Source organism: Akebia trifoliata, chromosome 3 (genome assembly GCF_017979445.1).
Source record: "Akebia trifoliata isolate Shusen 1 chromosome 3, ASM1797944v1, whole genome shotgun sequence".
Taxonomy (NCBI): Eukaryota; Viridiplantae; Streptophyta; class Magnoliopsida; order Ranunculales; family Lardizabalaceae; genus Akebia; species Akebia trifoliata.
This window is the reverse complement of record NC_141377.1, coordinates 8,109,797-8,166,321: the sequence shown is the minus strand read 5'-3', so window position 1 is coordinate 8,166,321 and position 56,525 is coordinate 8,109,797. Positions and strand designations below refer to the sequence as shown.

General features: G+C 33.1%; 1 protein-coding gene and 1 long non-coding RNA gene across 3 annotated transcripts; both read left to right on the top strand.

Annotated features, from left to right (window-relative positions):
* The first annotated feature begins 4,798 nt into the window (after positions 1-4,798).
* On the top strand, positions 4,799-5,778 carry LOC147405868 (uncharacterized). 2 transcript variants are annotated; one of them, XR_015175752.1, is made up of 3 exons: positions 4,799-4,838; positions 5,389-5,455; positions 5,585-5,778. It is a non-coding gene; the product is annotated as an uncharacterized LOC147405868 (long non-coding RNA). The 2 variants fall into 2 exon arrangements; XR_015175751.1 differs by having other exon boundaries at positions 4,805-5,046.
* Positions 5,779-22,675: 16,897 nt separating this feature from the next.
* Positions 22,676-28,120, top strand: LOC147405867 (inactive rhomboid protein). Its single transcript, XM_086433747.1, has 7 exons — positions 22,676-23,114; positions 23,937-24,155; positions 24,591-24,734; positions 26,337-26,456; positions 26,557-26,643; positions 26,757-27,194; positions 27,948-28,120. The coding sequence occupies exons 1-6, from the start codon at positions 22,734-22,736 to the stop codon at positions 27,189-27,191; spliced, it is 1,386 nt and encodes a 461-aa protein (XP_086289873.1). The 5' UTR covers positions 22,676-22,733; the 3' UTR covers positions 27,192-27,194; positions 27,948-28,120.
* The last annotated feature ends 28,405 nt before the right edge of the window (positions 28,121-56,525 follow it).

The following is a 56,525-nucleotide window of genomic DNA, read 5'->3' as shown; positions in this document are numbered from 1 at the left end:
TCAAAAATAACATTTTTTATCCTTGAGGACAATCATACACTCTGATCTCATCATTCACATACATCCATTTCATCATTCACATGCATTCTGATCTCATCATTCACATACATTCATATCAATCACAAAGTCTCATAAGATTCCATTCAATGAACAACCCGGGAACACCCACGATAAGTTCGAGTCGTGACCTACTGGGAAGGTTTCTAGACTCTAAGTTTACTACGTGCAATGCATTTTTATCTGGCCACCCTTGCCCAAGCACACCTATATACCTTTCGATACGTGGTGACTTGGTTTGATATACCGTATAGGTGATAATCTAAAATCTCAATTCACTTCTCTGAAGCCAAAAACAGTCAGTTTGATCTCCAGTTGAGAGGTGGCGCACAATGCTGAGCAAGGGCCCACTTAAATACCTCTCGTCTAGAATAGACGTAGTCTATCCCCCTCGTACAGTAGGGTACAGCGGGGCAAGATCTTGCTTAGGCACCGGTTTTGACCAAGAAGTGCAATTGATATACTTGGATTATCTTTTATACCTACGGGTACGAGTCAAGAGTTGTAGCTTTCATAAATGGTTTGGCATCCCACGAGAGGACCGACCACGTACTAGTACTACATTGGCAATCGGGACATGTGACTGTGTGGCTCACAATAGGTCAAAAGCTCAGGTCGCTCCAGCCTAGGTGCATCAATATACCTCTCAGAATCACCTGATCAGACGGTACTGATGCCCCCAGTTTGATATACCCTAAGGTACGTGACTGGAGTTGTGGTTTTCATGAATGACGTCGCATCTCCGAAGAGACCGGGCCACGCACTAGTGCCACGTTGGCTAAATGGGACGTGTAAGTGCTCAAAATAGTAAACGTGCATGTGGTGTGTGCAAAACAGGGTGGGGTGTGCCCGGGGCCTTTTTCAAACACGTGGACCCATGGATCCAATCAAATCAATCACACATTGGATTAAAAAAAACATTCGAATCATGTGAATATTCAATCAAGATCAACACCATTCCAATCGCATAAGCACATTAAGTATATCAAGCACACATATCCATGTTATAATCAAATATTTAATCCGGCATTACTTCTTTATGTATTTCGATCAAGGGTTATTTCGGATGGCCCAAAATAATTCAGAATTTCAAAGCATAATGACTTGAGAATGACTGGATATTCGTTAGGATGGAGATTTTAAAATCAAATACCCTCTTTTTTAAAAAAAACAAAACAAAATCCTAATGAAAATTAGCCAATAAGTGGATCGTTGTTGACAAACCATTTTTTACTAGTGTCACCCCAATTTCAACGTAAATCATTAAGGTGACATTAGAACGATCGGTGTGTCAAACAAACAAATCATTCAGCCACAAAAGGGGTTGTCCACGATTAGAACAACATTAGATGTATTAGCAACTCCTTATCAATTCATAGCCCACCAATTCTTTAGAAAAAATAATAACTGTTCACATATGGATTGGCGTGTCACAAGTAAATATTGGTGTGTCAATAATTGTTTGACATGAACTAAACAGCTGCGATTTTCCTTTGTTAAATTAAACGATTATTTCATAAACACATGCTTATTTAGTTGCAATTTCTATTTTATTCAATGGTTTTGACCTCCAAAAATTTTAATAAATAAACATGAAAATTTGAAAAATGCTCAAAACCAAACCGATTGATATTGTTGATTCAGAAACAAGAATTATCGTCATTCATCCTCAATCATAGATCGATGCTGTCTGTAATAAAAAATCGAAAGTTCAAATCCAATGGGTTTCCTACACCTCTCCGATCCTCTGTTTTTAAAAAATATAAATAGAAAAAAAAATAGAAAATCAGCGTTTCTATAGTTGGGTTCATGTTCGTAAAACCAGTTTAATAGATTGAAGAACACAAACAGTCCACAGGATCGACTAAAACTGGAAGCAATGTGTCGATAGTACATAGATGAATCACCTACAAACTTCGGTCGAACAATTTTTTCAATCCTTTTAAAAAAAAAAAACAGCACCGATTTAATTTCTTTCTCTTCTTTTTTTCTCAAAACTTTGGTTATTTGGGGCGAGATCGAAGATGACCAGCGACCTTCAAGCTCTCTTTGACAGCCAACAAAAGATTGATTAAAACATTCAAGATCACATCGGTTCTTGAGAGAGACCGAAACTTCAAAGTTTGATTTTCACAAATAGAAAACGATGACTTCGATCAGACCGAGACTTCAGCCAATCGGTTGGAGCTTGGATTGGTCTCTGTTGGAAAGAACGAACCCATTTGGTTCTTTTAAGAGGACGATGTGGTAATAGGCAGATTAAGATGCCAAGATCGAATCAATTTTGGGAGAGATTAATCTCTTTAAAACAACGACTTCGATCTGAGATTCCATCCGATCAGTTTGGATTGATCTCTGTTGGAAAGAACGAACCTGGTTCTCTTAAGAAGATGATGTGGGGCTTTTAAAAAGATGATTTTTATTTGTACACACCCACTTAAAATGGTTGTCAACAGAACTTAAAAAAAAAAACAACAATTTTTTAACAAAGAAAAAAAATCGGCTTTATTCTTATTACACACCAACCCCTCATTACTATAGACAGCACCATTTAAAAAAAAATTATTTTCTTTTTGTTTTCTTCCTTGTTGTTCATAGGGCAACACGCCTAATCATTTGAATCGAAATATAATTACGTGCGTAAAAAAAGTCATGGTCCGAAAACCATTATCTCATCCTCAATAAGATTATTTCTTTGAAATCTCGCATTATTTAGGGTCATTCCGAATGATTTCGATTGAACCATAAAAAAAATGATATACCGGATTAGTATATTCAAGATTGAATCATGTGATCTATGATTAAGCCAAAAGAATAGAGAAAACATAAATAAATAAAACACAATAAACAAATAATCAACTAACTAAAAATCAAATAAAAAGGTCCTACTAGCGACGTATCCCATACTCGGGGCTTTTCAAGTTTGATCCTCAATGTCCCCAGTGGAGTCGCCACTGAAAGCGCCCTCGATCCGCGGGGTGTACGGATCCGCTTTTGACCCTTGAGGTTTGGGAGTCGCCACCTAGTTATTATGGTCTAGGAACCAAACTGACCCTACAATGGATAAACAAGAACTAATCTACTATAGAAATCTGAATCCGGAGATCATGTTACGGGGTTGGAAGGTGTTAGGTACCAACCCCGCCCGGCCAATGACGGTCTCTACTTATACCAAATATAACTACATCGCTAATGATAAAACCTAGATTTAAAAAATAATAAAAAACCTTACCTTCGATCTGCAAAAATACTATTCCCTCAGATCTGAAAAGCAGTTCCTTGTACCGTACTCCTTGCTTCGCTTTGTCTCCGGATCTGATTTCTGATCCCGAGGTAAGATGTCTCTTTCTTGGATCTGGATGCTTTGAATTTGTGATGAATTTTTGGGGTGTTTTTGAAAGATTTTTGGGTGTTTTTTTAGGCTAAAATCGGAGTAGGGGGTGTTAGGGAAGGAGTTGGGACTCCAAATTAGGGTTTTGGGGAGGTTGTGGAGGCTTCTTCACCTACTTTTTATAGGGTTTCTTCTTTGATACGAAAATAGGGGTGTGGAGGCTCCTATTTATAAAGTTTTTAGAAGCATTTAGGGTTTGATTAGGGTTTCTTTTAGGGTTTCAATTAGGGTTTTGACTTAGTCTTTAGGGTTTTAGGGTTTTGACTTTAGTCTTATGAGATTGACTTGATTAGTTTTAGATTAGGGTTTGGATTTAGGGTTTTGACCTTAGTCTTATGAGATTGACTTGATTAATTTAGATTAGGGTTTTGATTTAGGGTTTTGACCTTAGTCTTATGAGATTGACTTGATTAATTTAGATTAGGGTTTTGATTTAGGGTTTTGACCTTAGTCTTATGAGATTGACTCGATTAGTACCTTGACTTTAGTCTTGCTTGATTGACTTTAATTTTGACTTCAGTCTCACTTGATTGACTTTAATACTTTGACTTCAGTCTTGCTTGATTTACTTTAATTTTTGGAGAACCCCCTTCTATTATATCTTTAATTCTTTGGACCCCCAAATGGAGGGGTCCTTAAAGAAATATCCCACGAACCCTCAACAATTTGCCTAAGAGTCCAATTAATCGATTTTTTAGGTTCAACTTTTTAAATTAATTTCATTAATGTTTCACTTTAATTATTTAATATTTTATTTATTAATTTCGAATTTTTAATTATGAAAATTGTGAAATTACCGTTTTGCCCTCGGAGAGGATTTTTTACGTTTTAAGTCATTTTTCAATGTTCCAGGATGTTTTGGAATCAGTTTTTCGTAAGGAATTCAATGGGAATGTTGGTTTTTGTCATTTATGAAGTTTTTTGTATGAAATGATCGTGAACTTTATGAGGGGTATTTTCGTAATTTTGTCAAATTTTGTGAAAATTGGCGAAGTCGTTTACTTGGTTTCGATTTGTTGTTTTATGTGTTTGAACGGATTTTCCTAAGCGTAATGTAGGCTCTAAGGTTGTTTTGAGGTTAGGGGTATTTTGGCAATTTAATCATTTTTAGTGATTTTTATCGTGAAGCTTCTTTTTGGTTTGCAAGATGATAATTTCTATGTTTCTGGGGTCGTATTTTCCTAGCGTAGTGTGGTTTCTAAGTTTTTTCAGTTCGAGATACCTCATCCGGATTTCTGAAACATATCTGATAACAAAATAAAGCATTGAAATAGACATCCATCATTGGGAACCTTTGCGATCGGGTTGACGACTCGATTAATCAGGCGGATGCAAAAATGGGGTGTCTACATGGTCGAAGAGACAATGATATTAAAAATAGCAATTCATGGTGAGCTCTTCGAACACCACCTCTCTTTTGTGGTATGTTGTTCACACTAAATTGTTATCATGGTGTATGATCTTTCTTTCTTTCAGTGGAAACGAGGGCTTATTATCCACTCCAAAAATTGAGTTAATGACAAAGGAGATGGAAATTTTTACTTAATATAAAAGAATAATTAGGCTCCACCCAAAGGCTTCAGTGCCACATATTAAAAGTAATTCAACTACATGATTCATTTTCATACTATTTCATCCATTTTTCGAAAAGGTCCATTATGATTTCTTATATAATTATTTTTGTTGTTATTAATTAACCCTTTTTTAACTCCGCCAATGTAAAATTATATGTTTTGCATTGCTGATCCCAAACACGGATAAAGGAAGAGGGAAAAGGATGGTTCCAAGTCCGGATGACTATTGGCTTGCTTCAACAAGCCAAAACAAATACCAACTCTTACCATTTTTTTCCCTTCTTTCTTTTCCACCCTAATAACTCTTTTTACATCTTTTCATGCTTATGCTATAGTGATCTGTAACCATTCTCTAAATTGGGCCAGATTCCTGAAGGAAATGGTTCTGGAGTTGTTTGGGATCAACAAGGATACATTGTGACTAACTATCATGGTAAGGCCTATTAAACAAGTATTTATTTTGCTATGTGAAAGAGAAAGATAATTCATTTATGACTTCTCGGTACAGTGGATGTTTATGCAGGTGTATCACGAGACTGTGGAGTCCATATTGTTATTGCAGTCCATATCCTCTGTTTTGTTCAAGGCTTCTTGCAAGTTAGCTAGGGAAGTCATTGCCGACTTTGAGAGTTTTCTACTCAAGTTTATTAAAGTAATCCTCAGAGACTATAAACGGGTTCTTCAGAATGTGATGGCAGAAAAAACTGCCAAAGAGTCTGAAACAGAGGCTACAAAAGAAGCCACAGAACAAGAAGCCACAGAATAAGAAGAGGCAGAGTTGGTAGAAGTGGATGCTTTTGAAGAGCTGAAGAAGTTAGCAGCTGCTGCATCCTTAAATGAGAAAGCAAGTCAGGTAATTTATCTTACTGTTATTAATTCCTGACTTGAGTATTAGAGAATCACTTATTGCTATATTTTTCCCTTAACCATGTTTCTGAAACTTCCTTCACATGGATATTCTTAATCATAAATGCATTTCTTTCTTATTAGGAAACTTGGTGAATCAGTTTGATGTTCGTAGTTGATATTGTGTCAGGCACACTGATTCCTACAAATCCAATAAATTGACATGTCTATACTGTTTATATTGCCACGGTCATTGAATGCATTGATTTGTTTGCTGAAACCAACTGCACATTAAATGTTCAGTTAAATATCCGCTCCCTAAAGATAATATCTGAAAACAAAATATGGATAAATTGAGGTTATTCAACAAAGTATGTGAACATGTGTCCAGCATGTGAGTACAAGCACAATCTCCTTGTCACTTAGGTTTCTTGTATTATTGTGTGGTTTTTGTTACCATTTTCTTCTCTACATAACCTAACTGAAAGTTACATTGGAGATGCTATTTGATTATGCCAGCAGTTTGGGCAATTATTAGTTATTACAAAGGCGAACAGGTTAGGAAATATTAAATTATTATTTTTTTTTAAATTTTCCTAATGGTTCTGTAACTCCTTATCCATAACAACCACTAATTGATACAATCTCAGCATTGTCAGTCTTATCATACCAATTGGGGCTGGCAACACAAATCCCATCCCTTCCATTCAAGTGTAGTAGGAGCCATAACTTCTTACTTTCTAAAAATTACAATCATCTATTATTATTTTACGTTCTTTTTTCTTGAAGTTTTTTCACTCACAAAGTGCTTTTATTCTTTAACTTTTGTGTTTTATATAGAGGGATATTTTCTCAATATAAATAATTTGACAACTCATTAAGACTCAAGTGTTTAGAGATTAGGGTTTTGCTTTGAAGATGAACTTCCCACCTTACAATTTGTACCTGCAGTGAGAGAGTTTGTGTTATTTTAACACATGAACTCTCTATCTGCAAATTGCATGGTAAAATTGCATCAAAGTTACTGTATAATCTATAAGTTTTGAGAAGGTTTCTGTTACCTACTTCTTTTGGTTCAATCTAGAAGATGCATTTTTAATGTGTTGAAATATTCTTGTTGTGGAACTGGAAATGCATTGGTCTCTTAGATGTCTTTCTGAATAACTTTCAAGTATCTTTCGTTTTCGTTTAGATTTTTTTGGAATTTAATATCAATCGAGGATCCTATTTTGAAATGCAATTCCTAATTTTCAACTTTCATTTGGTACTATAGTATCCCCTAATTCATTGGCTGATACTTTAGGCTAAGTTCCAATTGTTATTTCCTTCACCAACAACCTGTAGTTGAAACAAAGTGATTTTTTTGGTTTATTTTGTATCTAGTAGTAATGCACACTAAGCTTTGGCATTGAAGGGCACACCTTTGATATAAGAAGAACAAGCATGATAAGTGGTAAGAGTTTCAAATTATTTGTGATCTCAACCATAATGACATAATGTGACATTGTCATCCGCATTGAACCTCCAAGAAAGGAAGCCGCGCCAAGTAGAGCATACCTGAAAACACCATCAATGTTAGAGGTGAAGTAGTTTGAGAATGACAAGGTCTAATGTACATTATATTTCCTGATATTTTTTCTATATGGAGAGAGTATCGAAAAATTACAACTAAGGAGGCCTGCAGGAATCAAAAGGTTGCTACTCTTTAAAAAATGCTTTCTAATTCCTTTGGTTTAATTCTTACGCGTGCCAGTTCTCAGCTTACAATATGCTTGACTATCTTACCTGTCAAAGGTTGTCAACTTTCCTCGTGTTGTTAAAGTTGCTGATGTAGTTTCTATTTTGAGGAGCAACAAACACAATGGCTTCCATGTGAGTTCAACATTCTCTCTCTGGTCTTATCTTAACATTATATATTTCTTGTCCCTTGTCCTTCTTGTGTTATTGGTCTGATTACCAGAAAGGATCTGCTAATAGAGGTACTTAGACTGAAATTGCTTCATTAATGTTTGTCCACTTTGGGTGGATGCAAATATATAATGTTACTTGTTGGAATTGCAAGAAAATGAAGATTCAACGGTAGAGCTTCAATCGACTAGTGTAAGATCTTGAAACTATACTTGTGTTATATCTCTATCTTATGTGATGATACTTAATAGTTACTCTAGGAAATACTCAATATTGATTATTGCAATCAAATGTTACATATTTCTTATATTCTGTTTCTGGTCAAAATTTATTAAAAGATATAAGGCAATCTATGATTGGAAACCTTGTCCTGAGGTAATATTTTGAGTTAATCTGAAGAGGGAAGAGAGTATTTGTTATGTTACACTTTGGCTCATATTGTTTAATGTAGAATTTGATTGAATTCGTATCCCATTTATGGTAGCCAAATACTTAAATAATGCTGATGTGATTGATTATCTAATCTTTCCTTTCAGCCTAATTGGTCCAAAATATTTTTTTTTCTTCCAAAACAACTTTCTGATTCTATAATTTTCTTTTTGGTAGAGCTCCTCAATGTGATAGAATAAAGGTTATTGGGAAGAACACAGATGTGGGGCAGCAGTTGACATTTCTCTCATAGACAACAGTCAATTCCACCAACAGAAGACCTGCCAGGAATTCCCAACAAAAGCCAGCTGTTCTTGTTCTGACCCAAGAAGCTAACAGCTCCAACCCTTTAACCCCTGCCCATCGGGCGCCCATTAGAAGATCAGATGTTAGGAATGTAGATTTAGATAATAAGTTGTTTGATGGTTATGGACACAATCCAGTGTGTGGACAATCTAGCGAAGAACATCTAGAATTTGAGTTTTGAGGATCTCTCAATTTGTTGTAATTTAAGTTTCCAAACACCCCAATGTGGTGTTATTGAGGAATGGCAACTACTTTTTATCTCAATTTGGTAGATTTTGGTGGCAGTGGTTTTGTATTTCAGAAAAAATTAATTAATGTTCCATTTTTTTCAATTTGTAATTTCAGAAAAAAAAATTAATTTTTTATATTATAAATCTAGAAAAACGACTGTCTAAGACTGTCGTTTTTTATGACAGTTAAAAATAGTTGTTTTGACCGTCGTTTTTCTCCGACTGTTTTGGGCCGTCGCATTTAAAAAATCACTCCTTTTGTGACTGTATGGGAAGTCCTTTTTGGCTCATTATGTAGTGGGATTTTTTTTTCTTGAAGCTCATTCTCCAATAATTTTGATGGTCCAAGGCCGTCAAAAAAAAATTCTACAAGAAAATATTTGATGGGCTTATTTGATAGGAGGGTTCGTCAAATTTTAAGAAATTTGACAGGCTAAGACCGTCAAATATGGGCTTTTTTCACATAGTGATATCTTCTTAAGTATCTAACAAAGTATATATTTTCTAAGAAATACTTATGATTTTGAGATATCAACCTACTCCCACATGGTGGTCTTGGTTGAGAAGAAAGCTCAGAAATCACAATAAAATAATAAATAATTAAATCTGTGGAAAGTTGTGAAAATTTGATTAAGTATCGAAAATGTCACTTTTCAAAATTCTTCAAATGAAAAAATAATTTTTTTAAAAATAAAAATCTTAAATAAGAGATTATATATGATATAATTTTTATTACGAAGTCAAGAACCTAGACGCAGGTGTTGACACATGGCATACAACGATTCTTACACATGGTACGAGTGTAGACACATAGATCTTGTATTACCATATTGTGTATATTGAATTAAACACATGGCTCTAGTGTTAACATATGTGAAATAGCAAATTTGACACATGGCATATAGGTTGGCATGTGAGATATGGTGAATTTGGCACATGGCGTATGTGTTGACACGTAGAATATAATGAATTTGACATATAGCACATGGGTTGACACGCGACCTATAATGAATTTGACACATGGTGTATGGGTTGACACATGGCTCTAGTGTTGACATATGAAATACAACAAATTTGACTCATGACACATGGGTTGACTCGTTGCATATAGTGAATCTGACATGTGACATTGTGTTTAACACAAAAATGAACGTGTCTGATATATAACGAACGAACACATGACACTGTGCCTGACACATAACGAACATACATATGATAGACTATCGTATAGAGTGAACGAGACACTGAATAGAACGAACACATTGAGTGATTGTGCAAAGAATGAGCAAAACAGAATAGTCGCTATCTTTGAATGAGCGCATAGAGCGATTACAATTGTTCTAAGAGTGAACGCACTCGCTTTGTGGGGTATTTTCGTTGAACTTTTTTTGTGTGATCAATTCGTCTCCCACAATTCATTTCTATAGTTTTTTCATGACTTTTACTCAAAACTACACCAAACGTGTTTTTTTTTTCCAAATAAGATGAAAAATATATATTTAAACTTATTTAGAAGCCAATATTATGTATTAAACACCTAAACATGCATCTTTTAAAGTGAATCAAACTCTAATTAAGAAAACTCAACAAACATCTTCGATAAATTTATTTTTCTTAAAAGACTAGCAAATAAAAGTAGAAGGAAAGATTTTAAATTATTTTGCATCTTCTACAGTGTGATTTTATCAACATCGATTCCCAACAATGCTCTTTACTCGAAATCCCAAACTTTAATTTTATTTTTAACAAAATCTATTTATCTTAAATCGAAGATATCGGCGTGGTGAAACTTTTTCTCTTTTTCGTGAATTCTTAATTTTCACTCTAGGGAGGTTGAATCATCGCTTAAAAGTCTAAGATTTGGGTATTTTACGTTGAAAAAGAAAGAGCAATCTAATTCTCCCTCTTAACTTTGGTATTTATATGATAGCAAAGATGTATTGATAATTTATGTAATTATGTTCTTTCGATGATAACTTAATACTTAAAACTCTGATTTACACAAACTTATAATCTATTTTGGATAATTTTTCGATATGAACCTAATGACACTCAGATTTTTTTATAATAAAAATCTCATATTTTTCATTGACCAGTTGTGCACGTTTGTCAAGACATGCTTATTTCTTAAATTCTCATTTTCAAATATTTTCATAAAATCGACTCTAAATTGAAATTCCTACAGATGTAATAATATAATAATAAATCATCTTAAAAGTATATCGACACTTTTTACTAAAAAAAATATCATATGGATAATTGGAAAATTTTTAGGGAATGGGAAGTCACCACTTAGTTTAGGTCTAGGAACCAAAATAACTTTAAGATGGATTCAGATTGGTCCACGAATAAGAGAAATAGATAAGGGTCAAATTGCGGGTTTTGAAAGGTGTTAGGCACTGAACCTATTCGATCGAGTGACCAGTCTCTATTATTATTCAAAGTATCCTAAAGTCAAAAAGCAAAAACTAAGGTCAAAACTAAGGTTCAATCATCATCATTATTTTATGCTAAGTCAGTCGATCGAAATATTATCATTTTACATTGAATTGGTCAAACAAATCTCATGGCTAAGATTTTCTCGAATTCCGCACATGAGGGTAAAATGGATAATTTGAAAAAACCCAAATCATCCAATGCACCAAGACTTACATGAAATTTTTTATTAAAATAAAATTTAGTTAAAATGTCACGAACATAAATAATTTTCAAATTGGCAAAAATATCATTACATAAATAATTAATTCCCCAATTGATAGATATAACATCCAATGCACAATTAATTTTCAAATCAATAAGTGTATCAACGTATGTAAAGAATCTCTAAATTGATAAATATATTCATTGCATGAATAATTATTTTTAAACTGGCAAATATATTCATCGCATGCAAAGAATTTCTAATTTGATAAATACGTTCATCATATACAAAGGATTTTCGAATTGTATAATATATTGTGCAAAGAATTCCCAAATCAGTAAATGTATCATCACATACAAAGAATTTCTAAATCGGTAAATATATTATCACATGCAAAGGATTTTCAAATTGACAAATATATTATCAAATGCAAATGATTTTCAAATTGACAAATATATTATCACATGTAAATCTATCAAATTGAAAAATATATTGAAACATGCTTAAACATTTATCAAGTAGGTTAAAAATCAAAACATACTAAAATATTTATCAAAGAAGTTAAATAATTACATGTTGGAAAATAATCACCAAATTGACATTATGATTATGGAACTGAATGTTATAATCCAATTTACTTATAAAAAATGATATACTTAGATTACAATAAAAACTCAAAAATTCATCACTCTTATTGATTTTAAGGTTGGTATTAATTGTATTAGAAAATGCTTGATTCATCTCTCTTACTACGGGCCAACACAAACATCTTTATCAGTAATTACTGATAAATCTATTTATATTAAATACAAAATAATAAATTTATTTGTTTGCAAATAAAATATCTACATCCCAGGCATTTTTCTTATTGTCTCAACCTTACAACAAGAAGTAATACTTGGCACTCATTTTCTCAATCTAACACAATCATTTCTAATGACACTAGAAGGAATCATCTATGAACTTGGAGATAAAAAAAGTTCTCTTAAACTTCATATCTCCTCCTACATTTGGATAAGTTGATCATTTGTTAAACTTGATTCAATTAAAAGAAAAATAACATAACTTTGTCAACCAATTTTTTTTAAAAATAAAGCAAGATATTAATTCTCCAAGTATTCAAATAAAGATAAAAAATATTCAAAGAACAATTAATAAAAAATACTCATTGTTCAGACATTTCCAGTGTCTTTTGACATAGGAAAATTCATCAAGTTGTTTTCCCAATTCAAATGAATTCTAGATACCTAGAATTATATCAAAAAAAAAAAAAAAATTCAAGACCTTTTTGACAAAAAATTAATTAGAAGACTTAAATCTTTTTGGAGTTGTGTTGATTTTTATGTTGAAAATGCTATTAAACTAGAAAAAGATTCTCTAAGACTTGTAATAAATTATAAATCTCTTGATTAAGTATTATAATTTATAAGATATTGTGTTACTAATAAATATGACTTTATTGACCGACTCACCAATGCAAATATTTTTTTTAAATTCGATTTAAAATCAGGATTTTGATAGATCTAAATATAAGAATATGATAAATACAAAATTACCTTCACAATCTTCTTTGAACATTATGAATGAAATGTAATGGCTTTTGAATTAAAAATATTCAAAGTAAATTTTAAAATACGATAAATGATATCTTCTCTAGTTATTCAAAATTCATCCTTGTCTATAGAGACGACATTCCCGTTTTTTATCAAAATATAGATGAATATTGAAAGCATATTTATATATTTAAAAAAATAATTTTTAAAAATGGACTTTTTCTTTTCTAAAGAAAAATTAAATTATTTCAAACAAAAATACAGTTTCTAGAATTTTTCTTAGAAAACAAAACATATACACTTGTAAATCGTGTGATACAATTTGCTAACAAATTTTTCGATGAAATAAATGATAAGAAATAATTACAAAAAATTTTAGGATGTCTTAATTATGTTCTTAACTTAATAAAAAAAATCTAAAAGAAGAATGAAATCTTCATTATTTAAAATGCTTTGATGAGAATCTAAGATGACTATGCTGCTATCGATCATTTAGTAGTCTTTGAGATATTATAAGTCATTTGAGATTTTTTTGCATTTATTTGATAGACAATGCAAAGTTTTGAGGAGAAATCATTGCAGGCGATGAGGTTGGAGTTGCAGTAGGGTAGACTGTAGCTTGGGCATATGATTTTGTTAAGACCTTTGACAATCTTAGAAATTTTGATGGAGATAATTTCTTTTGAGGAGATTTAATATATATTTTTCTTTGATCATATTTGTCCTATCATTTTACATAAATTTTCGAAAAAAGGTAGGAAAATAATACAACAATTCTTTTGAATAATGTCATTTGAGAATACCACGGACAACTGGTATAAGTAAAGTAAAGCATATTTTGATAGTTCATATCTTCAACTTTAAATTTATTGTTGTTGAAATTTTTTTCGAACCGAGGAATTTGACCGTTTAGGAGGATATCAGTAATGACTCCAAAATATTGTCACCATTGCGAATAGAACCAATATTGTATTTGATTGTTGAATTTTTGATAAAATTGAAAAAAAAATAAAAAATAAGATCCTTTGAAATTTTTTATGAAAAGAACAAATTCCCATGTATTTTAATAATCCCAATAGGTATAAGTGATTTGTTGATTATTGGGAGATTTAATATATTTGAAAGCCCAAAATGATGCTCCCCATTTGTGAAATGAAATGATTTTTTGAATTTTTAATTTAGAATTTGCAATCTCACTATATATAATTTTTTGACGTCAACTTGATAATCGAATGAGTAAACAAATGCCTTGGTTAGGTTTAATTTTTGAGTTCATCGGTTTGATTCTTGATTCAGGGAATCCTAAAAGAGAACCAAATTCATTATATATATGGGATGGGATCCATTGACTCCTAAGGATAACTCATGAAAAAGACACATGTTCCCAACACTTTAAACACAAAATTCAATGGTTGAGATTTATGAGTATCTTAATAACACAAGTCTTAGAGATACTTATCCCAAGAATCAATCTCAACCATTGGATTTTGCATTTAAAGGGTTGAGGATCATGTGTTTTTTTCATGAGTCATTTTTAGGAGTCAATGGATCATGACCCTATATATGGGTCCCGTTTGACGCCCTACTACGTAACAAACAATTTGGCAAACGTTTTGCTACCGTTGGATATGAAGATATCGAACGGACGATACTCAATCTCGTTGTTTTAACGTTTAACTTATAACGTTTCAATTTTTTACGCGTCATCCCTCAATTTTTCAATATTTAGTATCACCTCCTTCTTCTCTTTAAACAAAAACAAAACAGAGAGTGAGAACTCTCTCATTATCTCTCTCGATAGAACTCAACAGAACCCTCTCTTTCACTCTCTCATTCTCGATCGAACTAAAACCTTCTCTCATAAGAAACCCTCACTCTCACTATCATTCTCTCTCGTTCTAGCTCTCGCAACTACCTCATTGAAACCCTCGTACGAACAACTGCACTCTCTCGTTCTCGTTCTTACTTTCGTTCTTGCATTCTCTCTCTCACAAAACATGAACGGCTGCAACTTCGACCTCGCTGAAACTCCATCGATGAAACACGAATGGCTGCAACTTCGACCTCGCTGTAAGTTAGTTTGTTTTTTTTTTGGAATTTATGAAATCACAAACACTGTCATGGAATTATTCTGCAAAATAATTGTATTTTTGTGATTTGATTTTCGATTTTATGGAGACAAAAAATTCAGAATTATTTAGGATTTTTTTATTTATTTATTTTTTTTTTGGGGTTATTTATTTTATGAAGACAAAATAATTCTTAGATTTCATTCAACATAGAGGTGGGCCACACCTCTCTGGATGAAAGAGACTATCTTTAGAAGTTTATGAAGCACGGTATTGCAGCAACTGCCCTTGGAATGCTGAGCAGTGTTATTTGCACTAGAACAAACTATCCCAATTGAATGCCTTACAGTTTTAATTACTTATTTTCATTTCAGAGCCTCCTGTTTTTTAGCCAAGTTTCTTATTTCAAATTTGTAACAATAAAACAACACTTTCTATACCTTCGTTTTAGACACCTACTTCTTACTCATGGTCAGACACGTGAAGACTTTTATATAGGGTAATATTTATTTTAAAGCATTCTATTTTGTTGCACACTGATATTAACCAAATTATTATTAAAAAGAATTCCTATAATTTAAGGAAATGGAACGAACTGCCTGATGCGATAGTGTGTGCCGAAATACTTAATTGCTTTCGATTGGCATTGTTGTTGCTTAGAGAACTTTTACTTCTTGATTTCATACATGTCCATGCCCAATGCAATGTCTGTTATAGCAGAAAATGCAAAATCATAAATACATCAAAGCTAGTAATCTTTGGAGAGTCAATTATGTTTGGTGAAGCATTAATCTAAGACCAATAATGAAATTATATGTTATTTTCGTAAATTTGATGGAATTTATCTTCTATGACTCTTTTTGAGTTATATGAGAATATCACAATATAGCTTTCTATGTTATAATACTTTTGAATATTTCCTTAATGTGATAAATGTTAGAACTGATATAAGGCTCCCTTTCTTGTTTATATAGGTTCCATAGCATTGCATATCTTCAACAAATCTAGTGGTTTGAGGTCAAGTTCTTATTTCTAGTAGGGACTTACAGACTATTCTTCAAGCTCCAATTGGGCAAGACCTCCAAGAAATTTGGTTGTCGAATTTGTAACTCCCAGCACGTCTATGGGTGGGACTAAAAGCCCGTTCATTTCCAGCTTTTAACATCAAATGGCCAGCATGCCCAGTCCCAATGTTTTTTGGGTAAATCTAGTACCTGGATTGACTACCACTGTAGAGATTTTGTCGTCGAAAATCCCTATGTACCAACCAAGATCAAGTTTTCAATGACCCATTGCACTCATACTATTTCTGAAGCATTTGTAATACAAAGAAATGTGTATATTTTGCTTCTTTGTTTGGGATAGTTATTGAGCTATGTTTTGTGAGTGTTTTTATCCCAACATATGTCTTGTATAGTTATAGTTGTAGAGAAAAAAAAATGGTTTTGATCATTAACATTGGTTGATCTCCCTCATATATTACAAATTCTCCAGTTGTAAATAAGTTTCATTGTACTGCATATTCATGTATGAAATGTTGGATTGTGTCTCGAATTTGGGAATTAAACATAAAAGGTGATTTTGAAGGGAGAAACTATTGAACAGTACCACGTCCAGGTTTCTTATAAATTGGGTTGGATTTTTTAAGTGAGGTTTGGGGTAAAATATGATTACTATTGGCTTCTGATTCTATTTTTGTGGTTGGCGCTCTATTGTTAAAGACACTATATTTTTCTTCAGAGTATTCATTACTACTAACAAATTGGCCAAACTTGACAATATTGACATTGATGTTAGCAGGGTAGTTTCTTTCTGATTTCATATTCCTTTTCATTTTATTGTCGATGTGTTCTGTTAATTACCTGCACTATTCATCGTGTTCATTATTTTTTGGGGAATGTGTTAGTCTTACAAGAGGATTCCAAGCATAATGGAGGGGAAAATAATGATTAAACGCATCAGCTATAAACTCACCAATCATGCTGATTTTTGGTGAATGGGCCATGTAGATATGTGAGTGTTTAAGACTTTAAACCTTATCTCATGTACACATTATAATTTTTTAAGCAAATGAAAATTTGAATATAATGCATTAATTTTCTAACAAGGATCACCAGCACAACTATAAAAAGAGTAAGTTACACACTTTGTAACTTTCTTTAATATTATAGCTAGTAAAAAAATATCAGTCATAAGTGGTAAGTAGTGCCACCTCCCTCTTCTTCGTTTTAAACCCGAGAGAAACAGAGAACAGACGTTCTCACATCTGAATTTAAAACAGAGAACATACTTTATGGTTAAAAAAAAACAAAATTTACAAAATTTTACGTGCCCCAAACAAGAACACATCTAAGTCATCAGTCACAACACCATCTACAAAATTTGCTAGTTCTAAGTATGCACACTGAGCTTCTGCTTCCATAGGTGCAATGATATACGGTAAGCCAAATATTTGAAGCAATTCCTAAAATCAGCAAGGGAAGATAACAAATACAATAAGTATATAAGATTAAGTGGACATCATTAGTGAAGCATGACAAGCTTTGCAATGTCAATTCAGCTGAGATGAATCTATAAACTGAAAAATTGGAATAATAATTCCATTTTATATCTGCAGAGCAATTTTAGCTTCACCAATTTTGAAGTATGGCTCACATATTTTTTTTTCAAATTAAAAAAGCAATCTCTTTGGTTGGCATATCTGATCAGTTCATTCAACCCGCCCTGTATTCATGTCCCAAAAGCTTGATTGAAAGTGAAGTTTTGGAGTCGATTGGAAAGTAGAACCTTGTTAAGCATGTTCCCATAGAGAGCTAGTGAAGATAATTTCTTTCTTTGGTACCACTCAAGAAACAAATCTCCCACTATTAACGAAACAATCAGTCGAGTTGGTTGACCATTAAAAAAGTCGAGATGCATTTTATAACACACAATCAACAAGTAAAATACATCTAAACAATTTTCAAAGCATCGAGACATCTTTCTATGGCCATGTGGAAGTAAACAAACAAAATTTGCACATTAAAGAAATAAAATAGTTCAGGTTCTACTTTTTGAGGATGCGAGGATGCCCACACTTGAAAACCATGATATATACATGTATTTTTCCAAATAAAAAAAGATAGACTCTTTATAAAAAGATATACATACATCATTATTGAAGCCTTCCAAAGATCATCCATGTATATTTACTATCCCACTACTACCACCATCTCAAAATTTCATTACCAAAAAAATAAACACACTACAAAAGTGAAAACAGAAACCCCATCTAGTGCTCTGCTCTAAATGCTTGCAGCTATTTGTCAGTCTGTTGAAGTCAACTCTTGAAGTGGATCCATTTTCCTTATTGGTACCAACCTGATTCAAAGGAAGATGTGCTTTTGTTTTTGACAATGGAGCAAGCATCATGTGTATTGCATTTTCAATATCTTTGGTTAGCATGGTTCAAAGTTTCATATCGTTTGGGAATGTTTCAGCCAAGACTGAAATTTGTAATGTTATACCATTTCAGTTTTTCAATGGACCAAAACATTACATCTAAATGAGAGTTTTAATTTTGTTCAGGAGTATGTACATGTATCAATTCAAATAGAAAAATGCCATATATCTAAGTTCTCAAGGCCGTATATTCAGGACGGTCGTTGATATGGTGGTGTTGTTTTAATTGCCAAACCTTAAATTGCATTCATCGTCATTCTTCTGGCACCCTTCACACCAATACCCAAATCCAATAGCTTATGTTACTTTCTTGTTGCATAACATGCAAGCCTTGTACTGCATTGTCACATGAAGAGCAGCACGTGAAGATTCAGAATACGAGTCAAAAAGAAAGGAAGTTGCCCATGTTACACCAATACATCCCACATTTTAGAGACCACTTAAAATTTGGATTTGAAGTAACCACAACTACTAAACAAAACAAATAAAGAACAGAAATAGACAGAAAATCAAATATTTCAAAGATTGGTACCATAACCAACAACTGGGAAACAATCCAAACTGCCCAACATGTTTATATCATAAAATATACTAGGGAAGGGAATCCCCACTACATGAGGACAAATCTTCTCATTTCACAGAAATGGGTAAAAGAAATAGCCAGAATCTCAAAACTAACTTAAAAGAAAAAAGAGGTGTGACCCACCTCTGTGTTGAATGAAATCTAAGAATTATTTTGTTTTCATAAAATAAATAACAAAAAAAAATTAAATCGAAAAAAAAAATCTTAAATAATTCTGGATTTCTTGTCTTCATAAAATCAGAAATCAAATCACAAAAATACAATTATTTCGCAGAATAATTCCTTGACAGTGTTTGTGATTTCATAAATTCCAAAAAAATAAAAAAAAAACTAACTTATAGCAAGGTCAAAGTTACAGTCGTTCGTGTTTCGTCGATGGAGGTGCAACGAGGTTGAAGTTGCAGTCGTTCGTATTTCGTGCGAAAGAGAATGCGAGAGCGAGAACGAGAACGAGAGAGAGTGCAGCCGTTCGTGCGAGGGTTTCAACGAGGTAGTTGTGAAAGCGAGAACGAGAGAGAATGAGAGTGAGAGTGAGGATTTCAGTTCGATCGAAAATGAGAGAGGATGAGAGAATGAGAGAATGAGAGAATGAGAGAGAGGGTTTTGTCGAGAGAGAGAATGAGAGAGTTCTCACGCTTTGTTTTGTTTCTGTTTAAAGAGAAAAAAGAGGTGACACTAAATATTGAAAAATTGAGGGATGGCGCTGTAATACATTGAAACGTTATAAGTTAAACATTAAAACAACGAGATTGAGTATCGTCCGTCTGATCTCTTCATATCCAACGATGGCAAAACGTTTGCCAAATTGTTTGTTACGTGGTAGGGCGCCGAAAGAGACACATGACCCTATATATATAACAAATAAAATTAAATATAACAAAAAAGAACTCTCACTGTTTGCCTTTTGTATTCTAACAAATTTAATCACCATTCTAAGTAGTCCAAATGACATGGCCCTAACCATCTAAAGAGTTTTAATTTTTATAGAGACACTATAACATTTATGCTCTATAGCGACGGATATATCTATTGCTACATGTATTTTTTTCCATTGTTGTAGATATATTGCAGTGGATGTGTGGCAAAAGTGGCATCCATCTATGCTGTCCCATTGCTAAAAATAGTCGTGGATTATATTTTCTATCGCAAAAAGTGGTACCTATAGTGGTGGATGTAAAATCAGTTGCATTAAATAAATTTCAAAAAATAAAAAATAAAAAATGAAATAATGACCGTTGCAGTGGATATTTCCGCCGCTATAGATATTATATTTTCATAATAAAAATAAAAATTAAGCTTAATTTTTTTAATGATAGATTTTATCCGTCGCTAAAGGTAATTTTTTTTTAAATTTTAAATCTACAATTATAAATTACAAAATTGCTTGTAGTGGCAAATAGTTTTATGAAAAAGACGTCAAGAGATGATAAAAACCATTGATAAATGCCATTAACATAAATTATTGATCAAATAATTCACATATACATTGTTAATTTAATGCAATCAAATGAATCAATGAAAAAATTCAAGTAGAGACAGACATAAGTATTTGTAAAATCTCATCACCTCTACATTTATTTGTAAAATTAAATTGGGCAAAAAAATCATCACATAACGTTGGAGTTTCTACATTTCTTCAGCATATATTCTTCTAGAAGTGTCCCCTTTAATCGATCCGTTCTTGCACTCTGAGTGGATTTCCCCTACAAGCATGAAAACAAGAAAAAGTATAAGTCAAAAATATTATAAACTTGTTCTAATTCGAAAAGCATATTCAATAAAAACAAGTACATCATTAGTGCAAGTAACATTTTTCAGCTTTTCTGTATAGCACTATGCTTTAATATATTTATGCAAAATGAACATTAATTTCAAGAAACCTATGTCAATACAACCAAATTGTATGTAACTAAGCATAAAAGAAAAGACATTATTACAAGCTAGGAAAATTCCTTTCCTCATCAATAAAAACATGGAAAATAAAATAAGATCCATCACTAATTATAAATTTTGAATATCACGACTACACAATAGATATAGAGCACCCTATGACGAACCATTTGAGTAGAGCCAACCTTACCACATCATTATACATCAAACCCCAAATACAAGTAAATTTCATTAATATGCTCAAATCTCTATTTTCAAATATATTTGCATAACCTACCAATTAAGATATAAAAATTAAAAAAAAATGAAAATACATCTTGGATTTCATGTTTGCATGGTCAAGATTGTAAGTGAACATAAGGGCAATTTCTATCTTGGTACTCTTTAAGGAGACATAATCGACTTTTTCAAAAAAAAAAAAAAAAAAAAGAATATAAGCAAAAAGTTGATTTATTTTAATCATTTAATGAATTATTTTCATGGCTTGAGCTAATGCCATTATCTTTATTGTGCCTTTTGATTGAAATCATTAATGATCGTGAATTTTTTAGTCGTAAGATTTGATAATTGACATCTTAGTATCTATGTTTAGGAGATTCGAGAATCAAACCAAAGTGAACTAAGGGTGTGTTTGGTTTCACATGGAAAATAGGGTGGAAAATCAATTTCCATGGAAAATGACATTTTTCAAGTGTTTGATTACACATAGAAATGGAAATTCATTTTCCACCCCATTCAAAAAGTCCACTAAATCATGGATTTCACTTTCCCACCCATATGGGTGGGAAAATGAATTCCACCCATATTTTCCATTCTCAATTCTTCCCTACCACCACTACCACCACCACCACCACCATTTCACTAACCTCGCCGTCGGTTCCGTCTCTGACCGCCTTCTCTCTCTCTCTTCTTCTCTTTCTTCTTCATCCCTCACCTCTTCCGCCACCGCCACCGCCACCACCACCACGTTCTCCCCCCATCTTCCTCGCTTATCTCCGTCACCGCCGTCACCGTCGTCACCGTCACCGTCGTCGCCACCACCTTCGTCGCCACCGCCACCACATCCTCCCCCTCCCTCTTCCTCGTCATGTTATTCTTCCTCTCCCCCTCCTCTCATCTTCTTCCTCCTTCTCCTCTTCTTCTTTTTTCTCATAATTTTTCATGATTTTATCCAAGTGAAATCAAACAATGGAATTTGATTTTCCAACCCTACCTATTTTTCACAACTAATTTTTCATGGATTTCAAATTCCATGGAAAGTGACTTTCCATGCAATCAAACATACCCTAAAGTTGATTTGGGTCGGTTTGATTCCAAATTTATAAAATCAATCAAGTTCTGTTCAATTCCAATTGTGCACCTCTAATTCAAATCATCAAGATAGAAATTTAATGGCCTATCTCAATTCTCAACCATTTGAATTGTTAAGCTACCATCCAAAAGTCTGGGTGAATTTAGAAAAAAGTCCTATCGTAGGGTCCATTATGTCATATTCCCTATTTTGAAAAATATGGTTGGTCCCGTAAATTTTGCAAAATGCTTGGACCATTTTCGTAAAACAACCAATCAAATTTGAAAACTATAAGCCGTTAGTAAATCAAGACAACTCACTAACGGCTAGAAAATCTCTCTTTTAATAAGAAAGTCTCCACTTGGCGTCATGTAATTGGCCCAACGTCTTTCTTACATGTGTCATATTTACATTCTTTCCCTCCAATTTCAAAATTTTGAAATTTCTAACCGTACAAATACACATAATGTACAAAAAAGCCCTAAATTTACCCTAAAAGCTGCAATTCCGCCCTTACTTCCGCCATGGAAGACGACCATGAAAACCAAAGCTTCGGCTCCGGCTTCTCTCACGCGCAGCCGCCGCCTATTGTCTCTCTCATTACCTTCTCTCCTTCAATCTCGCCGTCTCCACGTAGACTCTCGAGCCATTTCAGCGAGTCGACTCGTCCAGTTCGTTCAGCTCGGCGGCTTTCTTGGGTATCTCTACAAGGCCGACTTGTCGGCGCAGAAGAAGCCAGCTCAGCTAAAACTATAGGAGGTTCCTTAACCCGAGAAGAAGCAGTGGCTTGGGAACTCTTTAGCCCCATTCATCGAATCCTAATAGTTGCAGTTGTTGCCGTTGCTACTGCAGATTTGAAGAAATCTCGGCAGATTTGGAAACTTCAAAGATCAGTAGATCTTAGGGTTAGTATAAAATTTTGCTTAATAAATAGGTTTAATTTTTGTTTCTTGTTTTAATGTTAGATTAAGGTTTTGGTTAGTGGGGTTTCTGGTACTTTTTTTTATTGCACTTTAATTAATCTGTTAAAAGGCAGTTTTGGCCTTTGGGTCCCCTCTGAAAGAAAAAAGAAAATAATTTTTGGCGCAAAATAGCAATGCAAACTGGCTCTTATTTCCCCCCTTAAATTCCTTTTTTTTTTCCCCATTTTAATTTAGGGTTTTTGGTGTAATTGTTTTAATGAATGTTGATTACGAAAATAAAATCTTAATTTTTTTTTTTTGGGTAGATTAGGGTTTTGTTTAATGGGTTTCTTACAATCTTACTTTCTTTTTTGCACTTTAATAAAAGACAGTTTTGGGTCCCTACTAAAAGCAAAAAAAAATATATATTTCGGTTCAAAATAGCAATCCAAAATTCCAAATTGGTCCCCATTTTCCCCTCCCTCTCTTTTTTCTTTTTCTCTTTTATGGGGGGCTTTGGATGTAATTATTTGTTAATGAATATTGATTTATGATTCAAATTTTCTTTCTTTCTTTATTCTTTATTTTTTTATTTTATTTTGGTAGATTTGGGTTTTGCTTAATTGGTTTGTTTTACTCTTTTTTTTTTTGGCACTTTAATGAAACTGTTAAAGACAGTTTTAGTCCCCAGTGAAAGAAAAAAAATTGTAATCTTCAGTTTAACTGGACCTTATTTTACCCTCATTTAATATTTTCTTGTCCATTTTTTTTCTTTTTTATGGGGATTTTTTTGAAGTAATTATGATTTTTTGTTGAAATTTTCAGGATCAGGTGCTGTTGAGCATGCAGCAGAAGCTGGATGATTTGTGTGAGCAGGTGAACACCATGAAGGATGGAACCGAAACAGAGGTCGAGGCTGTCAATTTATTCACTAAGTACAAAGATTTCCCCTTGAACAATGATCGCAAATCCGACGAAACTAAATTTTCCAGCTGTGGATGTCACCGTTGCGATCTACATTCGGTTCAATCAAATGGGTCGTTGGTAAAAAAAAATTCTTTCACCCAGAACAATTAATGTTTGAATTATAAATAAATGTTATGGGATTCTTTTGAATGGTTTTCTTTATCTAGCAAATGACCAAAAGGTAGATGTAAAATCGAAACTTTACCAAAACAGTACATTGCTCATTTTATTTCTTATTAAAATATTTTACCAAAACAGTAAAAACATTTTCCTATTCTATAAAAGAGTAAATACTTTCCCTGTTTTAATTTCAGGTAAAACAGTTAAAAAAAGGAAAGTTCTGTTTTATAAAACAGTGAATTTTTTCCCACTTTAACGAAAATATTTTAATTTCGAAAATGGTAAATTACCGATTTCAAAATAAAAATGAACTGTATGCTGTTTCGGTAATTTTTCAATTTCAGCTCATTTGGTAAATCACCCTTCTTTATTTAACTAATGTATTTTGTATAGGGGGACTCTGTGGAGAAATCATCTGATGGAGATGAGATGTTCAAGTTCAAGATGCCTCTTGTGGTGGGAGCTGAGCAAGAGGAGCGTCGGATGTCTGATTTATCTGATTGGGCTTCGAGTGTCACATCTTCTGCAGATATTCAGGTAAGAGACATTTTGGAGCAAGTTTGAGTTTGGGTTATTTGATTTTGAAATTTGAAAATTGAAATTTTTAAATGTTATAGACCATTTTGATGCCATGATTTAGAAAATGTTGCAATAGTGCCCCCTTTTTAATCCTAGAACTTCAACTTTTGAAAATTTTGATAAAAAATAGCATAATGGCCGAAGAAATTGGTGCAAGAAACAACGATAATAAAAAAAAAAGCACAAATCAAATAAAATAGAATACGACACATGATTTATGTGGTTTGGCAAAATTGCGTGTGTCCATGGGCAATGATGAGATTGATCCCTTCACTATATCTATGAAAAACTGGAATTTAGGTAAAATTGAAAATTTCCCTCATAGAAACCCTAAACAAGTTTACCATGAATTAATTTCTTCCATAAAAAGATGAAATTGCCTCTAGGGAAGAAAGTTATGACAATGTGAAAAAACTATCACCGAACATAACAATGGCATTATGCATTTTTTGAATCATGATAAGTATTTAAGTGTCCATTACATTGTGGGTTGTTGGTCTAACTTTGGCTAACCCATCAATTAACTTTCTATTAAACCAAGTGATTTCCAGTCTTTGAGTTAAGTTTTTATGTTTCAAAGATATATTGAATTTCCTTGTTTGCTTTCATTGTGAAATTATCAATGTTGTTTAGGGGGGTTAAAGTTTGGTGTTTAGACATTTTAGTTTGATAACAGTTTGAAGTTGTTGAGCGATAAACTTTAATTAAGTAGTCTAGATTCTATAGAGTGATCGAGATGGCTCTGAAGATCCAAGAAATCCATAATTAGATTGATGTGCTTCTAATGTTCTTCATTGTTTGTAGCTTCCCGGAACTCCATTTCTCCCACCAATTAAGATTGTTGTACCTTTGAATTCCTTTGATTCAATTGTTTACTCTCCATCTACATTACATTTAGGGTGCAGGGTATGTCTACCATGTTATTCTTATGGATGATTCATGTTTAACTAAACCATAGTTACCTGACTTTTAGTTTGATTTGATTTACACAAGTCACAATTCCTACTTTTTTCCTTTCGAAATTGAAGGACTAACCTGACTAAGCTAGCTAATTTTTTAAATCAATTCTCAAGTTGTAGGCATGATGTTGCTAATTATGTAATTATTCTTGAACCCTAGTTGTTGGCATGGATCTTAATCCTGGGTAATTAACCAAAATCATTGTAACCAAGTTCTGATTGAGTAATTATTCAGTGGAGGATCAGTTTGGTTTAATTCGTATAAATCAAGCAAAGTCTCAGAAAAAAAATATTGGGAAAATTTCTGTGATTCTTCCCAAAAACCCATCAAAACTTCAACATCCTCCCCTGAAACCCAAATCTTGTTCTTGAGATTTTAAGGTTGAAGAAGATTAAATCTTGGGGTGGGAGGGGGATTAATTGGCAAATCGCCAATTAATTTTAGTTCGTCGATTGATTGATTGGGCACTTGTTCGGGCAACTTTTATGAATTTTTGGAAAAAAAAATCGTCGAATTTCATGACAGTAACCAAAACCAAGAAAAAAAAAATGAATTTCTGGGTTTGTGTTTCATAATACAACAATGGTGCATTACTTACAGCTGAGCTCACTAGCAGTAGAGCAAGATATCTACAATCTTCAGAAGGAATGCGAAGAAAAAGATGCCACTATAAAGGAGTTGGCCGCTGTTGTCCATGCATCTGATGTTGCTGGATCAAAGGTATTTTACTTAGTGTTCTTTACATTTCATGAATACTAATATAAGAAATCCTCCTCGATAGTTTGATATGATTCCCATTATTTTCTCTCATTGATAACAGAGGACAGCAGAGTTGGAAGACATCATTAGAAGGAAAAACATGATAATTACAAAGTTGAAGAAGGATATGTTGGTTCTAGAGGCAAAGGTGGTGAATGTGTTGTTTGTTTCCTTCTAAATTCTTAGCATAAATATAAACATAGGTGGTGTTTGTTTCATTCTTGAAGCAACAATGGGTTTGACACATAAATATAAACATAGGTGGTTCACTTAACGAGGCTTCGAAGACCCTCATCTTCTGCTTCAATGTTGAACACAAAGCAGTTACCGGTTATGGCTGATAATCTCGTTTATGACATGGAGAGTAGCACTAGTCCTTCATCTTCAGATTCCGATTGTGATTTGAAGCATAATCGACAGGTTTTAGTTACTCATTCTAATGTTGCAAGGAGAAATCATAGAGCAGCTTTAGCAAAGGAGGCGAGCAACCCCATCTCGTTACCGAGACTAGCTGACAAACCTCCAAAGCCACGTCATGTTAGCCCTTTGAAAGAGAATTCCATGAATCAGAGTCCCGAATTAGTGGTTACGTTGAAGGCGAAGCAATGCATATCAGCTGAGGGAGATTTGAAGTGGAATAGGAGGAGTGTTCAACGTGAATCAAAGGCAACAACTCCACTGAAGAGATGGGTTTAGTAGGTACAATTCACACTTTTGTATCATTTTTTATCCATATGATTGCTTGGTTTTAGTGAGGATTACCAAAAACAGATTGATCTTTTCGAAAATTATAGTATTGGGTATAAATTTTTTTTGGAAAAATGGGTAAAATCAGCAAAATCCAACCCTTGTCTTAATCATGTAACTTTTGATCTAAGCATCTCTTTCGTTATTATTATTATTATATATGTTTTTGGGGTAATTTGCAAAAATCTAAGTTGAGTTGCAAAACAGTTCAACCATTGTTATTTTTAGCATTTTGGGATGATTTTAGTAGTTTTTGGACTTGAAGCTAAACTGGACAATTGTGTCCAAAAATTACTAAAATAACCTCAAAATATAAAGTAAGAATGGTTTATTTCTTAGCCGATGCAATTGGATGCCAAAAGCATGTATAATAATAGCTAAATGGATGCCTCGTTCAAAAGTACAGCCCTAATTAAGATCAAGGTTGGATTTTTCCCTTTTTAAACAAAAAAAAACAGCAAATTCACTGATTTTCCCATTTTCATGGAGAAGTTATTTATAAAAATTGATATATACTCAGTTTTGTTACTTTTTATACCTGAATTTGAAACTTTCGAAAAGTTCATACCCATTTTTATAATTATCTCAAAAACTTATACCGATGAGAAAAACAATGTGAAAGGGTTCGTTCAACACAATTTAAATTCAGTGTAGTTGCTTTACTATGCATTCTTACAACTTTCTATTTTTTCCTTCTCATCTTAGGCCAAGAATTCCCAAAACATAGGAAGTTGAAGATGAGAATTGATTGCACCTTGCAAAAAAGTGGGGAGGGAGGAGATAATGTAGCATGGGATTATGGGAAGAAGTATACAGAGTATATATATATATATATCATAGAAGTAGAGAAAATTCTGGATTTTTATATTTTAGTTCATGTTGGATGAATACTGGGATTAAATTTTTATTATTATCGTATTCATATTTGATCTTATGCTGCATTCCTGCATGTTGTACTATTTTTTTAGGGATTGTATTGCCACACCAATTTTTCATATGTAAATCACTGTAGAATTAATACACTTCTTGGGGTTCTGTTAGTAAAAGTTGGTGTGGCAATAAAAACTCTCCCCCCAACTTTTCATATGTAAATCACCATATAATTACCACACGTCTTGGGGTGCTGTTAATAAAGTTGGTGTGGCAATAACAGCTCTTAAGTGGATTAGTGGTTAGTAATCAGAAGTTGAACATAGGTTTTGAACCTTAGACAACCACCAATGTTTAGAGAATTTCACCAACTTAGCTAGTTGGCACCTTTTCAACTGCATGTTGTGATACTTGTTAACTTGCCCGAAGTTCAGTTCAATGTGATGATGATACATGGCGGAGCTTGAGAAATGAACAATGGTTTAAAACATGAGTAATCGACTCCCCATAAGGAATAAAAGTTAACTAATACAATACCAAGTAGAAGGTTTTGATCAATTTTCCCAGTTTTATAAATTATTGAGATTTTTTCTTGATTTTGGATACATTTTTAGTGGGTGATTTTTAGATATCCCTCACAGTTATGGTAAAAATTTGAGAAACCACCGTTGACCTCGTCTTCAACCTTTAGTTAAAAACCCTTGACCTTTATACCAAAACTCTCATTGTCTTCAATTTCCCCGAAGATCCTATCGGAATCTTGTGGTTGAAGATGAAGGTGAAAATTTAAAACTTTGAAGTTGAAGATGGATTTCGACGAGAAAAATCAAGGGTTTTTGGCTATAGGTTGAAGGTGAGAGTTGCTTCATTTTCCCTTAGTCTCTCATAAAAGACTAAGGTCAAGAGGTGTGTCACCATGTGTATCTCAAATATTTACCAAGGGTTATGTTTAAATCACCCCTTTTTTTTTGTTTTTTTTCTTCTATTTTTTGGATATAGTTTCTTCTTGACAATTACTAATTTAATACTTGTTCATGTGTCTCTTGCCTTAGATATAACATCACCACCACCACCACCACCTTGTATTCATCATTCTATATCCTTAATATCTTCAATCTTTCATTGTCTCACTTAACACTCATATCATGAAGAGTTCTCCATTTTCAACTACCACCACCTTTGCTTGTATTTTTCTTTCTATAGTTATTCTCCTCTCTTTAACATCAAATATCCAACTCTCTCAAGCTTTTCTTCCTAAATCCTCTTCAACCCATCACCACCATCACTTTGTTGATTGTCTTTCCTCTCAAGACCCATCTCTTTGTCTTCATTTTCAAAAAAACCACCATTACCCTCCACTATCACCTCCTCTCGATGAAATCGATCCAAGATACGGCGTTGAGAAGCGACTTGTCCCCTCTGGACCCAATCCTCTCCACAATTAAGAATTACGTTTCTTCGTAAAATTATCGATATAGTAATCTTCTTCATTAGACCAATATTAGTTTTACACCTCTAAATCTAGTCTTTTTCATCTAAATTTGGGTAGATTTTGTTACTTCTTTCATGTTCTTGTTAGATATATATATATATATATATATTTTGTTGAAGTATACTTTGCAATGGTTTACTGTTGAAAGGGAAGAACTATGATGGTTACAGCTACTACTATTGAAAGGGAAGAACTCAGGGAGATGGATGTCAATTCAATCCTAAAGTTCAGCTTTACTTGTGAGTCTTTCTATTTTAGAGCTGCTATTAGCACACCAACTTTTACTTATTATCACACCCATCCATAAGTAATGAACCAATTAATTTCAAGGGATTTTCCCCAAAACGTGTGCAACTTATGTCCAAATTCCGGTTTTGGTACAGTGTTCATTTTAATTCCCAAAATATGATCAGTGAATTTGCTGCTATATCTACGAATTTGTAGATTTTAGAAGTGACGAACTCATGAGTTCATAGGTTAAAAAATTGATGAATGCATGTTTCAGGAATTAAATTGAACAATGTACCGAACTTGGAATTTCGTCATATTTAGTGCACGAAATGGTGATTCACCCTAATTTCAAAAGCATTAGTGTGTTCTTGTGAATATCAGAGGTACCCGTATTTTCAAACTGATGATATAACCCTTGACCTCAATCTTCTACGAGAGACTAACATATTATGACCTTGCCTTAAGCCAAAACCCTTGATTTTTTCTCTCAAAAATTCGTCATCTTTGAAGTATTCAATCTCTAGGGTAAATTTTATTTCAACCTATTTGATCTCTCATTTTCAATCTATCCTTCAAACTTTTATAAAAAAACTCTTTGGTTTTTCAACTAAAAATCCATCGTCCTCAAATTACCCAAAAATGTATTAAGGTTGAAGACGACTTACGTCATTTTCTATTAGTCTTTGAGGGGTGTTTGTCATCAGTCTGAAAACACAACTTAGGATCTCAAATATTCAACAAAATTCAAGGGCATGTGCATACCAACCTCCTTTCTTTTTTTTTCTTCCAATTTGTGTGTGTCTGTGTGTGGTGGGGGTGGGGTGTGGATGGGATCAAGAGAAGCTCATGAGTTTCATTAAATCTAAAGCTGGCTAGAAAGCACTCAATGCATCAGCGTTATTGGAGAGGGCAATACAGTCATTTTTCTGACGTCATCTCCAAGTGCAATGAATGTATTCATGTATATTTCTCTTGTATTTATGAATACCAATTAATAATCTTGCTTGTGTTGGATTGATTGTTTTCTCTTTTTTTTCTTTACTCTTTCCTTACATTGAAGTCATGAGATAAGGGGAGAATTTTAGGAATGAAATAAGAATAATGATTTTCTTACGTCCCCTCCCCTCAGACATAGGCATCACACAACCACACAATCGTAGATCATTTTCTTTGGGATATTAGAAAATAAATCTTTTTCTTGTGTATCTCGAGGGAAATGATCTATAATTTTGGGGTGGGGGCGTATGTCAGAGGAGGGCGTTAGATTATCACAACTCATGAAATAAATCCCCAACCTTACATCTTATGTCAATTGCTCTGATACTATAAGACAATTTTTACATGGGAAGTGTTCGGAGGTCCTAAAAATAGTCAAACATTTTTCAAAATAGGGAGTTAGAAGTTTCGGAATGCACTGATGATGATCTCTATGGTGAAGAGATCATCCTTACCAAAATCATTCCGAAACTTCTAATCCTAGTTTACAAGTTGAAGAATTGTGGATTATCCGATTTTTGTAAACTACTTTTGATGGGGTTAAAAGTTTCTAAATGGGCTGATTTTTGGTGAGGGTGATCTCCTCATCATAGAGACCATTCTCACAAAAAATCAACTTGTTTTGAAACTTCTAACTCATATATTGAAAAAATATTAGAATCTCATTAGGGCCTTCGAATGCCACCCTTTTTATATTATTATTACTTTAAAGTATGAATCTCTGATTGCTTTAAAATATTTGTAGGCTACTTTAAAATCAAAATTTATTTGATGGGTTTTGTTGATTAGCTTAGCATTTAGAAATGGTAACTGAGAAAAATAAATAAAAAATTGAGGGGTCTCCTTTTTTACAAATAGCAATGACATTTTGTACCTAAAGATTGCTCGATGATTGTATAAGTTAAAATGTTATTTTTCAAGTTAATAAATTTTCCCACTTTTATCCAAAAAATTTAACTAATAAGGCAATTATGTTTAGCTTTTTAAAGGCAAGCTATACTTTAGAGTTTTGATAATCTGACTTACTTTTTCTGTACGTACTTTGAACTCTCTGTTCGCAAAATTGTAGATCCTTTGATTTGGGATATACAATGACAAATATTTATGATTTTTTATGGTGATGTGAACGGAGAGTCCAAAGTGAGTAAGATTATCACGACGCTATACTTTATTACAAACAAAAAAGAAGACTTGGAACTTACTCCCTGATTACTAGAATCACTTCCATTAGACTTCTTATTATTATACCTTCCATTTATAATTTAAAAATTCATCAAATGGATGTAAAAATAAATTTTTTTAAATAAAGAAATTGATGAAAAAAATATATATGGACCCATCGGAAGGATTTGTAATTAAAAGACATGAAAATAAAATTTGTAAATTAATTATATCATTGTATGATTTTAAATAAGCTCTAAAACAATGACATGAAAAATTTGATAATGTGATGATATTAAATGGATTTAAAATCAATTAAGTTCCTAAGTGTGTTTATTATAAAATTGTAGTTGATTTTTATATGATTATTTGTCTATATGTAGATGACATGCTTATTTTTATATATAATCTTAATGTTGTGAATCAAATTAAGAGATTGTTGTCTAGAAATTTTGATATGAAAGAATTATGTCATGTTGATGTAATTCTTGGAATAAAAATTTCTAGAAATACTAATGGATTTGATTTATCTTAATCTCACTATATAGAAAAAGTTTTGAAACGTTTTAATCAGTTTGATTATATTCCTACAAAAATACCTTTAGATCCAAATTGTCAATTGATGAAAAATGTTAGTAAAAGTATTTCTTACTTAAAATACCCTTAAGTTATTGGTTGTTTAATATATATTATGAATTATATAAGGTTAGATATGACATATTTAGCAAATAAACTAAGTAGATGAACTAGTAACCCATGACATGATCACTAGAAAGCTTTGGCGAGATCATGAGATACTTAAAGTATACCATGAGTTATAGGCTGAATATAATAGGTATCATGCCATATAAAAGGATACAATGATGCTGATTGGATATCAGACTTAGAAGAGTTGAAATTCACTAGTGGTTATCTCTTCACACTTAAAGGTGCCAAATAAATATGCATAGCTTTTTCACCATGAAATCTGATTTTATTGCCATAGATAAGAGTGGTGAAGAAGCTAAGTGGTTTAAGAATTTTCTTGTTATCATTCTTATTTGGTCTAAGTCAGTATCTATTATATCTATTCATTGTGATAACCAAGTTACCATTACGAGGGTAAAAAATAATGTGTATAATGGCAAGTCAAGACATATTAAATGGAGACATAACTTCGTAAAACAACTACTCTCTAATGGGATTATTTCCATTGACTTTGTAAAGTCTAAAACAAATTTGACAAATCTTCTAAGAAAAGAATTATTTATAGAATTAGTTACATCTACTTTGAAGGGAATGGGCCTAAAGCCTATTGATTAAAAATTACTTCAATGGAAACACAACTTACTTGATTGGAGATCCCAAGATATAGGTTTAATGGAAAAACGAGGTTGGATGTAATTTAAAAGAAACTAATGAAAAATATTATTCTAAATCCATTCCTATGAAGTGTTTATTATTACCTATAAAAAAGAGAGGTTGAAGTATAACTTCTTAATATTGTCTATACTTATAAAAATGAAGTATAATATGGTATTTTTCATAGACACACTTAAATGAGTATAAAAATAGGTCGTTTCTATGAGAGTTTAGGCTAAACTCTCTAAAACACTCATTATACTAGGTTTTGGTTCAACACCAGAATGAACATCATAGATAAAACTTGACAATTGATTAATTAACTTGTGTGTATAGTCTGTTGTTTTGATTTACACTAAATGTTGGTAGTTCAAGGTTTAAAGTCCACTGACTAACTAATAAATCTGATAGACTTATACTAGATAAGGTTCAAGTTCAAAAGTCACTTATATTAAAACATGGTTGGTCAAAAGTGCTCTCTCTCTCTCTCTCTCTCTCTCTCTCTCTCTCTCTTCTCTCTCTATATATATATATATATATATTATATATATATATATATATATATATATGGGTCAGGTTCAAGGGCCGTCTGAGAAACCGTCTAAGAAAACTTTCGACGGTAAATAAAATTTTAAAATATGGGTTAGAAATTTTGGATTGAGCTGATTTTTTGTGAGGATGATCTCTATGATGGGAAGATCATCCAAAAAAAAAATCAGCTCAATCTGAAACTTCTAACCCCGTTAAAAGTGATTTAGAATGTGGACCGTCGATTTTTTACCACTTTTTATCACTAATTTGTAAATCACTTTTGATGGATTTACAAGTTTCTGATTGAGCTGATTTTTTGTGAGGATGATCTTCTCATCATAGTGACCATCCTTGCAAAAAATCAGCTCAATCCAAAATCTCTAACCCTTATTTTGAAAAACGAAAGTTTTCTTAGACGGTTTCTCAGATGGCCCTTGAACCGCCCCCTATATATATATATATATATATATATATATATATATATATATATATATATATATGGGAAATGTTCAGCACCCTAAGTTTTACCACACACTTTAACAAACGTTTTTTGTCCTACATGGGTTAGAAGTATTGGAATGAGCTGATTTTTGGTGAGGATGATCTCTATGATTAGAAGATCATCCTCCCCAAAAATCAGCCCATTCCGAAATGTTTAGCCCCATGTTTACACGTTGAAAAATCGTGGACCGTCCATTTTTTATAAATCAATTTTGATGGGGTTAGAAGTTTTGGAATGAGCTGATTTTTGGTGAGGATGATCTCCTCACCATAGAGATCATCCTCACCAAAAATCAGCTCATTCCGAAACTTCTAACCCATGTAAGACAAAACGCGTTTGTTAAAGTGTGTGGTAAAACTAAGGGTGGCGAACGGGACCCTATATATATATATATATATATATATATATATATATTGTGTTTTTTGTATTCACGTGAGGGATTGTTAGAATTTTAGAGGGTTGAATTTAAAAACCCTTTAATATTTTGAGTATTGACCTTAAGATAAAAATATAATCTCACTTTTTGCTTTCTACTTTATGCTTTATGCTTTTTTACTTTTTCATTTTAGTTGGTTGTTGTATTTTTTGCCTTGTGTTATTTTAGTCTCATATCGACTAGGAATAGTGTTGATTTGTAACTCTTATAAGGTTGTGTTTCTATTAACTTTAAAGTTGAGAGATGTAGTATGTGGGTTTATGCACGCACATGGGGGCCAAGAGGAAAATTCAAGGTTCCAATTGGGATTTGGATCTACTGATCCAAAAATCTTAATGCGTGTAAACACGTACGACGTGTGCGCATGAGGGGTTGCAAATCTCGGATTTAAACCTCATGTGGATATGCATGAATGCTTGTTTTTTACTTAAATTTTCAAGGTCAATTTTATTTTAAAATTCTAATCATTTTTTAAACGTTGGTATCAGTATCTGTTCTGAACTAGTACAGAATGAAGAGATGTGATTGTCTAAACTTGCTCTTCCTCTTTTATTTAAACTCTTTTGTTTAATCAAATTAAAAAGAATTGTCTCATCTCCTTTACTCTATTTACTCACTGTTTAATTGCCATTAACATATATACACATTGCATTGTGAAATCATACAAGTTAATTAAGTTTGAAGCTATATTCCGATTGGAGTACCCCTTTAGAACGTGAGTTGATGTATCATAGAGAGTGAATGCTTATAGACTATGGTACCATAACAGGAACGAAATTTGATTTAGGACAGTGCTTTGTGCATACCTAACCTTTAATTTTAAGTTAAGTATTTTTTATTACATTCAAATCCAAAATCAAGAATTTTTTCAAACTTCTTCTTTCTCTTTCTATAAGAAATCAGTACCTAGTTTCCAACATAAAGCTTTATATTTTGGATTGTCCTTTTCTTTAGAAAATGTATGATTGCTATGAAAAGTATTTTCTAATGGAAATCAATTTCTTGAGAAAATGGAATTGTTGATATATATTTGGGTAAGGGTTAATCACAAGAAGAGAAACCTTAGATTTTTCACACTTTGACAAGAAAATTATTTGTTGGGATTAGATAGGCCTTGGATGGGAAAATATGTAATCATACTTATGTTGAATTTTGTTTTCTCACAAAAATCATTCCCTCTTTAGGGTTTGTATGATTATAGGGAATTTTTTATCAATAGAATATGAACTTCTTGAGAAAATGATCGTGGAAAAATGAATTTTAAATAGAATTATGGTATTTAATTGCACCTAGGAAAATGTCAAAAAAAGAGTTGACTTTTAGTTTAGGGGATTTGGGTAATCCTGAGAAAATAACACTAGGAGGTGAAAAAACATTTTCCTGTGGGGTGGACTACGAAAATATTTTCCCTCCCAAAGTGAAAATCATTATTGTAATTGTAGAGGATAAAAGCTGTAATTCATCTAGATCGTACATGTGTCCAAATCCTGGTAAAGGGTAGAGCATATAAAAAAGGCTTTACTCCAAGCAAGTGGTATCAAGATCAGTTCATTTGTATAGGGTCATGCTATAATATCACAATCAAAATAGGTCAGTGGTTTATTTGGGATAGGGTCATTTTTAGTTTGCTAGTGATTTGCATATGTTTTAGATCATATGTATCAAACACACAAGTCTGACACAAATGCATGCAATCGATAAATTAATTTATTAATATTTTTTAATAATAAAGATTAATAATACCCCACATTAAGATTCAAAACTAAAACTCTCCCCGACTATTATAAAATTAATAATTTTAAATAATAAGAAAAGAGACTTTAAGAAATATAGATAGAAAGATACAACCACCAAACTGCAATGGTTGGAATAAGTGTCATCATTTATAAATAAGTCAATTTTTTTAATTATAAGAAAAATAATTAATATAATATTTTAATAGTTTATATGCAATGCATGTGCGTTTTACTAGTATATTAAAAGATAAAATATAATATAAAATTAGATTATTTATTTAAAAATTTTAAAATAATTATAAAAATTAAAATCATGGATAAATTTTAATTTCTTTTAATACATGTCGATTAGCACTTGCCCTCTACTAGTATTTATTCAAAAGAGATTTGAAGAAGTTTTTATTTTCTTGATTCCAAGTGTCGGTGGTCTCAAACACATTAATCCTAGAGGACCCAGTTGGACTCTCAAATTGTTGCTCAAGAAGATTACACAAGAGGGCTTGTCCTTGGGACTTTTCTAATACTTCCATCCAAATCATTTATGACTACTTGACCTTAATGCTTCCATGTTAGGAAAATGCTGGAATGACACAAAGGTGACAAAAATGATGTGGTGGTGCGCACATAACCGTAGATGCTTTTTTACTTGTATCTCACAGAAAAACATCTACGGTAATGTGCCCGACACCACATCATTTTGTCACCTTTGTATCCCTGTTTGTGTCACTCCAGCACGATTCTTCCATGTTAGGAAAATGCTGTTTGTCGTTGGGACTTTTCTAATACTTCCATCCAAGTCATTTATGACTACTTGACCTTAGTGCTTTCATGTTAGGAAAATGCTGGAATGACACAAAGGTAACAAAAATGATGTGGTGGTGCGCACATAACCATAGATGCTTTTTACTTGTATCTCACGGAAAAACATCTACGGTAATGTGCGTGACATCACATCATTTTGTCACCTTTGTATCCCTGTTTGTGTCACTCCAGCACAACTCTTCATGTTATAATCATAGTTTTAAGAGTCGTGCTAAGGTGACATTGAATTTACTATGATTCTCACATTTCTGACGTGTGACGTGCACATAACCGTAGATATGTTTTCTCGAAATACGAGTAAAAAGTATCTACAATTATGTGTGCACTCCACATCAGAAATGTGAGAATCGCAGTAAATCCAATGTCACCCCAGTATTAGTGTAGTTTTAAATGTGTGGAGTCGACTGGAAACTTGGCCAAGCAACCAAAATAATTGGATTTCGAGGTGACTTTGCTCCGCAAAATCAAATGGAACCAACTTGGCAATCAGATGAGTCAACTCATCATTTAAGCCTAGTCAACAAGAAAATACTCCCAATCGGGTCAGAAATCGTTGGTTAGGCATACTATTTTGTGTAGAACAAAAATAAAATTTTAATTTAAGATATTAAATATTTTTTTTTCAAGTATTTCTAAACTTATAAATTAATTATTATATTTTATTTGGTCAGAACTCGTTGGTTAATTATTATTAAAAAAAAATCAAAGTACTTCTAAAGTTGTAAATTAAGTATTATATTGACTCATTCAGTTCAACTTGCAATTTAGAGTTGATTAGACTCATGATTGTGTTGCCGAAGGAAGAGTGATAGGTGGATCTAATGCAGATTCAGATAGTTACGATATTCTTATAGATGAAGTCCTTGATGGGAATGTGATTCTACAGAGTGGAGAAGTAACATTCGCTGATTTGACATGCGGTGATATTATTGATTGACCCAAATTTCGAATAAAGTTTTACTGAACAGAGGTACTTTTCTTGCTTTATATGGTAGATAGACACTAAACATAAAAAATTATATGGTAGAGGTACTTTTATTTTGTAATTTGGTATATTCATCTTTCTTGCATAATTACTTGGATAGCTTTAGGTAGTCAGTGTCACTACTATATATCTGACAATGTTTTTTAATTTTTCAACCACAGATTTTGGCAATATGTCGCAAGAAGTAGGAATGTATGTTATCCTTAAGAATCGCTACGTCATTATTCCAAGGACCGAGAAAGACAGACGTTGGTTTTGATTTCTACAAGTCAAGTGAAATGAAGTTGGTAGAAATTTTTTGAAAAACTACTTTAAACATTGGGATGTGTATTAAAATCGACACCATGAAAATGGGGCATGTTGGACTATGATTGCACATGTAAAATTTGAAGGAAAATGGTTTCCATTTGAAAAATGTAAAATTTTGTTTTTTTGGTGTATTTATTTATTTTGTTAGATTTCAATTTTCTGTTCAATGAAAATTATCATTTTCTTTTCAGGTGAAAAATATTAAAAATGACAAACAATAGTGGCTAAATTTGGAAAAAACAAAATGTCAAAAAACGACGGCTTTAAGCCGTCGTTTATATGTATTAATTAAATTTAAACTCGACTAAAAAAATGACAAGTTTGGGCCGTCGTTTTATTTTGACAGACCATGACCGTCGTTTTTTACGACACTTTGTTGACACGTGCCAACCGTCGTTCACTAAAAACGACATCGTTATTTACAACGGCTCTTGCGACGGCGGGGACCGTCATTTTTCTTTAAAAACGACGGCTTTGGCCCGTCGTTTTTTGTAAAATATAACGTAGTGGAACTTATATGTGACTCCAAATTATTCAAGTTGGTAGGATGAGTCAGAGGTTTATGGTCTGAGGGTAAGGTTATAGGATTTGAAAGGGGTTAGGTTTTAGAAACATGACTCTGAAAAGTCACCGATGCAAATATTTTTACATCTTAGTAGAGATAGAAAAAAAGAATTGCATTGGTTCAATTATTTATGAGATTCATTCAATAGTTATAAAATTTTGTACTTGAAGAGTACTACAATCAATTCCCATTGATCATGGAGTTGATCAAAAAGGTACTAAACATTGTATGGTCCTCCATATGAACTTGATTGCATTATTTTTATATGATATTTTCTAAGTGTGTTTCTAACTTGTTTATTCTTTTCAAGGTTAATGACTTTAGTTTTTGTTTGAGCAATTTCTGAAATGTCTTTGTATATTAGATTGTAATTTATGATTAAAGTTCAGTTGACGTAAAATTTCGATAAGTTGAATTTACTTTGAAATTTATCCGAGTTATTGTAAATTTTAATTATGATAATAATGAGATAAATCCTAGGGATATTTACGAAAAAACAGTGATAAACTTTTGACGAATTTACAATTTCCGCTCACTGTTCATTTTAATTACAAAAACGTGAACGATAACGAATTCGGAGGTTTTTAAAGTGTTTATTTCGCAAGTTTAAAGAAACTAATTGGAAATAGGCACTTTAAAACCGCCGAATTAGTTACTGTTCTGAATTTTCACGTTTTGATAATTAAAATGAACAGTTAACCGAAATCGTAAATAACACATTTTATATCCTATATATGATGAATTCTCTGAGCTGATGTTATGAAACATATAATGTATAAGCAAACTTACCTGCAAGTAATCATTAACTACCATTATCAACCATATTCGCGCAATGAGTACATGCAATTCTTTAGATAATTCTTTTTTTTATTTATTATTATCGTAAGTTGGGGGTATATAAGGGACCCCACCCATTTTATTATTAGAAAACACTAAGATCTAGTGTAATTACAAGATACATCATCCATCAGGATTGTTCTAAGCTCTTGAGGAACAAATTCGACTTCTGTAATTACATAGAAAACTCTATGAGAAGATCGTAAACGAGCTAGGAAGTCAGCCTCGCATGGTTGACTTGTATCCATTGAAAAATTCTTCAAATATAGTCCTTATCACACTCTCCAACATGACTCAACCACCCCACATAACAGCCCTTCTAGATGCTATAAAGAGAAAATTCACTTTCACCAAGACACAACATCCACCACATACATGTTTTAACTTAATAGACTTGAAAAAAACTTTATTACATCCCTTTATCATTCCCAAGACACTACATATATGCAGTTTACATAACTCAAGATAAGTCTTGAAAGTGTATTAATTCACCTTAGGAGGGGGAGGGGGGGTTGAAAAAAGGATAATAAGGTACAATTGGGTTAGGAGGAGGAGGGGGGCTGAAAAAAGGATAATAAGGCACAATTGGGTTAGGAACTGGAGGGACATGAGGAGGGGGAGGGGGGCTGAAAAAAGGATAATAAGGTACAATTGGGTTAGGAACTGAAGGGACATGAGGAGGGTGATGATGTAGATGATGCCTAGAAGGTGGTGAGTGATGACTTGAACCCGAAGGAGGAGATCGACTTGTCGGTGCCAATGGTGATGTCGGGCAATTTGCGTTGGGCATTGGTCGTGGAAGACAAGGGTACGGGGATTTGGTCAGTAACGGTGGAGAACCACGTATCATTTGATCAGATATCGTGGTCTCTAGCTTCGCCTTCAATGGAAATTTCATGAGTATGGTTATGAAGAAGAATGTAGAGATCATTTGATTGAATTTTCCAGCCATTTTGATAGACAAATGGTCTGAAAAAGATGCAAATGAAAGAAGACTAAGTAAGAGTAGATAGATTAGATGAGAAGGGGAGAGAGGTGGAGTGATCTATTTCAAGGCAAAGCGTTCAGTGAGAAAGCTATGTGGGATAGTTGAATTATTGAATGTATACCAACGCATTTGACTTCAAATACAGAAGTCAAAAAAGTTTGGCTACTATGACGTAGTGACGTTTTGAGCTTATAAGCCATCAACTGAAAAAATTCCTTTATCTGTCTATCTACATCCATAGTAATAAAAATAGGCGATTTTTTTTTCAAAAGTTGCGTTTAAAATGCGATTTGCATCCTTGAAAATTAAGACGATAAAAAAAAAGATGATTTTTTCATTTGTAGCAGAAGTCATTAACTTTTTCCCATTTTTTTCCCATGACTAAAATTTAAATATATTTTCTCTCCTTTTTTAAATGTGGGATTTGATACATAATAGAATTTGGAAATTCATAAATGTAAAAAATATGGAATTTGATGATAATAATTTTTTTTTAATGAATTTTCATTATATATATATATATATATATATTTCATAACTTTTAATTTATTTTTTTATTTTTTCTTTTCATCGGTTTTTTCTCGTATTTTCTTAAGCTTTCCCTTGTTGATTTAAACCCATACTCCGACTTTGTGACTATGTCTACATCTCATATCTACATCTACACTCTTAAAAAGCAAAAGCACTTTTCTTATGTCAATTATTTAAAAATAATATATATATATATATATATATATATAGATATATATATATATAATATATATATATATATAGATATATATATATATATATATATATATAATATATATATATATATATATATATTAAATTTAACCCGTGCATAGAGAAATTAACCTGGCAATACTACTGTTGCAATTGTATTACAAAAAGTTAATATGACTAACTTAGTAAGATTTGAAATCATACTAAGGGTGTTGGGCCCACATGGATTATCAAGTTGGTTATCCAACCCCACAACCTTCTAGATTTCATGGGAAAACTCAGTCTCAAAAGGTTTTTTGAACTTGACTCAAGGTGTTGAAATGGATGCTACCGAACTCTCAAATTAAAAATTAAAATTCAACCGTGAAAATTAACTCTCTTTTTTTCAAATTTTTTTGTCAAAGTTCTTACAATTTTGTCCTCTATAACCTTGTGGCATTAGATCATGTGTTTGGATGCCACAAAATTATGCAATTAAGACCTATATGTTGCAATTTTATTACAAAAGGTTAGTATGGGGTCAGATTCCGGTGAACGGTGTTGGACTCTACCTCATAGATCTGAAATCACTCCTGCCACCTCCCTATTAGTGCCGACATGGTACTTATCAAAAAATCTTCGATGCTCAAGTAAGAGAAGTAGAAGAATAATCAAATATATTGGTTAAACCTCCAATCCTCCAAAAGATCTCTTACTCTGTGCAAATCGTACTATTTATAGATCCTCTCTCTGAATCAGGATTTTCCCTTCTCATTGGAGGTGATTCCAGATAATCCCTTGATTCCTAGGATCCTAAATGGAATGGAGATCTTCTGGATCAAATATACTATACTGGAGATATTTCTGGGCAATGTGCACATATCAGGATTACAAGTATTCTTTGACCAGATCTGCCATATTTTGCAGACCAAGTCTTATTCAATGTTGTGCTGCCCTTCTAGCCAGGCCATGCACTTTCTACCTAGGCCTGCCCTTCTGCTGAGCAGCGCCCCGTATGCTGATCTGAGCTAGACACCACTCAACCAACATGGACACGTTTGCGATCTAGATAACTGTGCGATTATTTCCTTCTACAATTATCCCCTCTCGAGAAGACGCGAAGTCTCGTCATCTTCTCAAGACACGTAACCTCCTTCTTATTGGCTGGTAGGATTCTCTATAATTGCTTCTACTCTTAATGAATCGACGCATTTAATGCAATGTCGTTTCAAATCTTTCTCTGATGGTTGAGATGAATCGTCCTACATCTGTGTTCTTCCACGTGCCCCACTAACATCAGCACTACACCCCAAGCTGTGACAATTAGGTTGGATTAGGTTATCCTCCCAAAGGTACGTACTCTTTTTCGTTCTCCTATAAATCATAAATTTTTGTGCTAACTTTCCCTCTTATTGTGTTATTATTTTCTACGATCTCATCTTTCTGTGCTTACGACGTTCTCTATCTCTTTTTCTCTTTCTGCTTCATCGTCATTCTTACCTCTCTCAAGCTGAGGTAATCTTCTATTCTTACCCTCTCTTTTCTGCAAACTTGATTTCTCAATGGTTGCTAATCTGACCTAACTTCGGAGGGGACTTTATATCATTGCCTCTGTGTTTATTCGGGTTTGCAAATACCCCAAGGATCTTGATGAATGTCGTCAGGGGGAAATTATAGTCTATGTCGGCCAAATCAAGGCTGGCCTTAATTTTCATCTCTTTCCCTTCCTCAGGGAGGTGTTGAGTAAGATAAATTGGGCCCCAGGCCAAATGTATGGCATCTTTTATTGTCTGGTAGAGATAATGGAAAAGATGAGCATAACCCCAATGACTTCCTCTCCAAGTACAATTTAAAAGCTATTCCCCAGCGCCCTAGGTATTACTCGCTGTCCTCCAAGAGTGTTGCAGTTGCACTAGTTCCCTCTCTCCCTAGTGCTGATAAAGGGTGGTACGAGGACCTCCTGATTGTCTTTGGGAACTAGGAATTCGTCCTTGGCACTCATCGTTAGGGATTTAGAGTCCTTCAGACCTTCTAGGGTAAGGCTGGTTTTTAGGAATTTGGTTGTGTCCCGTTCTTCAATTTTGGCTATAATTGAATTTAATTTTGATCTTCCTTTCTTTTCTCTCTGTAGATTCTTCTATCTTTTCTATTGCTGAGGCTAGGAAAGAACAACGCAAAACATCCAAAGATATGAGGCTAATGGCACCAAACCAGGACGACTGATGGGTGGTTGAAGGAAATCAAATTTATCCCTCTTCTTTTATTTTACTTCGGCCACCTACACGACGGTCCTCATTTAATCAGGTCGAACGGATCTTAAGAGACCTTCCTTCTTCCTTTGCCTCTGTTTCTACCCTTCCTTCTCATCCATCCCCTTAAGGGTCATCCAACACCATGAACATTGACTTCTCGGAGTTCTCTCTCCCCCCACCCCTGCCTCAGGGCTACTCCTCTCTCTGACCAGGGTAGGAAGAAGAAAAAGAATAATCTGAGCCTTCACCCTCACTAAAGAAGTAGGTTAGTTGACACTGGTGCTTGGGGAATAAGACGACCCTGCTTCTTCCTTTGCTTCTGTTCCTGTTGTTGTTGTTGCAATTGCTGCATCTGCTGAGCTTCCTAAGGAGATTCATGCTCAGGCAATGTAGAGCTCGAACACTGTTAGGGAGCACAACCCTACTTCTGAGTAAGGGTGTCAATGGATAGCCGAAATCCGAATTCAAATTCGAAAAATTGAATATTATCCGAAATTTTTAGATATCGGATTCGGATGTCAATTTAAAATTCGAATGAGTTTCGGATACGAATTCGGATATTGCGATATCCGATTCGATAATATCCGCTCCGATATAATATATATATTGTGTATTTGTGTTTTACAACAAAACTTTTATATATGTGTATATATGATACTGTGTATTCGTGTTATACATCAAAATTTTATTTTAAAAACTTTATCTTCTCTCAACCACCTTAAAGACTAAGCATGAAGAACCAGTCGACTAAAACGTGAAGAACCAGTTGACGTAACAATGGGTTTCGATCGAAAACCACCGTCTTCTCCAGCGACGAGCATCAAGTAAATATTCTATCTCTCTCTCTCTCCGATCTGAATTAGTCGGAATGATTTTTCAGAGGAAATCTGTGGGTTTCGAGATCAACTGTGCGAACTCCGACACGTCTTCTCCGGTCGACAAGCATCATGTACATATTCTCTCTCTCTCTCTCCGATCCGATTCAGTCGGAGTGATTTTTCGGAGGAAATCAGAGGGTTTCGACTGTGCGAACTCCGACAGATTGAGGATGATGGTATTTTGTTGGATTTTTTATCGAATCGGATATTATCGGATATCCGATATATTTTTCAGATTCGAATTCGAATGCTTGTTAGGGATATCCGATTGGATTCGAATTCGAATTCGGATAGTATTATTTTTTTTTCGGATTCGAATTCAGATACAGGGGTATCCAATCGGATACCTATCCGTTGACAACCCTACTTCTGAGCTTTAGTCACGCAAGAGGTGCAGGCTAATTAGAAAGAGTTTGTGGAGGTCTGAGCAAAAGGGTCCTAGTGACTATTTGATTCCCATTGAGAAATCACAGAGTCTTCTTCCAGGATGGAAACGAGAACGACTTTCGGCCCCGTTTCGACCATATCTACAATAGGAGCTACGGGGTGAAAAATCCTGTCATCGCTGCCTCTCTGCTCTCCCACTCAATTTCCCCAAAGGACTGGGATGTTGAGGATCGAGCCAATGCTGATCTAGGCTTTGATTGGTTTGTACATAGCCTTTATCAGGTAATTGTCTGTTCTTCCTACTCTGCTCCTTACTTTTTCATGCTTTACTCACTTAACTGTTTTATTCTTCTTGTAGGCCAACGCCTATGGTACCTTATTTTTCTTGAAATGGCGTAAGACTAAGAACCAAGCCGCTGCTCTAACTAGAGAGTATGAAGAAAAAATCACTCTACTTCAGGCTGAGCTAGCTTCCTCTAGCCAATTTTCTCAGGAGGCTAAAGAGGAGATGGAGGTGAATTTGACCCAATTTTTCAAGGTAAACTTAGATTTGAAGGCTAAAAATAAGAAGTTGACAGATTCCCAGGGTGTTCTCCAACTGGAACTGGCTAGCTATAAAGAGAGAGTACAGAGGAGAGACGTAGAGTTAGCGGATCTCTAAGAGCGGGTACAACAGCAAGAGCTTGAGCTAGGCTCCCTCAAGCCTGGTCTTGAGACAGCTAGGGTAGCACAGGCCAAGGACGATGAGGCTGAGACTAAGAGACTGTTGGGACAACTACAAGTCCAATACTCTTGATTGTTAGAGGAAGCTTCTACCAAGGCTTGTCACAAAGGCTTTTAGGTTGCTCGATTTCAATATGAGGAGGATGAGGACAAAGAAGATAATAAGGACTTCGATGGTCCTCATGTCAAGAAAATTTTCAACTGGTTTGGTGACTACGGGCAAGTCCCACCTTTCTAATTGGATGAGGAGGGGAACCCAGTTGTCGTCCTTGTGAGCTTATGGAGGATGGGCAAGCTATAGATTTGAATCCCAACTCGCCTGCTCCTGCCAAAAACCTACCTCCTGTCCCCGTTATAGACATTGATCAAGACGAGACAGTTGATCCTCCCAATCCTGTTGCTGAGGTCTCACCTTTTACCAATCAGTCATCTACTCAAAGTCCAACGGATCCTCTAACTAAATAAAAAACTAGGTTGAAGATGGCGAGAGATTATAGTTTCCTCTAGGGTTTTGATTTAGATAAGGAGAACGTGTGAATTAGAAAAAGATATTTGGAATTTTCGTGGGTATAATATTTATAGAGTAAAAAAACGTAAATGTCATTAATCAATTTGTTTTATTTTAATTAAAAAGTCTATTTCCCGAATTCCAATTTTTGCGATTTATAGTTTATTTTGGTTTTTTTTTTTTTGTTCGGATCTAATGATGTAGTCGAATTTGTCAAATTCCAACTTTATAAAAATCTCCTATTTGTTTGACCTACGAATTTCCTCAATATATGTGTTAAAAATCTAGGGTATTACTTCTTTAGTCCAATATTTTCAACATTGCCTTCACCCCTTATAAAAATATTTTTTTTACCCAAATTTCATTTGGCCTTTTACTGCTCCAAAATCATATCTTGTTCCTAAGCTTGAGGGTTGAAGAGGAGGGAAAAATATTTCTCCCAAGAAATTGAAGATGAATGGTTGAGGAGAAAAATCAAGGCTTTTAATGTAAACTTTGAAAATTGTTGTTAAGACCAAAATTATTATACAATAAATACAATTAAACATAAAAAATCGATCATGAGGAAAAATTACTTGGATGCCCCCAACTATATAATAAGGCACCAACTCATTTTTTTTTAAAATGCAGGGTATCCCCATATCATTTGGGATGGGACTAATCCTTACAATCGCACACCCCAAACCTAGATTAGTTTTTCAATGTGCAACATAGTAAGTCAAGAAACCACCAAATTTTGAATACACAAACAGAGGGAGGAAACCCATGTCTCTTGTTTTACCATTGAGCCAACTCTTTAAGGGTTTACCAACTCATTGTTAATCAAAGGTATTGAATAACAAAGGACAATGATTGTTGTTTTCAAGACATTATTTCTCATTAACTAAAATCAAAATACACATTCTTGGTGTAGAATTAACAAAGAAGTTTTGAATCTTTCAAAAAATAGAAGCAATTGAGAATGAGAAGAAAAAAAAGATGCAATCACACAGAAACACAAAGATTTACGTGATTTTCTCGAGATTGGGGTACAACTTCTATCACACCGATTCCATTGTGAAGAGAAAATTTGCAATTACAAAATTGCATCACTTTACCAAAAAGGGAAAATTTATATACTCAAAGAAAACATAACTAGGATTTTGCATGATACTAGTAAAATTATAAAAATACACTTGGAAAATTTTCTTTGGAGGACTCCGCCCCCTAAACCACCACCTTCAAGGTAGGGAGCCTTTGGTCCCCCTCCAACGCCCTAGCAAGCTCAGAGTCGAGCTCAACCAGTAGGCAATTTTTGGTATTTTATTAAAAGAACGTGGGAAAACATTAAGATTGTCATTGGATCGGGTTAGGATGGGATTGGTGTCAATTTGGTACCAATCTGATAAGGATTAGATTAGATTTGGAACTGATCCGATAAGTATCAAATTAGGCTCTTAACGAATCATGTTGCTTGTCAAATCTTGATATTAAGCTCCAAGGACAATCAAATTGGGTCTAGAACGAGTTATACCCAATTTGATGTATAAAATATAAATAAACCTCATGTATTTAAACAAATATATAATATGATTTATATACTTTCTAGCATTTTATTAAATTGTCAAATCTTGATATTTATTTTTTACCTCCCCTAATTTTACTATATTGTCTCTCTTATCCCTTTAATCCATTTTATCATTTTTCATCTTTTATCCCTTTAATATCAAATTTGTTTAAATAGTTTTGTGGGTTAAACCTCTCATCAAACTATAGTTTCATGGGAATCATTTTATTTTCTTTATTCTTCACCCCTTCTAATTTTATTATATTTTCTTTTTTACCCATTTAATCTCAATTTTTTTTAATAATACGCCTCCAACTATACTTTTTCACTTTTATCACCTTCACCCAAAAGAAGATGTCCTCTCCTCTAATTTTACTATATTTTTTCTTTTACCCTTTTAATCAACTTTATTACTTTTCATCTCTTACCTCTTTAATCTTATTTGTTTTAATAATACACCTTCCATCAAGTCATAGTTTGTTGGGACTAATTTTATTTCATTTATTCTTCACCTCCCCTAACTTTACTATATTTCTTCTTTTACCCATTTAATCCACTTTATTAATTTTCATCTTTTACCCCTTTAATCTCAACTTTTTTATAATACCAATCTTATTTATTTTTCTCTTTTACCTCCTTAACCCAAGAGAGGATGCTCATGTCGTAGGCACGGGTGAACTCTAGTATATATATATATATATATATATAGAGTTAGGTTCACCAACTAAAGTTTTGTTTTATATGGGTTAAAAGTTTTGGAATGGGCTTATTACCCATATATATATATATATATGCATGTGTGGGGAATGATCGTCAACCAACAAAAAAATCCACGCTTTTTGTCTTATATAGGTTAGAAGTTTCATAATGAACTGATTTTTTATGAGGATGATGCAAAAAAACAGTCCATTCCGAAACATTTAATCTCACTTTGCAAGTTGAAGAATCGTGGACCATCCAGTTCGCTTGTAAAAATCATATCACCAAAAATCAACCCATTTCAAAACTTCTGACTCTTGTTTACATGTTGAATAATCATGTATCGTCCATTGTTTGTAAACCACTTTTGATGGGGTTAGAAGTTTTACAATGGACTCACTTTTGCTGAGGATGATGTCTATGGTAAGAAAATCATCGTCATAAAAAATCAGCCCATTTAGAAACATCAAACTCAAATAGGAGAAAAAATGTGGTATGAATGGTGGGGGCTTTTTTTAGTGGACTGTTGCATTGGTCCAAATGACAACTCAACCTCTTGTTTGTCCTCTTGAAAAAAAATCTTTTTTTTTTTCAATTCTATTTTGTTTTAGAGTTCATAAAATTTTATGCTCTACATACTTGCGACACCCGACGGTGTATGCGGATGCCACTTTGACATGTGGTCCATTGAGATGGATGGTCCTTCGGTCCATATAACCCTATCCTATATGGCTTAAGAATTTTGGATTGGGCTGATTTTTTGTGAGGATTATCACTATGGTGAGGAGATCATCCTCACAAAAAGTCAGCTCAATCTGAACCTTCTACCCCCATCAAAAGTGGTTTACAAAGTTGAAGAATTGTGAACCATTGATTTTTATCGTTAATTTATAAATCACTTTGGATGGGGTTAGAAGTTTCAGATTGAGCTATTTTTTGTGAGGATAATCTCCTCACCATAGAGATCATCTTGACAAAAAATCAGCCCAATCCAAAACTTTTAAGTCATATAGGACAAATTATGTCTCCCAACGTTGTCCCTCTAAGATTGTTCATTGAAAGTTATCCTATATATATATATATATATATATATATATATATATATATATATATATATATAGGTTGGGATCCGTTGACTCCTAATAATGACTCATGAAAAAAACACATGATCCCAATCAAACACAAAATCCAATGGTTGAGATTTATGAGTATCTTGATAACACAAATCTCGGAGATACTTATGCCAAGGATAAATCTCTACCATAGGATTTTCTATTTAAAGGGTTGGGATCATGTGGTTTTTTCATGAGTCATTCTTAGGAATCAAGGGATCCTAACCTTGTATGTATATAGGGTCAGGTTCGACAACCAACATTAGGGAGCCAACAGGTTTGCCTTATATGGCATAAAAGTTTTGAATTGGGATGATTTTGTTTGAGGATGATCTCTATAGTGAGAAGATCAGCCTCACAAAAAAATCAGCCTAATCTGAAATTTCTAATCCCATTAAAAATGGTTTAAAATTTGTGGACTGTCAATTTTTTATTGAAAATTTGTAAATCAATTTTGATGGACTCAGAAGTTTCAAATTGAGCTGATTTTTTGTGAGGATGATCTCCTCACCAAAGAAATCATCTTAACAAAAACTCAGCTAAATCCAAAACTTTTAAGACATATTAGACAACGTTGGCTCCTTAACGTTGGTTGTCGAATGCCAATAGTATATATATTACTACTGGAAATCATTTGTATTAGAATGTTTTAAAGAAATGTAATAACCCAAAAAAATCGACTTGTATCTCGAGGAAATTTTGAAGTTTTAATTTTGTAGATTTTAAATTTACGTGGATAAAAAGTATGGATTCTAATTTACAAACTTTTGAGGAAAACTAATACCACCATTAGATTCAGAAGGGTCGAAAAACATATATTAGCCTGTAAGCACACATCAATCCGAGTTTTGAGAAAAATGTTATAAAATCCTCGAGTTGCGTGTCACATTTCTACCTAAAAGAATGACAATTTTTTCAAAATCAGAATTTTGTAAATCCGATGAAACCTTTAGATTCTTATAGAAAAATTGATCAAAATAGACTATAATCGCAACAATTGGACTTCGGGATATGGACTTTTTAAAACAAATTGATAAATGACTGTTAAATATCTAACTTAAGTAAATTTACAGATTTTTAATCCACCTACACTATTTTCCTCTCCGAAAAGAAATCTTAGAGAAAACCTTAGCTTCTATCAAGCTTTCGACTCAATTTCCACACACGTAGAGGTTCTGTTGGGGTTCGGCGTAGAAGAGAAAAGTGGTCGACTCGTCGTAGACTTGGAGGAGAACGAAGAAATAGAGTTTTTGAAGATATTCAAGAGACAACCTTCGATCTATTTCAATCCACGGTGAATTTCTAGGCTCTTAGAATGTGGAACTAAGGTAGGGAACTTCTAGACCTTCCTAATAGTCGTAGATTTCGTAACATCTTATATCTTGATTCCAAAAAATCAATATACTTGTTACAAATTAAGGGAAATGATATCGTTTACAAAAATCATATTTAGAATAAATTGATTTAATGTTTTTCTTTCTTGATCTATGTTTCAAAATGATATTTGAAAATTTTAGATGAATTTGGGGAAAAATCGGAGAAGTTTTTGAAGAACAAAACTGAAGTTGGTTCATTTCTATCAATGGCACCGACCATGCCACCACCAAAATTTTCTCTCTGTCGATCACACCGACAGGACCAGATTTTTAATACTTTTTCAATATTGTATTTTCCCAATAGCACATAAAGTTTAAGTACCTTAGTTTCATTAAAAACATTTAAGTAAATGGAAACATTTACTTTAAGTTATTTAATAAAAATAAGGGAATACCCCCATTTGAAAATAATGGGAATAGCTTAAAAATCTAGTTGTCTACGCGAGTCACCTTCTTCTAGGCTCTGTTGGACGACATAGCATTCTCGTTCAAGTATAGGCCGACCATTGTGATGGTTCCTTAGGATCCAGTATGACCACTTAGGTCTACGTTGCCACAATATTGTTCTATAATCTGGTCTGGTATTTTTGGTTTCGTAGGAGAAGGATTACTTAACAAATCAAAATCTAATTTTTGAGTTCAAAAATAAAATGCAAATTTGAACGTTTTTGTCAGATTTACAATCTCTGATTTCTTTAATTTTTTCTTGAAATTAAGTTTCAAAATTATATGATGTTAAATCTCGTGGTAACAACTCTCTATTCCAAAAAATCGTTTTACATTTGAAGAACTTTGAAAAATTATATTTTTGACACTTAGCGAAATTTTCATCAGCTTTGACTAGTCTTCAATGGTTTTATCCCAAATTGCATATATAACCTATTTTTGGCCAATTTTAATTATTTTCTTCACATACTTTTATAAATTGAGTTTTAATATTTAAACTTTATTGAATAATTTACTTTTATCTCTTCAAATAATATAGAAAGATTTGGTTGAACTTGAAAAAGAAAATAGTTTGATTTATTAAAAATTTGAGGGATCGCATTGTAGGTGTGATATCGTATATATAATAAATGAAAATGTAAGCTCTCATTTATTTCTATTATCAAGAGGCGATGTGTATTGTTGTTTATTTTTACGAGTTGAGCCGTTGTACGGTAGAAAATTGGATATACATTCCACATACTTGTATTGTTAATTTCTATTTTATTTTCAAAAAGAAAATGTATATATAAAATTATTTTGGGATCTCTTAAAGAGTTTATGAATGCCTGACAGGATAATTTGTCATATCACATCCAAAGTAACATAATATCCTAGGATGAACGATTGTGATCGTAAACTCCTATGTAGTCACCATGTATAGGGGAATAGCATCACAACTGAGATTCGGGATATTCTTTTCTATCTTTACCAATGAACTTTGTGGTGAAAAGGTAGTTTGTGGCAGTGTTGAGATGTCATTAAAGAATCATATGTTCGCCTGATAGGCTTAGATGAAGATGACCAGTCCATGATCATTAATTGTCTAGAATAGTCGAACATTCTAACACTTTGTGAAAGAACTTATACCTTATGGTCATAGTCAACGGTCAACCTAAGTTGAATAAATGGTCATCCAAGTTCTGGTAAATGCAACAATCGACCACGAAATCAAGAACTAACAATGGGGTTCCACATTGGTGAAGTTTGAAACATATTCGGATCCTAACTAATAGGTATCCAATCGTGATTCTCACACTCTTATCAACTACACTACCACTATTTGCATGTAATAATATTATTATTAATATTATATGGATTTTAAATTGAGAATAATTACAAATTGATAAATTGATCTATTTATATGTCCAGCCTTGTTTACATTATGTTACAAAAAAATTCATGATTTTTTTAAGGATGATATTATATCTTGATAGTAAAATTGGAAAATTAATTATTTTTGCAAATGATTATTGCTTTTGGTTATTCTTTATTTTTTTAGAGTTATGTTATGACAAAACCTACAGTTATTTATATTTCAAGTATAATTATACATTAAGCTAAATATTACATTGAAAAACATGCATATGTTTCAAACGCTTTAGAATGATTTTTTTTCCTCAAATTTAGAGGACTGTTAGTTTGAGATATTTATTTCTTGCTTGATAACTCTTTATTACTCATCCCATCTTTCACCATTTCAGATATGTCAGTTATTGAGGTGTCAATCTTCAAGGAGTTAAAGTACAAGAATGTACTTGAGGTTCATCATTCTGATGAGTTACAACCCTCATCTACTTGAGGATGATCATAAGGTTTACTTGTTTATTTTATTTTGTTGAGGTTGTGTATTGGGAGTATTCTAAATGAATTATAGGTTGTAATTGATGTTTAGTTTCTACACTCTGATAGATATTTTGGTCTTTAGTTATTCATATGCGTTATTCTATTATCTTTTTATCACTTTATTATCTATTTATGCTATTATCATCTTTGCGTAGTGTTATTTAGTGTCTTAGAATACTAGAATCTGGAGGCGCTATAAGAAAAGTAGAAAAACTTTTGTAAATGTGAAGAAAATAGAAAGTCGAAATGATTTCAATTAGGGCATGTAACCCTAACACACAATCTCAGTTAGGTCTTTCCTTAACATAATAACCAATATATATGCCTTTGAATTTTGATCGATCTATTTTGAGAAACTCTTTTATCATGTAGAATTAGTCTACAAACGTTTACATAGAAAAATTGATTTACCAAATAAAATGATCTTTCAAAAAATTATTACAAGAAAAAAAAACCAATTTATATTTGAATATTTAATAATATCCTTTACCCAATCTTAGATATTCTCCCATTTGCATAGGTATAGATTCTTTATCAAGAACTTCCCACTATTCAATATACAGATATGGAATATTCCTTGCTGAAAACTTACAATTACTCAATTACATGTTTCATGGATCAAATGTGGTAAAAGTTGGTAAAGGCTTGAGGAGAGTTGATCCCATGAGTTACCAAACTAATGAAATATTACTAACATAAGTTCATCGAATCGAATCTATCTATATGTGATATAATAGTTTTCCGATAAGAAGCTTCTCAAGTGTGATCGATCATTAATTGAAATAAATATTCTACAATGCTAGCTCAAGAATCAGTTACTTCCATCCATCTAATTAATAATAACATACTAACACTATGACTACCATATAAATAAAATTAAACGCCAACTTGATTTGTGGCTGTGACCGTTTTGGGTAATAACGTAAGAACCTTAACCTTAACGATAATCTCATGGTCATGTACCCGAACCTTTAGCATGAAATATCATCCAATATTAGACAATAATATGAATCTTGTGCTTAAAAAGAATCTTAACTCTTATAAGCATTCTCTATCAATAACACAACTCATTCTTAAAAGTGACTTAGTCAGTCTAACATACCAATGGTGTTGGTATTATCAAAAAATTTCATTCTATTACAAAAACAAGTTGACATTTAGGATGAATCCGGCATTTCACGAAAGAATCAAAGAAAGAGATCAATTTTCATCTCACGCCCAAACAAAAAAAAAAAAGTCATATTGTGAATAACTTACATCCAAAATGTCGAATCAAATTTGCAATGTCGAGCCTACAAATCAATTTTATGGGTGCTTGGAAGCCCAATGTGAAAAAATTTCATGAACCATCTAAATTCTTAAGAAATTTCAGCAAATGATTTAAAGCACAAAGCAAAGACTAGAGCAAATCATTTGCAAAATTATTCAAAGCCAACCTACCAACATCAAAATTACTAAAATATCTATTATTAAAGAATTTAATCAATTCACAAAAATACCCTCAATAATTCCAACAAAGTTCACTTCCGATTGGATACTTAGGCCCCGTTTGATACAACTGTTAGAATCTGCTGTAAGAAGCTGTTGTCAAAATCTATTGTCAAAGGCTGAAACACTGAAAAGCTTGTTTGATAGAGTTTTTGTAAAATTGTTGTGCTGTTTACCAAAATTTGGTAATTATTGTTTGATATAGCTTCTGGATTCTACTGTATTAGGATAAAATGACTAGAATACCCTTAATGTTTATAATGCACCCAGAATACATAAAAAATTACCATAATACCCTTATAAATATATAATTACATTAAATATATATACATATAATAAATTTATATTAAAATTTTATAAAATAATTATTTTAATTTTAAAAAATTTATAATTCTATAAAAAATCAATAATTCTATAGAAATTTCGACAACATCTCCTCTTAAAAATGGACATATGAAATTTTCCTGATAAACAAAATACATGGATAATATCGATGAAGTCAAATTCAAACAAAATGGAGAACCCGAGTATCACCAGTTTCTGAATAGAATCACACCACCCAATGAAGAATCTCTCTTGGCATACAAGGTCTTGAACCCAAAAAAATATTCTCAATCAACTACAAAACATAATTAGTATATCCCAATTAACCCACATGCCTGACTTATTAATAACACCTAATTAAACTCAAAGAAGTCCTAATTATGCAGATTCTAGACCCACTAATCAAACTTAGGCTTGAGGCCATTGCACAACTATAAGGGTCTTGGGTTTGGGTTGTATTACAATGCAGTCTCTTTCTCATTTTATAAAGATGCTTCACAGTTATTGACAGATTGTAATGTGATCTTGCTAAGGATAATGAACATACTTAATTTGCCCCCTTAAAAATGATTAGTGAAGCTAAATATTATTACATTAACGATAAAATAACAGCATAACGGAACCATTGATGCATAATCAATGGCTAGTGGCTAGCCATTACTACTTTGTTACAACTCCAAGAGATAAGAGCTAAACAATCTACACCATTACCACCTCAGTGCTTTTGGTGTATTGGTTAGGTTTGTCTAAATTGGCATCAGAGCCAACGCCACATCTTGGGCTTGAATCCCAAAATGAGAGACATGGAGAAAGGACTACCTAGGGGCTCCAAAAGGAAAAAAAAGGTACCAAAATGAATGCCATCATAGAGGGGAAGGGCTACATGAGGGGACTAATATAGAAGGGTACAAGAGTAAAAACCACTAAAGAGTGGGCCGCCACAAATGTCGACTGTGATGTGTGCAACCCAAAGATATAAGGACCAAATTTTCCTCATAATTGATCTCCACAAAGTTGCAATAAACAAAGGCTGCTTATGTCCCACGCATTTGCTCTGAATTGTGAAAATTCATATGTCCTCACATGACTCATCTAAGTTGTTAGCAATAGCCTACAAGATTCTTAATGTGTGCATCTATAACTACCAGAAAATTT

Coding starts and splice junctions, on each gene's coding strand:
- LOC147405867 (XM_086433747.1), top strand. CDS start 22,734: ATGGAAGACGACCATGAAAACCAAAGCTTCGGCTCCGGCTTCTCTCAC. Junction 24,735..26,336: donor CATCTTCTGCAGATATTCAG/GTAAGAGACATT, acceptor CATTACTTACAG/CTGAGCTCACTAGCAGTAGA. Junction 26,644..26,756: donor TGTTGGTTCTAGAGGCAAAG/GTGGTGAATGTG, acceptor ATATAAACATAG/GTGGTTCACTTAACGAGGCT.